Source organism: Colossoma macropomum, unplaced genomic scaffold (genome assembly GCF_904425465.1).
Source record: "Colossoma macropomum unplaced genomic scaffold, Colossoma_macropomum, whole genome shotgun sequence".
NCBI classification, from domain to species: Eukaryota; Metazoa; Chordata; class Actinopteri; order Characiformes; family Serrasalmidae; genus Colossoma; species Colossoma macropomum.
In genome coordinates this window covers 22,676,810-22,736,164 of record NW_023494794.1, presented here as the reverse complement: position 1 = coordinate 22,736,164, position 59,355 = coordinate 22,676,810, and the positions used below count along the sequence as shown (strand labels likewise).

General features: G+C 39.0%; 3 protein-coding genes and 1 long non-coding RNA gene across 4 annotated transcripts; 1 reads left to right on the top strand and 3 right to left on the bottom strand.

Moving 5' to 3' along the window:
• Positions 1-3,019: 3,019 nt before the first annotated feature.
• On the bottom strand, positions 3,020-12,031 carry casr (calcium-sensing receptor). Its single transcript, XM_036581048.1, has 6 exons — positions 11,776-12,031; positions 10,190-10,496; positions 9,156-9,995; positions 7,355-7,585; positions 5,659-5,782; positions 3,020-4,338 (listed from the first exon to the last, which is right to left on the bottom strand). Exons 1-6 carry the CDS (start codon positions 11,970-11,972, stop codon positions 3,191-3,193), a joined length of 2,847 nt encoding a protein of 948 aa, XP_036436941.1. The 5' UTR covers positions 11,973-12,031; the 3' UTR covers positions 3,020-3,190.
• Positions 12,032-12,145: 114 nt separating this feature from the next.
• LOC118815115 lies at positions 12,146-14,227 on the bottom strand. The gene is made up of 3 exons (XR_005007782.1): positions 14,054-14,227; positions 13,426-13,577; positions 12,146-12,408 (listed from the first exon to the last, which is right to left on the bottom strand). It is a non-coding gene; the product is annotated as an uncharacterized LOC118815115 (long non-coding RNA).
• A 1,528-nt stretch (positions 14,228-15,755) lies between these two features.
• On the bottom strand, positions 15,756-27,354 carry eif4e1b (eukaryotic translation initiation factor 4E family member 1B). The gene is made up of 7 exons (XM_036581047.1): positions 27,276-27,354; positions 26,923-27,017; positions 25,554-25,649; positions 22,911-22,974; positions 21,332-21,445; positions 20,271-20,410; positions 15,756-16,047 (listed from the first exon to the last, which is right to left on the bottom strand). Exons 1-7 carry the CDS (start codon positions 27,297-27,299, stop codon positions 15,933-15,935), a joined length of 648 nt encoding a protein of 215 aa, XP_036436940.1. The 5' UTR covers positions 27,300-27,354; the 3' UTR covers positions 15,756-15,932.
• Positions 27,355-39,104: 11,750 nt separating this feature from the next.
• Positions 39,105-58,520, top strand: zgc:175280 (cationic amino acid transporter 2 family protein). The gene is made up of 12 exons (XM_036580631.1): positions 39,105-39,234; positions 42,452-42,822; positions 44,127-44,282; positions 44,377-44,539; positions 44,640-44,779; positions 46,675-46,897; positions 50,092-50,228; positions 50,950-51,052; positions 52,405-52,520; positions 53,769-53,929; positions 54,763-54,871; positions 57,709-58,520. Exons 2-12 carry the CDS (start codon positions 42,453-42,455, stop codon positions 57,861-57,863), a joined length of 1,833 nt encoding a protein of 610 aa, XP_036436524.1. The 5' UTR covers positions 39,105-39,234; position 42,452; the 3' UTR covers positions 57,864-58,520.
• The last annotated feature ends 835 nt before the right edge of the window (positions 58,521-59,355 follow it).

Below are 59,355 nucleotides of genomic sequence, written 5' to 3'. Positions count from 1 at the left end.
ACTAAATGCTTCAAAAGGGAGGAGTGAGGGAGGGGGATTCAGCAGGTTGCAATCTGCAGCCTTACCTCTAGATGGCACTAAATCTTACACACTGCACCTTTAAGTGCTAGTTTGCTACCAGAAGAATGCAATTAAAGCAACCATATGATAATGAAATTCAGCACAGAAGGAGACAAATACCAGCCATTTTTCAATCTGTTTACAATTGTGGAAACATTTTTATAACAGTGTTAATAAAGAGATTAAACCCACATCGTTGTGGCAACAGTACAAAACAATCTTGAGAATTGTAGATTACACACACACACACACATTTTCTAAACTGTTTATCTTTCTGTTTTGTGGGGTTGATTACTTTTTAATTAATTTGGCAAAATTCTCCTCATATTCAGGCAGCTGACAATAAAACATGCTATGTGTCCAAAAATATTTAAGCAGCCCTTCTAAGCAGAGTAAATGAGTGAACTGGACTGCGAGTGGAAAAGAGCCGTCAATTTTGCTTTGCCGTCAGTGGGCCAACAGTGGGCAACTATGCTCTTGCTATCTGGGATATGAAAATATTAATCATTATTATGATAAATGACATCACATAATGCTTTTCCCCTCCCTCACTCCTCTCTTTTTTGTCAGTACTTAAAGAACACTGAACAACTGTGCTTCAGTATAAAGAGCGTATTAGGCCTGGCCTACCGACCGGAGTCGTGATAAGACCCACTGTGACAGCTTCTTAGTTCTCGAAGGAACAACTGCAGAAAAATTAGACCAAAACTGTGTGGCTTTCCAGGGTTTCAGAGAGCTAACCACCTCACCAACATTCTCAAACTCTTAAATTTCAAAACAGCTAACCTCTGCTAAAATCAATGACTAATCAGAAATATAAGCAATAATATAATATGGTTTATTTTTGTCATTTCATTTTCTTCACAGAAGAAATCAAAGGTCTCTAAGAAAGCTATATCTAATGAGGAGAAATCTAGGAGTTTATTATTCATCAGTGGATCATGGTGTTAGCAATCGCTGATTCACACAGCTCCAATTTGGAAAGATGCTCCCTGTTTGGGCAAACGCCACACTATAGCAATGACCCCGTTGAAACCTACTCACTTCATGCGTCTTGAGTTTCAGGATTATATCTGGATGAGGCCAAGCCACATAAAAATGCAAGTATAAACGCACCTAAAACACATATGAAAAGGAAACAAATCCGATTGTTCAAACCACTAACCAAATACCTCCTGGTACAACCGAAACTCCTCCCAGTACAACCAAAACCCCTCCCAGAACAACCGAGGTCTCTCCCAGTAGAACTAAAACTCCTCCGAGTACAACTGAAACCCCTGCCAGTACAACTAAAACCCTTCCCATGACAAACAAAACCCCCCTCAGTACAACTAAAACTCCTCCCAGTACAACCAAACCCCTCCTAGTACAACTTAAACCTCTACCATGAGAACCAAAACCCCTCTCAGTACAACTAAAAATCCTCCCAGTACAAACAAAACCCTTCCTAGTACAACCAAAACCCTTCCCAGTACAACGAAAACTCCTCCCAGTACAACTGAAACTCCTCCCAGTACAACCAAAACCCCTCCCAGTACAACCAAACCTCCTCCCAGTACAACCAAAACCCCTCCCAGTACAACCAAACCTCCTCCCAGTACAACCAAAACCCCTCCTAGTACAACCAAACCTCCTCCCAGTACAACCAAAACCCCTCCTAGTACAACCAAACCTCCTCCCAGTACAACCAAAACCCCTCCTAGTACAACCAAAACTCCACCCAGTACAACCAAAACCAACTTTGTTACATGTCTGCGAGGAAGATAATCATGGAGGATGCTCACAGTTGGAGACTGGATGATACGAAATACTTAATTGCTATCTGGGATGTTAGCTTGACAAACGTTAGCAAGTCTATTATTTATGTCTAATGACAAACTCTGCCTATTTACCCACGAAAATCAAGCTTGCAGTCTTCACAGTATACCTACCATATCCAGTGGTCACACTTCACCATCATTCTGCATTTGTAGTCTTCAGAAACAGCTGAGTTTATTGTGTTTTGGGCAGTTGTGCAGACGCAAAAAACTAGCCGTACATAAGAAACACATGATCACCAGGGAAGTGTGGATCTATTTAGAGGTGAAAATTCCTGGAGTTCCCTGAATTGTACCACACAGCTGCCTAGAGCGTTGGTCCATATTAATGTCACAACATGTTATCAGCTTCTGAAATGTATATTATCTGCTTCTGTAAGACATTTTTATTACAAATTTCCAACAAATAGTAAAAACAAGATCAAAACGACAGGGCATGTACACGCTTGAAGATGCTGCTCTCGTCAAATCCTAAAAGCTACGCAGTATCACTCTCTAATTAACATCGAAGGCCGTCATCTTCCTCATTCAGTGAACCGGCCGCTCAGTCATGACATTTCCACATCGAAAAATATTCAACAGCTTATGAGACAAAGTGGCAGAGATGTTGCTCCCATTGCTTACACTGTTTACAAACAATGCAAATATAAACCAAATTCAAACTCTGAACATGATTATGCTACTCGCTCCTGGTTCATGCATTCGAAAACCTCTAAATCTCTAATTGCTGCTTTAAATTACAAACCAGGTCTGCTAAGAATAATTAATCTGCATCTGGCTTGAGAGCACTTTCATGAAGTGCCTTAATTGCTTGTGATTAACAACTCAAGTCCAGCTCTGTGAGTCTAAATTGTAAGCAATGCGAAGAACAATGTAAATAATGTCCAAAGAGCAAAGTACAAAGCAATAATTTGTCTACAACTTGTCTGTTCCAGAGGGTTTAAGAGGTGAAGAAGCCAAAAATCAAATTTACACAATTTTCCATGAACAAAAGCAGCTGTTCAGGCTTCTACTGCTGTGTTAGATATAACGTACCTTAGTCCATGTTATAGAAGACAGTGTGCTATACAGTGTCAGAAACCACATAATCAGGTCTATTAGAGATATTGAACAAGTCCATGTGGTTTGAGGTGAGTGTTTGTTGATTTAGGCATGCAGTTAGCACAGTGCTTAGCCTCATAGCTCCAGTGCTAACCCTGGCTGTTTGGCTATAATTTAATGAAGAGGAAAATTGTGTAAGTTTAATTTTAGTCCAGATTGTTGCTTAAAACCCATCAATGTTTAAAAATTAAGTAGCTAACATCAAGGATTCTTTACAGTTTTATTGAGTTCTTTCTCGCCTCCTCAAAGCTGAGTGAGAGAGTAACGGTCCCGCTCTCGAAGCTCACTCTAGGCCTTTGGCCTCGTCTGTGTTCAGAGGGAGTGGCCGCCTCGTTCCCGTTGGTCTTCAGGCTAATGGACGAGGAGGGCGAGGAACCTGAGGAACCGCCTGCGCTGCTGGACCTTTTCCTGGAGGCAGAGCTTCGCCTCAGCGTAGCTTTCGCTGCCGCTTTGAAAGAATGAGCTGCTGTGCTCGAGCGGACTTCCTCTATGGTGTTCCTGGACGGCTTGAAGAGAATGATGTAGACCTTGTTGAAAAAGATGCAGGCCAGCAGGCTGAAGCTGGAGGCCAAGATGGCAATGACCTCCACAGCAGATACAAACTTGCCATAGGTGCTGAAGTAGGCAGGAATGAAGGAGATCCAGACGATGAAGAAAATTAGCATGCTGAAGGTGATGAACTTGGCTTCGGTGAAGTTTTCTGGGAGCTTCCGAGACTTGAAGGCGAAGAAGAAGCAGACGGCTGCCAGCAGGCACGTGTAGCCGATCAGGAAGCCCAGAGCCATCATTGAGCCTTCGTTGCAGGTTATAAAGATGATCTCATCAATGTCGTAGTTTCGGTAGCTCGCTGGTGGAGCATTGTACAGCCAGACCACACAGATCATCACTTGCACAAATGTAAACAGGAACACCAGGAGGAACTGCAAGTTCAGCCCCCACCACTTGCGATGGAGACTGGTTGGTATCTTGGCCTCAAACACCAGCAGAACTCGATTGGTCTTCACCAGAATGCAGGAGATGCACAGGACGAAGCTGATGCCAAAGGCCGGCTGCCGTAGACGACATGTCCAATCCTGAGGTTCGCCGATAAAGATGAGAGAGCTGGAGAAACAGCAGATGAGTGAGAACAGCAGCAAGTAGGACAGCTCTCTGTTTGAGGCCTTCACTATAGGCGTGTTCCGAAATCGCACAAAGACACCCATCACGAAGGATGTCAGGAGGACCCCCAGCACGGCAAACAAAGCCAATGCAATTCCAAAAGGCTCTGACCAGGACAGAAACTCGATCTCCTTTAGGAAACAGGACGTGTGGTTTCCATTGGACCAAGAATTGTTGGGGCACTTCGTACAAACACTGGCATCTGTGGACGAAGGGAAAGTTAAGATGTTGGAAAATTAGAATATTCAAGAACAAAAACAGAAAAAGAGGCTAAAAAAGTGAAAAATCTTTGCATACAGATTCATGTTGACAAAGTTTGCTGTGACAGTGATAAGGAATCATGTTTATTGTTATTTTGATTTCATTACAAAAAAAAGAATAATCGTTCAATTGATCAGGATCTTGAGGGCTAAATGTTCAAATTTAGCAGTTTTTCATAAACATTTATGATATATTTCTTAAACTGCTTTTGGAAGGGTGAAACAAATATTAAATTAAGTGTACCTCTGAGAAGCAAAAGCTGAAAAAAATATTTTTAACACTGTTTCAAATTCTCAAAGAAAATCCAAGAAATTGCTCCCTCTTGTGGAGAAACTTCAGACAGCTAACTGTGCTTGAGTGAATGAGCAAGTTCCAAACCCAGAGCCATGTGTTTTCTATTGTTATGGCAGAGTCACTCAGGAAATCAGCTACAGATGCCTGAGGGAAACTGAAACATTTTCATAACTTTACAATTCTTCTGAACCCTCAGCACAAAAGCTGTATGGAGAATCATCCTCAGATGGGGTGTCATACTCAGGGGGTAACTGATTCAGTGAATCATTATACTCATAGTGTTTATTAGGACTTTTAAATGCAGAAGTACTGGGGCCTTTTCTCTGTTTTAACTTATCAAATCTCAGAAAAACTGTTGCTTGTAATGTGTTGTGAAAACGCCTTAAAGTGATTCAAGAAGATTCAGCCGATTTCAAAATGATTTATTTCACTTGTAAATCATTACAGAACAATGCAGTAAATTCTAAGTGGTTTAAGTGAGCATAAAGTTTATTATGTCATTTTACAAGTGCTCAATATGAACCTCCTCCAGCTGTACGGACAACATCAACGCCATAGTCAAATTCATCCCACACTCGATTGAGCGTGTCGGGTGTGACTGTTCTCACAGCTCTTTCAGTGCGATTTCGGAGATCATCCAGTGTTGTGGAACCAACGCTGAACGCTCTGAGCTGTTTGAGGTTCACTGTCCACGAAAATCACGTTGCACGGTTATGACAGATTCACTCTTATTGAAGTAGAGAACGCAGATCGCTTTCTGCTCGGGGGTCTCCATCTCTTTGCAGAATGAATGGAGCCATATTCCAGGGACAGTCAGAAACTCCAGGACCCCCTCTTTCAATTGGTATGTGATTGGTTCCAAGACGCCTCACGGTTGTAAAAATATGGCGCTTTGAAATCGGATGAACCTTTTTGAACCACCCTGTACCGTGATGTAAAGTTTTCACCACACCCACCACTAACCCACCTTTATGATCGCTGTATTCTCCATCAGAGCACTCCGTACACTCGAAACAGCAGGTGGGCATTCCATCAATAATCCCCTTCCTGGTCCCTGGCTCGCAGTCTTCACTGCAGTTTGAAAACGGCACCTAGTAAAAAAAGAATCAGGAACACGAGAGTTATTTTAAAAAAAGAACCATTTTGTTTGGCAGTAAGTGTGCTGGGTTTGAAGAGTAAATGAGGTAGATAAATACGCTACATTTAGCAGTTAATGTAGATATTAGAAGTAAGGGTGTAACGATTTCAATACATATTGAAAAAATAATAATATAATCAAAATAATCAAAACAGCATAAACTGCATTGCTGATAGGTCCCTCAGTCTCTTCACACAGTCTCTCATGTACCATCAAACACTGTCAGGGCGGCACCTGCGAGCTCCTGTCGGACTCAAGTGGTCAGTAAGGGGGCGGGGCTTATGCTACAGACACATCCACACTGTAGCAAATGGCAGGGTTGTTTGAAAATCAATTTTAGATTCTAGCGGTTGTGATTTGAGGGCCGTTTGACAACCAAACCATATAAAATAACAAAAGAAATCTAAATTCGAATTGAATCATGATCTGAACTGAAAATCATATCAAAACTGAACATGTGCGCATCGTTAGGCACCTACTGATTCAAAAATAACATGGACATATGAACACAAGGCACTCTTTATTTTTGCTGTATCGAAAAATGTCTTGTATTGAAGCGCCGCCGTATCGTATTGTTTTGTATTTGAAATTCTATGTGTCATTACGCCGCTAATAAGAAGCAAATTCGACCAGCAAGCCAAAACACAGTAAAGTGAACCCATGGAGCAGCACTGTATGCACTAATTTTCCATACTGAACCTCTTTTTGAAGTCAGTATCCACGTTCACATGCAGCCTGATAATCCGTTAATAATCCGACTAATAGCTAAATCAGAATAGAATACGTCCATGTACACTAGTCTATTCAGATTGAGGCCATTTGGAATACAACTTCTATCCAACTGAACGAGGTGGGTAATCCTGTAAATAATTTCTTAAATAGAAGAATAATAGCCATGTAAATGCCTGTATCTGATTACATTCCCAATCGGAACGTGTAAGTCTGTTCAGCATATCCGTCGCGTTATAGTGGAAGTTTATAACGTTCAACATGGTGGGAGCAGAAACCGGTCTGCAGAGGAGACGAAGTTTATGCTCTGATCTTTAAAAGACGGCGGTGGGACGGGCGTCCAGCTTATGTGTCTCAGAACACGACATCTTCCTCTTGCCGCTTCCTTAATACATGTGAAGTACATTTTAAAGCAATTAAAAACATAAGCGCGCCAGCTGAAAACTCTTCTCACTCTGACTGGGACCTGACGTGATGCTCGCTGCCATGGTAACGCGTACACTAAGTGGTACCCATTTTGGATCTGATTACTTGCAGTGTGCATGTAAACAGATTTTCCATCAGATTGTTGAGTAGAGTGAGCACAAACACCTCAGTCTTAATCTGTAATTGGAATATGTTTAATCGGATTGGCAAAAATCGTTGCATGTGAACACAGCCAATGGTCATCAGTCATGTTCCACTGTATATTCTAACTGTGGGACTTTGCTTAATTAATGAAGAAAATACATTTAATACATGTAAGAAATGTAATACTCCTTATTCACACCCCATGAAGGCCATTCTTCTGACTTACCTCAGTCAAATAGCCGTTCCACAGTATTTTCGTTTTGTCGATGGAGAGTTTGGCCCCTTTTTTGCCATGTATGCTGTAGTAGCCGACTTCCTTAAACACCACAGACCCGTCTTCAGGTGACCGATGCCAGTTTATGATGGTGTAGTTGGCAGAGAGCTCACTGGCTTCGTCAAAACGCACTCTCTCCCCGACACTGTTCTGGACCTTCAGGTGCCTCAGCTGCTTTAGGACCTACGGAATAAAAACGAGAGGAGGTGGTTCAGAAAAGATTTTTTCCCCTAGAATAATATTAATTTCACTGTTGAGATCCGGAAAATTCCACACGGATGAAAAGCTTCTTGATTCAGTCGCAGCTTTAGGTTGGGTTTGTACTGGCATTTCCCATTTTACTGGCTAAGATACTTTGACTCAACATTAATCAATGGATCATTTGTAGTATTTGCCTAATTACTCATGCATCTCATGCACAATGATTTCCATCCAAATCAATTTACACTGCAATTTGTGGTATCTTGGTATGGCAATTTATGGTATCAATGTATGGTATCAATTTATGGTAATCTTCTATTTCTTATTTTGAGATGATTGTGCACCTATTATAAAATTATCTTGCTTATTTCTAGACATTATTTACTTGTTTTAGCTCATTTTATCAAGTAAATTTATCTCACTATACTGGCAAATAATTTTCGCCATTATCTGGCAACATATTGAGATACGTTTCCTGAATAAAATTACTCAAAACAAGTAAAAACTGTCTAGAAATAAGTTAAATAATCTTAAATTAAGCTTACAGCAATCAACAGAAGATATAATAGTTTTATTGAGTAGATTTAAGATAATTTTACTTGACAAGACACTATTTTTTGCATTGTAGGCAGCAAGTGAACCACAAAGTACACTTTGCGTTTTTTGACCCAATTTTATCCCCAGTTTTCTTAAGGACATACAAAGCTCCACTGCCATGCTTGGAGGAGAATGATAACTGCTAATTATGTTATGTTTGCTAAGTAGAACAACATTTGTCTTTACTGCACTATTTTGATTGGAGCACCCAGGCCTGGTGCTGTGAGGGGTGGCATAAGTGAGCAATGCCACCCCAGTTGGAATATAATATTCAAGCTACATTTAGCTCCCTTGGATCCATAAGTTGCGTCATCAGTACCCAAGTTAACCTTTTTTTGTGTAAAGTAGACTAAGATGTGTTAACTATTTGTAATGTTCACCTAATTACTTTTCACATCTGAGTATATGTATGAGTTTGATTATACAGGCAGGGGTCCATATGAGGCGAGTCTAGTGCCAGGAAAAAATGGCTCTTATTAACATTTGTGTTGTGACTCCTGACCTAACCTGGCTTTAATGCAGAGGGAGCCGGTCGGATTTCTCACTCATCCAGTAGTGTTTTTGTTATGTGCCGCCACAGACTGTCCGGGCGCTGCACTTCCGCACTTCCATGTTCCGCCTTTTGCGTTCCGCCAACATTACGTTATAAATTACATATTTAGAAAATCGATTTTTGACATTTGTGAATCGATTCAGAATCGTCCATGTCCACATCGCGATGCATCTAAGAATCGATTTTTTCCCGCACCCCTACTACGTAGGTTAGCCTGTTCCCATAATATCTCCTATGCTGCCAGTTGTTTGATGGGTAAAGATTACCCTCAGTAGTTTTTTTTGCCTGGTCTCTACTTCATCCTGCAGCCAGGCCTGGGAGTACCTTTGCTGAATTGTTATTCAAATTCAAACTGACCGAAAACAGACTGACCTAACCTGCTCAACACAATGATGACTTTACCTGCCACGCCTCCACTTTCCTGATATCAGCGCAGGAGCCGTTGGCGAAGAGCCCTCTCCCAGGCGTACAGGTGAGAATGTCCTGCAGTGCCTCAGCTATGGCGTAAACCGCCACGTAAACATTATAGGAGATCCTCAAGTGAGTGTAATCCAAGTAAGGTGTCTCTACACTTGAGATGTCCTCATCACCTGTGCACAACGGCCTGAAGCTGGTGCTGCCATTCTCGCTGTCCTCCTTCCGGGGACTGTCCTCCAGGTAACAGTTGAACGTCTCTTCCCAAAACTCCCTGACAAACTCATTATGGCTGCACTTCTTTGGATGGACTTGCTGCAGGAACTCCTTGAAGCCAGGTATCTGGCCTGCCCGCAGCGCAAAGCCAATCGTGCCCCCCATGACATCCAGGTATTCGGGCTTGGCCACCAGGCTGGAGATTGCCCAAGCTTCACTCGCCAACCAGACTCGGTCGGTGACGTTACGCCTAACCATCTCTTTAACCAGCGGCTCGACGTCAGGCCCGCTGGCGAACACGACGATGACCTTAGCGGTGGAGTTCTCGATGCGATCTGCAAGACGGACGATCTCAGCCTCATCAAGATACTGGGAGATGAGCACGTTCAAGTCTATGCAGATGTCCCTCTGAAGCATCTCGTTCTCAAACTTCTCGATGCCCGGCCGGCCGTACTCATCATCCGAAGCGATGGCAATGACCCAGTTCCACTGGAAGTGGTCAATGATGGCCGCCATGGCGATGGCCTGGTACTCGTCGGTTGGGATGGTCCTCATAAAGGATTTGTACTGGTTCTTGTTGCTCAGAAGGCGACTGGAAGAAGCATAGCTGATCTGATGGAACAAGATGGAGCGATGGATGACAGAAAGCAGAGTTTGAATTTAGCACAAGATTGAATGAAGGAAGAAGGAAAGGACAAAATAAGCAGGTCGGCTCATGTGCTGCATCAACAAAGTCAATTAATTCACACATTCTACTCTTCTCGTTTTATGAAATATATCCAAAAATACAGAAAAACAAGTCTCACCTGTGGGATGTAGAAGAGACCAACAAGGTCCGCCACAGCTGTCGAGACTGCAGATCCAGAGGCCCCAACTACAGCAATGGTTGATGGGATATTCCCAGTGCAGTTGCAAAACTCATCCAAGTTGAGGGAGTCGATCTTATTCTGTGCCACAAAGCTCAAAGAAGCTTCCAGAGCTTTGGAGACGGTATTACAGGTATCAAATATACGGTAGCCAAGGGTGATGTTGGGTAAAAGAGTAGAACTGTTGTTGATTTCCTCAATGGCGAAGATCATGGCCTGCAGCCAGCGGAAGCCACGGAAATTATACCTGAACAACACAGAGCGTTTGTCAATTTTAACCAAGTTTAAAACTATTTTGTTCTGATATATTTTTGTGACAGGCCTAATTAGCCATTTCATTTAGGGTCCATATCATGGAAAAACTCAATTTTCTTGCATTAGTTTGCTGTAATGCATAAATATTGCTCAGATTTATAACCGTACCGGGTCCATACACAGAAACTGGAGATGCACCGCTTTTTCCCTTTCCGATACCAATACCTCACCTTTAAGCACTGGCTGATACCGATACTAACTCTATCTAACCTAACTAACATATTAGTCCTAATATTTATACAATTACATTTTTAAATTTTATTTTGGTAAAATCTATGTTCTGTGTCATGAATAAAACACACTCGGCTAGATGGCATTTACTTGTTGGAGTATATTTATTAGATGTGTAAAAAAAACTTATTTGTTTATTAACTACATATTTGGTATTTACTATTATATAATTGGTAATGAGCCAAATTTAACAAATTAAGTAAATGTAAAATATCTTTATTGTGCAAAACAGTTAAAAACAGAACAGTATATAGATAAACCTGTGGTTTTTACAGATCATCACACAGCAGTATCATTCACGCCGCCAGTATCAGCGACTTGCTTTGTTTTTTCTGGCCTGGTTGAAGCGACGGGCTGCTGCTGAGTGATACAGCTGACTGATGGAGGTGCACCGCAAGCAGGCCCGGCTAGCAGGCTGCTATGCTTAAGTTCAAATCGAGGCTAAAGGCTATCCACATCACTGATACCACTAGTAGAAACTAAGTTGCGAAAACAGGCCATTCTGTAATTATTGCTTTGCCATACAAACCAGCACATGTAGATACATCAGCCCATTCAGCTTTCAGCAGTTTAGCCCCGCCCACTCACACTGAAGTTATAAGGAGTGTTTCATCATGGGCTGCTTTATAAATCAGGCACAGCTACTGTTTTTTTAATGCAACCCAACACGTTACAAACAGACCACCATTTGTTACTGAATGCAAATAAATTTCAAATACATTGTTGCTGTTGGGGCAAAACTATTTTTATGTTTACATAATTTGGAAATGCTAGCTGTCATTTACACTGTATGAAACGTACGATAAATGGGCAATAGAAATGACCACAATTACTTAGGAAAAAACGTTTAAACTTCATTAAACCTCAGGAATGGTTTTCCTTCGCCTGCAGAGTTACCAGGTTTTGTCCCGACGGTGACAACATACTAAGCAGTTAATAAAATCAGTCAACAGAGTCAAAACATCGCCTCTCTGACGTACCTCACACATTCAGTTGACTCAGGTCTCGCAGCTAGGTCCTCATCTTTGGAGGCCACTCCGAAGTGTATGGGGAAGAGCCCCCCCAGAAGAATGTCCCCGGTCTTCTGGGCCCTCTGGTGGGGACCGTAGGTAGAAATGCCAGAGTTAGAGCCCAGCAGCACCAGGTAGTGCAGGAAGAACTTCAGATAAAACCTCATGATCTCAGCTCTGAGTACAATTCGGACACCCTGTTCATTCAGAAGTGAGGATCGCTGCCTCGAGGCTCCACAGTTTCTCCATTTAATTCAGTTGTTTGAAGTTATAGAACATAATATTCACAATTCCCTCTCAGCAGAGGCACTAGATGCAAATACTCAGGGACGGTGCAGAAACAAAGTGGACGAGCTAGCCCTCGAACGCTTGAAAGTCAAATTCAATCTGTGTTAGAGGTTCCTGGAGTTGATGAACGGCAAAGCCAGGCGACTGACTGAGGGTCTATCTGTGGTGCCGTTGATCTTTTTGACCGCTCCTCTGGTGGTGAACTGACCAGTCTTGTCTTCATCTCTAACACACTTTCCGATTGATACAAAGCGCTCAGGACAGAGTGGTCCATCAAGGTACACACTGGAGAAGTCTGTAATCAGCAGTAAAGTCCTACAAAAAAAAACAAAAAGAATGAGAAGCACTTCATTTCCCCAAATCTCAAAGCTCAAGATTCCATTTCAGCACAAATTTACAAAGATGAAAAAGATTCACACTACTGCTCTTGCTTTAAGTGGGCTTCAGCGTCATGTAACTTTCAATAACCTAATAGTAAGATAATATTTTGACATATTAAGTCAATATTTTGAGAAAGTAAGTCAGTTTTATGGTGATACTATATCAATATTTGGACATTAGTCATTATTTTGACGTAGTAAGTCACATTTTTGAGAAAGTAACTCAGTTTTTTGGTCATACCATGTGAGTATTTTGACATTAGTCATTATTTTGACATAATATGTAAAATTATTGACTTAGTAAATATCTTTTAAAAAGTAAGGCAGTTTTTAGTAAAACTATGTCATTATTTTGATATTAGTCATTATTTTGGCATAGTAAGTCATTATTTTGAGAAAGTAAGGCAGTTTTTTTGGTGATACTATGTTAGTATTTTGACATTAGTCATTATTTTGACGTAGGAAGTCAATATTTTGAGAAAAGGAGCTGTTATTCAAAGATACTATTTCAGATCTTTAAACCTGGACCTTGAATTTGCTGGATTTTGTAATGGCTGGTAGTTAAACTGTGAACTGTTGATGTAATTGATTGGCCACCTTGTGTCATCTCTCATACCTAGTGTCATACCTATTGTCACAAGGTTGATTACTTGATGGTTAATTCTCTTCTTGTTACTTCTTTTCTTTTCTTGAGTGCCTTGCTATCACTTTGCTGCTGTAACACAGAGTTTCCCTATTGTGGGACTAACAAAGGATTATCTTATCTTAAAATTTGAACATAATGCTGCCAGAAACAGACAAGGATTTTTTTTCTCCTCTACCTGTCAGGAACAACTTCCAGACAAATCCAGATCCAGAGTCAATGAAAAAGGGGCCCCATGAGGAAGATTGTGGCCAACCCCCTCCCCCTTTACTAGGGACAGTGAGATCTGAACTGTTTCGCACCACTAACCTCCTCAGTGTGGGTGCTGGGTGTGACGCCGCGGTCAGCGTAACCTGCCTGCCCAGCAAAGGCGCAATAACGGCCCAGCATCGCGCTAATTAACTCTGGAAATATGCAGCAGCAGGACTCAGCTATTCAACAGAAATGCGCCGGTAAACTCCCTGGAAAAAAGATAGAGCACTGATTATACAAGGGAAAAGATTGCGTGGCCTGCAGATTCCTAACAGCTGTGAAAGGACGTAAAATCGCTTCGTGAACAACCAGCAAGATTGAAATGTAATAGACAACTTGAATTATTTACATATTTTTAACAGATGAGTACATTTTTACCATACTATGTTGCTAGAGTTTAACTTAAGTTAATATATTCAGTCAAAATATTCAGATCTCAAAAAGACCCAATCATTCAAAGCATTCAAACACAGCTGTACACACCGGTGCTGTACATGACGCGCACCAAAGATGTAGAAAAACATTCTACAGCATTAATTTAAAATGCATTTAAAATACCAAAACAGAGACTCAAAGACTTGCCAGACTGCATTCATTTGAAATTCATTCAGTCAAATGATAAACTAATCAACAAATGTGAAAGACCAGACAGAAAGTAGAAAGGATTCCTCCAAATAAGACTCACCCTTGATCTTTTTGGAGAACCCATCAATTCCAAGGGGAAAAAAAAACGAAACGTGAAGCATCAACATGAAAAACAGTGTCTTCTGATTCGGCCTTGTTTGTTTCTCTTTACTTCAGCTTGAGAAATTTCTATTGGCTTCGATTAATTCTGGGCAGTGAGAGTCAGTGCAGCGCTCTGTTCCTCTGGGCACAGTCAAACATTAACCAAAGCAGGCCAGGCCATTTCCTCTGGACACATAAAACAAGCCTGTGGTCACTCCTACTTCACCTCCCCGTGTGCACTTATGTACATTACCCCATACTGGAGACCAGGGTGCACCTACAACCTCCCATGAAAGCATGAACTCTAAGATTCGGCATAAATAAAACCAGAATTTCACATTTTTCAAAACTTCTGCATCTTCTGTAAACAAACAGCAGTGTAATGATTATTGTTCAGGGTAGAGAGTCAGATTTCTTTACAGTGGTGGAGGAACCAGGTGCCGCCATGACCACTCCTAAAAATGATGGTTCTTCAAGGGTTCTTTAGTAAACAAAATGGTTCTATATAGAATTATGAACACTCAAAAACCCCTTTGCATGATTAAAGGGTTCTTTGCATGGTGAAAGCGTTCTTCAGATTGATGGAGAATTGTGTTTTATATGGTTCTATATAAAACCTTTTCAAAAAGGGTTCTTCTATTGTTATAGGCTTGACATTGTAATGACAAAAGAACCCTTTTTGGTTCTTTTGTCTTATACAGCACATTCTCCATCAATCTGAAGAACCATTTCACAATGCCTAGCACCCCTTAATCATGAAGAGAGTTCTTCGAGTGTTCATGGTTCTATCTTCAGATTGCTGGAGCATTTGTTTTATATGGTTCTAAACTGAACCTTTTTGAAAAAGGATCTATATCACCAAAAAGGGTTCTTCTATTGTTTCAGGCTTGACATCTTAACAATAGAAGAACTCGTTTTGCTGCTGTATGAACCACCTACAGCACATTCTCCATCAATCTGAAGAATCATTGTGATGCAAAGAACCTTTTAACTATGCAAAGGGTTGAGTGTGTTCATTTTCTTTACTAAAGAACCCTTGAAGAACCATGTTTAGGAGTGCACAACACAAATATAGCCATTTTATTTACTGCCCAAAACCACCGGTTAACCTACACGAGACTGAGTTCATATGTAAGATTGATGGGAAAATAGTGGAAAAAACAGAAAAGTTTTTCACTTTGCCTCCCAACTTCATGTACCTCCCCCCTACCATGAATATCTTTCATAAGACAATTCAGGACAAAATCTTCTCAAAACAATCATGAAATAACATTCACTATAATTTCCTGTAATAACTGTCTGTGAGGGAGCTTTTAGAAGTGGACGTCTGGTTCCCATCACCACCACTTTGAACAGTTCTGACTCAGACTTTTGGAAAATGATTTGCTTCAAAGTTTTTTTAAATACTGCACTTGTGTTTAAGGACTTAAAGAAAGCTCTCAAGTGAACTGACCATGTTTAAAAGAACCTCACCATTCTTAAGATTCCTCACTGTTGTTTGTAAGGTCACCACACTGTTACGAAAGATAATGATGAGTTCAGAACGAGAGCGAAGGTTCAGCAATTTTATTTTGAGGGCATGAAAAGAAAAAGAAAAGTCTTACATAGCACTCATCGACACAAACACAGACATCATAACTGAAATTCAATAACCTCAATGACCACAAGGTCTCGGAGATCAAGTGCATGCTTGTCTGCATCGCTTTCCACCAAACCTTTGGCAATCATTTCCACAAGTGCTTCAAAGAATTCCAAATTTCCTTCTGAAGGTTCTCCCAGCATTCACTGGGAACAAGGAGACAAAGACAAACGCCACGACCCATAAACCACCTTCCTGTTCAAACAACAAACTTGTTCTTGGTGATGGAGTTGCTCTTGGTGGCCGTGTCCGCATGAGCCTGATAGCCAATCACAAGTTTTGCTGGGAGGCCGAGAGTCTCTTTATACTTCCGACTGAAAAAGACCAAATGAAAGAAAGATGAGGGGAGAATGAGTGAAGTTTTAATTTGAAAAACACTTCAGATACACCACGTTTTTACATTAGACATTCAGTTTATTCATAGAGCATCTTTTAGACACCTATCATTCATAGGGCTTTGCTTTAAAAAGTCACTTAGAGTGAATAGAAATTAAAAACGACTAACATTAAAACAATAGATTAAGAGAAAGATCATTAAATTTAAATTAAAATTGAATTAGGATAATAAAGTTTAACTTTTTTTTTTAGAAAAAGCACTACACATCCATCTTTCAAGACCTGACTGCTTTCAGGCCAATCCTTCGCTAAAGATTATACAGGATGATTCAAAAAGATTCATCAAAAATTTCAATTTTTTTATTTGTAAATCATTACAGAACAATGCATTAAACTGTAAATGGTTTAACTGAACATAAAGCTTATGTAATTTTACAAGTGCTCAATATGAACCTCCTCCCGCTGTACAGACAACATCAACTCCATAGTCAAATTCATCCCATACTGGATTGAGCATGTCGGGTGTCACTGCACTCACAGCTCTTTCAGTGCGATTTCAGAGATCATCCAGTGTTGTGGAACCAACGACGAGTGCTCTGAGCTGTTGGAGTTCACTGCCCACGAAAATCACGTTGCGCAGTTATGACGGATTCACTCTTATTGAAGTGAAGAACGCAAAACACTTTCTGCTCAGGGGTCTCATCTCCTCTCAGACTGAATGGAGCCAGTCAGAAATTCTATAACCGCCTCTTTCAATTGGTATGTGATTTGTTCCTAGGCGCCTCATGGTTGTAAAACAACTATGATGCTTTAAAATCAGATGAATCTTTTTGAATCACCCTGTATTAGTAATTGAATAATCTACTCATTATTCTGATGCTTAATCATAAAACAAAGCCAACCTAAGTGAACAATAAGTCACACTTAGATTTTAGAAGGAAGCCTTTAAAAAAGACGTCATAAAACAGAGTTTGCAGGGATGTGAGACCGCTGTAACTGTCCAATTATACACTTTCCAGTCAAAACAGCCATTTCACCCATGTGCATGCATTTTGGTTCTGCCCCTCTCTGTATTCATATTGGACAGAAATATTCAGATCATTAACAGATACTATAGGAAAACCCACTGAGCCCAACGCCATGACTGCCTTGTTTGGTGCGATCCCCCCATAAGCGTTCCTTTCGTCTTCGGAAGCTGATTTTGTATCTTTTGTCACTCTCCTTGCAAAGTGATTAACACTGATTAAATGGAAATCTCCTAAACCTCCATCTCAGATATTGCGGATTAAAGACGTCCACTGTGTTGTGAAACTGGAGAATATTAGATGCATAATAAAAATTCCTTTACAGATTTCAGAAAGAGACCCTTTTTTGAATATGTTTACAAGAAGTTGTCCTCCTTAGAACTAACTGGGCTACATTTACAGACAGAGTTGTAATGTCTAAAAGGTACTTTAGACTGAATGATTGTTGAAAATCAATTTTATTTAAATTAAGTATTTGTTATTCTTTTTCATTAGGGTTTTTTTTAAAACAGTCTGTGTTTGATATTTTCTATTTTTTTTTAAATCACAATTTATGGTAGTAAGTTTTCAGTCTGTATATTCATTATTGCATTACAGGATAATTTAAAAAGATGCATCTGATTTCAAAGCGCCATATTGTTTATAACCGTGAGGTGCCTAGGAACCAATCACATGCCAATTGAAAGAGGGGGTCATAGAGTTTCTGACTGTCACCAGAAGATGGCTGCCCTCAGTCTGCGGGGAGATGCGACCCCTGAGCAGAAAGCGTTCTGCGTTCTCCACTTCAATAAGAGTGAATCTGTCATAACTGTGCAACATGATTTTCAGCGGCAGTGAACCTCAAACAGCTCAGAGCGTTCAGCGTTGGTTCCACAACACTGGATGATCTCCGAAATCGCACTGAAAGAGCCGTGAGAACAGTGACACCCGACACGCTCAATCCAGTATGGGATGAATTTGACTATGGCTTTGATGTTGTCTGTACAGCTGGAGGAGGTTCATACTGAGCACTTAAAATTACATAAGCTTTATGCTCACTTAAACCATTTACAATTTACTGCATTGTTCTGTAATCATTTACAGGTGAAATAAAGCATTTTGAAATCAAATTGAATCACCCTGCATTATCAGAAAAACCTACTGCTAATAACAAAAAGTTATTACATTTTCAGGAGATCTTCCTGAGGAGAATTTGTACAAGAGATAAAATATTCCACTTGCACACAGAAGGAGAAAGTCAAAGAAAAGTAAGTGGAGTTTCAAAAACTGGCAAAAGCTACAGAGAAAATAGGACTCCTAACAACCACCTGAAGACCTGGGGCACGTTCAGTCTCAAAACATTGTACATACGGTGTGTGACTGGCTTTACAGTAGGCTTCTCTGATTTGATGGGCGTGTCAGGTGTTACCCAATCAGCAGTGATGTGTATATAAATCCCATCATATTAAAAAGGCAGTGCAACCTTTCCATAATGCATATAACCCTTTAAATCATGCACTCTTAAATATGGTTCTTCAAGGGTAAAGAAAATGGTTTTATATAGAACCATGAGCAAAAAAGAACCCTTTGCAAGATTAAAGGGTTCTTTGCATTGTGACAGCGTTCTTAAGATTGATGGACAACATGCTATAAATGGTTCTATACAGCACCCAAAAGGGTTTTTCTATTGTTATGATGTCAAACTTTTGGTGCCATAGTGAACTCTTTTCAGTAAGGCTCTATACAGACCCATCTATAGCACATCCATGCACATTTCTGAAATGAATCTGAAAAGCCATTTTACAATGCACAGAACCCTTTAATCATGCAAAGGGTTCTTTAAGTGTTCATGGTTCTATATAGAACCATTATCTTTACCCTTGGAGAACCATCTTTAAGAGTGTAGAGTTCAGTCAAATAATCCTGACGGCTCCATTCGCATTAGAAGCCTATAAACGCATAATCACCCATCTTTTCTATGGAGCAGAAAAGCTCAGCCTGCCGTTAGTTCAGCCGCAGGTATTCGCTGTGTTTACTGCATTTCCTACACTGTTTCAATGCTGCCTGCTGCAGTCTGACACCATCACTCTCACTGCAGGATATCCAGGCAGCGCTGTGCTGCACCAAACATGCTACGCTATTTGGTGTGATGGGTAATTAGCTTCATTAGGTTGCTAGGCACAAATCCCTTTTCCATGATCATTACTGTTTACAGCAGACTGGACGGTCAACTGGCCACATCTGGACTCCAATCATCCAAATTCACAAGTCCAGTAGGGACACAAATCATAAACTTATGTTTCACTTCACTTTTGATTGAGTGCTTACAGTGAATTTGATTAAAATGACAAAAACCCACAAACAGCACCCCCCATATCATTTTTTTATACACACAGAAACTGCACACTAAAATGTGCAGAAAATATCATTTAACTCGTGTTGTTGGGGTCTGTAGGACCCATTTTCAATGTTAACCAAAAGAAAAAAAAATTGTGATATTATTTCAACCTCAGATTTCTTGGCCTCATTTTCTGTGAAGAACATAAAACAACATTTTCAGTGCCTTCACACTGAACACTCCCTACACCTTTATATTACAGGTGGTGTTGGAATGAACTCACGGGTAATAAAAGTGTGGAGGTGCTGTGTCCTTCACTCTGTTCTCCTCCTACATGGCCTGCTGTTAGTGTTAACCGTGTTCTCTGCAGATGGGTGTTCAAACTTCTGCACACAACTGTACAGCTGGTAATTTTTACATGACCATTATCCATCCTCCTTGCATCCCTTAGGTTTAAACCATGTTATTACTGCACCTTTAAGGCCTATTTATGTATATAAGCTCTATTCTGATTGGCTGCTCTGTACTGTTACTCAAAAAGCAGTCCACACTATAAAACTCCTTTTATCATCATGGTGAACCCTGTGGGGCTAAACTGCTGTAGGCTAAATAAGCAGTGCTTTATTTTTTAAGAGTGTACATGTAAACATGCTGTTTTTTTGTGACATCACAAAAAAAATTAATTAAAAGCAGGTGGTATTTGCAGCTTAGTTACTACATACTTACTGTACAGACTGGAAAACAAATACTACATTATGAAACTAAATGTTTACATGAGACCAATGGTTACGTGAAAAAGATACTCATTTTTCAATTAATTAACTTCACACACATATGCTTAAATCTGACGCCCACTCACCCAATGTAAGTTACAGCCTCAGCGTTCTCAGTGTTGGTGGTCCAGATGGCGATTTTGTCCCCCTTGGCACGGACGTTGATGACCGCTCCGCAGACGTCCCTACTGTAGGAGCCGAAGCCCTCGCCAATGAGACACAGCAGCTGCAGCACAGACAGCCAGCTTAACCCAAACATCCACTCACAGCATGCAGCTAACGTCTGAAATCTCTGGTATAACAGCGAGCATACAGGGTCACATCTGAACTTAAGGCAACAGTGCTTTAAGGGTATAATTGTGTGCAAGTTTGAGTTTGAGCACCCTGGTCAAATTGCGTTGCGTTGCGTTTGAGAGTAAATAAGAGAATTCGTCCTCTACAGAGAACACACTTCTGCACATTTTAAGGCACAATTACTGTTTATTTACTGAATTTAACATACTGGGGGGAGTGTGGCCACTGCAAAGGTTATGGCACATTTTATATTGTATTTTTTTCATAATATGTTAAGGAAATAAATATAAATTGTGCACTACAGTGTAAAGATAAATTCCATATTTAAGTGGAGCATGTTCACTTATTTCCACTTAAATCAACAAAGCATTTCACTCCAAACTTTTGCATATGACTGTCTCTAATCTTTAATACATCCAAACCTTTTTTATAAAAGATCACAATCAGGGACAATTTCCTGATCACAAACCTAAACAAATCCAAATTAAGCACTGAAACAGGCTCCACTATGGGCTGATTAAATACTGACATCAAAAAAAGGCTGCAATGTGCAAATAAGCCTCTAACCAATCATAATGTGTGCTCTGAGCATCCTGACCAATCACAGTTCTAGACGGGCGTCAGTGTGTATTCTGATGTTTATGTAATCCAACAAAATATTTTTGTAAGTTATAAAAGTGAATTATTTTGGTTAATATTGTTAAATAATCACTTTACTGACTCACCAATTTTAATATATCGCAGGGTTATGCAATGACAATAATAAAAATGTTACATATACTCTCATACTTTATCTATATCATGCAGCCTTAATCTGAACCCCAGTTTGCAGCATGTGTATATATTCTCACACCGTTTCCAGCCAGAAGCGGTCCAGCTCAGAGTGTCTCTGCTGTTTGGAGAGAGTGATTAGCCAGCGGCCACCGCACTTATTGCTCCTGTCCTCCCACATGGGCTCAATACCATCCTGCATGTTTAAATACAGAGAAACAGAGTTCGACCACTTCATTCATTTCATTTCTATTCAAAAGCGCCATTAAGAACAAGCTATTCATTTTGTGAGGAGATTAGATATAATATCCAATAAATTAGATATAGTATTCCTTGCATTAGGAAGGAGAAAGTTAAGGGAAAGTAAGTGGAAAAACAGGAGTTTACAGAGTCCTGCGGATGATATCCCATATAAACAAACATTGCATGGCCACGACTTAGTAAAGTGTGGGAATGATATATTTAAGCCTCGACTACAGCTTAATTACAGCTTAAATCTCGTTACCACGCCTTTCTAAGTCTAACTTATATCAAGCCTTATTAAGCTGTGGTCAAGGTTTAATTCTCCCTTTTCCACACCTTACTAAGTCATGGCCACGCATTATTTTTTATTTATATAGGGTTTCTGAAACAAGTTAAAAAAAACAAAAACAAAAGCAAATCAAAATCTACAGAGAAAATGGGGCTCCTAACAACCACCTGAAAGACATGTTAGACACCAAAACTATCCCCATCAGATAAAAAGCACTTAAAGCTTTCATCTTTGAGAGAGAGGAGAAAATCAAGCTGCTTCAGATCTGAAAACATCCACAGGTGTTTCTGTCCATCCTTCCACTGTGAGAAGACGACTCAGCGCTGTGGGTCTGAAAGGATGTGTAGCTGTCAAGAAGAACCTCACTGAGAAAAGGAGACACAAACAAAGAAGCTGAACAATGGACTGACCACCCCAGAGTCCAGACCTCAACACCACTGAATGGGTTTGATTACTTCAGAAAATGATCAACCAGCTTCTAAGACTGAACTTTGGAGGTGTGTCTGCAGATTTCTTAGAGAAACTGAAAGTGAGTCTCCTGAAAAGAATGGAAGCTGGAATAAAGGTGAAGAGTGACACACTATGTACTGAAAAAACTCAATATTGTATTTGTTTGTTGAGGCTTTTGTGTAATAATATTCTGTTAAATATTTTTGTTTTCTGCATTTTTTTCTCCTCAACGCTGAAACAAAATGAATAACTTAATGGCTGTTTTGGCTGGAAATGAGACCATCCTTCCTTTAGACATTTTAAAGTGTGTAAACACAGATAATCTAAACGACAGTGTCACAATGCAGCTTCACTACAGGTGGCACCACATCTGAACCGTCAATTCCAGCCAATTCACGCGGCCATAACTCCACCTGAAGGAACATACTGAGGTCTTTGTGCAAGCAAAAGCAACACAAGAGCAAAAAAATATAAATTAAATACAGCAACGACACCACATGCACACACTACAAGTGATCCTATGAAACCTAATTTCACTGTGAGTGATTCAGTAGCAACACTGATGTATTTAACAGCACGGTGAAGTGAAGTGGACTCGTCTTGCCGCTAACGCAGTCACTTAAGCGTGCTGGGTAACAGTGGAGGTATGAAAGAAAACAGGCTGAAAGAAGTCCTTCACCTTGAACACAGAATAGTCGCATCCTGATGAGAGTTTGCTGGCTGGCTGAATGTTGTTGTACAACCTGTAGGGGGGGAAAAAAAAAAAAGAAAAGGCTGAGGACTCTGCTGGAGCTAAGCAATATGGCAAAAATGTAATATCGTATACTTCTGCCTTCAGATACCATCAGAAACTATGAACGCAATGATTTGTATTAAACATTTTGCATAATAAATGCACTAAATCTAATTACACTGGAGAAAATTTATTACAATAAGCTCAGAAAAGCACACCGACATATTGCAGTGTGATTTATTGCTATGATATATGCTATATGATAAATACTGCCATATCGCCCAGCCCTACTCTGACTGGTTAAAATAGGGACTATAATTAAGGGATCTATGGGACAGCATCACAAAAAAAGGATGCCAGGTGTCCAGTTCAAGCAAACTTAAAAAAAAATATATATATATATAATTATTATTATTATTATTAATAATATAATATAAATTTTATATATATATATATATATATATATATATATATATATATATATATAAAATTTATATATAGAATATATATAAAAAAATATATAATTTATTTATTTTAATATAGTCAGTTTTATTTTTTAGTTTTTTTTAAAATAGTCAATTATTTTTATGTAAAACAATTAGTTTTTATTTTAAATTATTTAATAGTTCAAGTATTCAGTGCCTATTTTTTGCTGTTGTAGTTGGCATATTTTGAATAACCAATGGTCAGTTCAGGTCATGGCAAAATGTTAAGTAAAAATAAAAACAGCTGGCCCACGGATTTAAATTATTTTTTTATTTATTTATTTATAAATATGGCCCTTTTAGAGGTTGAGTTTGACACCCTGGCTTAGAGAATGTCAGCTGGTGCAACCACACATTTAGAAGAGAGAGGGGAAGAAGGGGAGCTTCTGACTGATCCAAAAACAGATGTTGAAACGATAAACTACTCAAAAGCCAGCTAGACCAATAAAACAACAAACAAAGCCTCTCACTGCTACCACGTCAGGCACACAGTGTTCATTCTAAATACTTTAAGAGTTACATTAAAGGAGAACATGGAGATGTAAACAGAGTCACTCAGGGTGGGTTGGTATGATATAGTTGATTGTAGAGACTAAGATTTCTTTACAGTGGTGGTGATGGGAACCAGGGGTCCAGTGACCGACCACATTTTTAGCAAATAAGTTTGTGTAATATTGATTGTAAAATAGTGGAACATCTGCAAACGTAAGCTTTCAACACCCTGCATGCACCCCTCCACTGTGAAATGATTAATAAAAATAAATTTAAAAACTTTGTTTTAGGCCAAAACTTTCTCAGACTTGTTGGTAAAAAAAGTCCCAGATATCAGGCAGTGAATTCATAACCATTTCATGTAACTGTGAGGGAGCTTTCAGAGGTGGACGTCCGGTTCCTATCAGCACCACCTTGAACAATTCTGACTCTGTACGTTTCTCTAGAACTGAGCTTTTTAGACTTTAATATCTTAACCGTTTAATTATGTAGAAAATTAAAATAAAAAACCTTAACTTTTAAAATAAAAAGACTTCACTGGAAGTCTGTGGACATTCGTCTGCTGTGCAGATAAACTTTCCTTTACAGCAGTGATGTAAACGCCAACCATCAAGTATCCAGCGATTCAGTTCAGTTCTATTCATCTAAGAACATGGTGGTTTCCAAACTAATGATCAGCTCAAACCAGGAAAAAAAAAAAACTGAAGAACTGATTCTCCTGAAAAGCTGATTAACTTCAAGACAGCAGTAGTTCTGACTTCTCCAACTTCTCACTCTGTCCTCTGTGGAGTCCAGCAGAACATCAGAGTGACTGATCATCCATGAAGACTTCAGCAACCACTGAGGCACACTTCCTCAATCAATGACACCGCAGACTTACTGCAATATGGGGCAGCACACAGCATTCAGTCACCGACTCTCTTAGAAGAGGTCATGGTTTAAAAGGGGAATTCCATGGATTTTTCTATGTGAACAGCCATTCCGAGTGGTTTGGTGTGAAACGCTCTGTTGTAGAGAAACTTACTGAGTCAGAATTGTTCACAGTGGTGGTGATAGGAACCAGACGTCCACCTTTAAAAGCTCCCTCACAGAAAGTTACTACATGAAATGGTTATAAATTCAGTGCCTGATGTCTAAGACACTGTTTTATGACAGTTTAGAGAAGATTTTGGACTACAACATTTTTAAATTCACTCATGGAGTGATACATGCAGGGTGTTGTGAGGCAAAATAGTCCCCAAAGAAAACTTATTTTAGATTTATCACTATTTCACCATCAACATGCCATATAAAACTCAGAAGACATGTGTAGGTTCACTGGCAGTTTGATAGTAAATAAAATGGCTACATGTGTGTTGTCATCGCAACCCCTGAATTTCCCTTTAATGTGTCTGTTTCGACTGATAGACACATCTGGTGCTCAGGAAGACCCCACATTTGCTAAAAACATGACGTCAGGCAATGGATGTCATCTTTCAGTGGAAATAAGCCTGGGGTGGCTATTGTGTTTTTATCCAATGGTTTGACCAAGTTAAACACATGTTAGGACTTTATTTTACAGTCGTTTTTACGGCACTGTTAAGACTCTGCGACTCCAGATGTTTCTACTTACGCCCAGAAGTCTTCAGCAGTGTCAAACTTGGTGATGAGTCGAAGATTATCTTGCCACATTTTGCTCTTATCATTCTTGTAGAACCACAGGGCCCACCTAAACACAAAAACAAGTAATACATTTAATATAGCATGACCTGAACCAGCCTGGACCGCCATCCGCTCCAAACACACATTCAGCAGTCGTCTAAGTTATAACTTTGATCCGCGGTGCAGCTTTATGAGGTAAATAAGGCGAGGCAGGTAAAGGCACTCATGCTGTATCTGCTGCGGCTACACCTGCACCAAAACGCTGCAGCAGAACTACACGAATCACTGTGTTAAAAAGCCAGTCGCACTTTGATTCGCATTTAAACTCGTTTATTGTTTAAGAACTGAAAATAACCATTTGGTCTATTAATAGGAAGTGCTGGAAATGTGCCACAGCGATGAGCTTTAGGTATTTAAAAAAAAATAAAATGTTAAAAAAATGAGCTAAAAAGCAAGAAAGGAGGAAGGATAGATAGACAGACGGATGGATAAATAGACGGATGGACAGAAAGATGGAAAAAGATGTATTCTCAGATAAATAGATGGACAGTGACATAATAGACAGATAGATAGAGAGGCAGAAAAACAGATGGAGAGGAGGACAGATGGAAAGAGATAGATAAATAGATGGATAGATAGATAGATAGATAGATAGATAGATAGATAGATAGATAGACAAATTGACAGACGGACAGATGGACAGACAGATGGAAGGATATATAGACAGACAGACACCCAGACATATAGACATACAGATGGATAGATAAATCAGAAAGATAGATAGACAGACAGATGGATAGTCAGATAGACAGATGGACAGACAAACAGATGGATAGATGGATGGATAGTCAGAAAGATAGAAAGAGACAGATGGACGGACATACAGTCAGTCAATCCAGCAGTAAAGATATCAGAAGTGGCTATAAATATTCAAGATTGCTGCAACTGTAAAGTTAAACTCTAAGAGCTTCACAAAAAAGAAAAATAAAACAGCCTAAATAAGAGTAACAAAAAAAAATAAAAAAATAAATAAAAATAGAAACTACAAGACCATGAAACAATGACAATACAACTACTCTTACTACAATTAACCATAGTAATAATAATAATAATAATAATAATAATAATAATAATATTAATAAGCTTGATGAATAACAATTATTTGTATCGATAAATTAACACCCAAACAAAAAAATCTGAACTAAACAAGCACAATACCAAACAAATAATGGTCTTCCAGTTTGTGCAGTTTCTCAACACACAAACCAGTCAGACCACAACATGAATATTAGATAGCACTGTAATTAAGGAGGCGCTTCTCTAAGCTCTGTCCAACAAACCGGTTCTGTAGGGGGTGTTTGGCCTGTGGCTCCTTCACTACAGGCACCATGGGCGCTTCCTTCTTCTCAAACTTCTTCCTCGGCCGTTTATCAATCTGTCCGAGAGAAGCAAATTTAGTTGGGTTTGTTTATCAGTCGAAGCTGAAATTAGCGCCTTACTGGAACTTTCCGTTCCACCTTAAACGGTGCGGCAGTAACGTAACTACCGCAGCATTTAAGGTGGAACGGACAATTTGAACAAGAAAACAAGTTCAGTCTCGAACAGAGCAGGAACAGAAGTGAAACTGGGTTTGCTGAAGCGGGACTCGCTACTGCTGAGGCTGAATGTGAGGACAGAAACTCGAGTTTCTCACCAGCTGAACAGCACAGGCCGCCATGTCGAACCTGGAGCACAGCAGCTGCTCGTTAATGGAGCTTCTAGAAAAATCCTCCCCCATTTCAATTTATCAGCTCACCAGCCCGCCGCGGTTCACAATCAGCTCCTCTCGTTTCACAGTTTCACCACTTATTCGTGCATTTTAGAGGCAAACACATTTTTCGAATGATTAAAATAAGTAATTATTAAACCAAGTAATTATTAGACGTAGTAATTAGCTGTTAGTAGGACGTTAGAGATGTAAATTCAATCCGTTCATATTAAACACATTATAAATTATTATAATTATTATAATTATATAAATTATTATAGTGACATAAAACGTTACCCTGAAATCTTTTATTTACAAATTGTTTATTTTAAAAAAAAATTGTCTGCTTTTACCTACAAAATTACTCCCCACTTCCAATTAGGAGCTTAGTAACTTCTTTAACCTGCCACAGGGTGGCGCTGTTTCACGCTGCTCAACTCATTAGTCATTTTTCAGCTTCATTCTCAGCAATGACAAGATATTTTTCTTTCTTTCTTTCTTTCTTTCTTTCTTTCTTTCTTTCTTTCTGATTTCAGTACCCATTTGAGCTTTGATGCATACAATTGTTTTAAATAAGGCCTATTATGTTAAAATCAGTACTGCCATGTGACCACTGAGTTTAATATGATAAAAACTCACATTTTAGCCACATGGTTTAATCAATTTGAAAAAAAAAAAAGAAAGATCAGATTTGTGTGTATTTTAAAAAGTTTAACATTTCAGATGTGGAAATTAACGGACAGGGTATTTACAGCAATACAGATCTGACGTGATGTGACTGCAGGAAGTACAGATATCTAAGCAGACTATTTAGTGCTACAGCACATTACAAAAAGAGGCAATATGTGACGGCTGGCTTAAAGTTAAAGAAAGGTGTGAAATGGTGGTGGTGCTTGTGAGGCAAGCTAGACATGCAAAAATGATCTATAAGTAGATAAAAAGAGCCGTAAGGAAGTCTGCGTCTGGCTTGTTGCACTGTAAAACAAGAATGTTTCAGCTTTACAGAGTTTTTGCCTCACCCCAAGCGTAGCTGACGAAGAAAATTTGCTTCTTTATTTTTACACTGTAGCTATGAGGCCAATATTATAGAGCTGCTCAAAACATTGTGTATGCCTTAGACTTCCATTACTTCTCCATTACTGATCCATTACCACATCAGCCTTGTAGCTCGAGTGCAGAATGAAAGAAGCAAACAGAACTAAAATCGAGTATATTTACATGTACACGTTTTGGCCAATGGTATACATTTGGCTTCATTGTTTAATTCTCATTTTTTAATGAACTATTCCTTTAAAGACGCTTGTGATGTTCTTCACTACAGACTGTTATAATCTGACGTCTTGATATCTTTCAGAGGACCACAATGGAAATAAGTCCATGGGCTTTGGCTGGCTCTGTATGAATGCAGTCTTATATGTATTTTATATAATTGTCAAATAAATCTAGCTACCTATTGGTGAGGGTCATTTTGAAATTGGGCTTTTTTGACGATGAAAAAAAGAGTAGCAACTTGTCTAAAGTCTTTGGGAAATGGCACTAGGACCATGCAAAAGAAAAACATGTCCACTCAGTCACCCATCACCATGAAACTGGCCAGACTGGTAGGTCAGTATATCAGACAGTGTAAATGCATTTCCTCAGCAGAGACTGTATCACTTTAATGCTGGCTAAAATTAGTTAAATCCACAGCACCACTGTGGCCCACCAGCACAATCACTCTACCAATTCAAATCACTCATCTGCTGCTGCACAGTTTGTGTTGGTCATCCTCTAGTCCTTCATCAGTGGCCACAGGACGCTGCCCACTGGACACTGTTGGCTGGATATTTTTGGTTGGTGGACTATTCAGTCCAGCAGTGACACTGAGGTGTTTAAAACTCCAGCAGCACTGCTGTGTCTGATCCACTTGTACCAGCACAACACACACTAACACACCACCACAACTTCAGTGTTGCTGCAGTGCTGAGAATGATCCACCACCCAAATAGTACCTGCTCTGTGAGGGTCCATGGGGGTCCTGACCACCAGATCATGAATACAAACACTACTCCAGCTATACACCGATCAGGCATAACATTATGACCACCTCCTTGTTTCTACGCTCATTGTCCATTTTATCAGCTCCACTTTGCACTTTGTAGTTCTACAGTTACAGAATGTAGTCCATCTGTTTCTCTGCATACTTTGTTAGCCTCCTTTTACCCTGTTCTTCAGTGGTCAGGACCCCCATGGACCCTCACAGAGCAGGTACTATTTGGGTGGTGGATCATTCTCAGCACTGCAGTAACACTGATATGGTGGTGGTGTGTTAGTGTGTGTTGTGCTGGTCTGAGTGGATCAGACACAGCAGTGCTGCCGGAGCTTTAAACACCTCAGTGTCACTGCTGGACTGAGAATAGTCCACCAACCAAAAATATCCAGCCAACAGCGTCCTGTGGGCAGCGTCCTGTGACCACTGATGAAGGACTAGAGGATGACCAACACAAACTGTGCAGCAGCAGATGAGTTTACATCTACAAGGTGGACTGACAAGGTAGGAATGTCTAATAGAGTGGACAGTGAGTGGACACAGTGTTTAAAAACTCCAGCAGCACTGCTGTGTCTGATCCACTTGTACCAGCACAACACACACTAACACACCACCACAACTTCAGTGTTACTGCAGTGCTGAGAATGAAGTGCTAATCAAGTCTAGAGACACAGTTTGAGGCAAGTGTGTGATCATTTCCGCATGCAGTTAGCACAGTGCTAATTGGTGCAGTATTAACTTTCTTTACTTCCAAGCTATATTAGCCTTGTACCTCCAGTACAAGACTAAGCGGACACAAAACATGCCTTGGCCGATCGGCTACATCTGAAGTAAGGGGGAAATTTTGTATTTGTTTTATAGTTTAAACCCAGTGGAGATTTAAAACCATTTAAAACCCTTTTAAGCCTGGCCTTCAAACTAATCTGTGTCAAGCTAACTACTCCTGTATCTGCTGATTACAGTTTGAAGTCCTTGTTTGGAGACCCCTGTTCTACTCCCTCATATTTACTTCATGCTATATCATTTAACCCTGCCCTTTACCTCCATATACCATATCAGCACTAACATCCATGACCCAAGATGCTAATCTCCCCCAGGCTAACTCTATGACTCTGTGGATGTTATATTAGAGCTCTATTCCCTTCAAGTTTCTAGCACAAAGTGCATGAACGTCATGAGGTCAGGCTGTTTTAGCTGCCTATGCTTAGTCATTTACAGCGATGTAACAGCTGCATCATATGTGAACTATTTGCAGTATGATTCACTCTGAAAATATGCCGTATTTATGGACTTCTATCAGTCCTGTTTTCTGCAAATGATCACCCTAGTGTGATATGAATGCTGATAGGACAGTGAACAGTGTCTGTTATGTTCATGACCGTGTTGACATATTTTATCATTCATTAAATAATGATAATCCTGGAATTTAAAGTGTCCAAAAGTATTTTTTATGGCTCCTGACCTTCACATCTATATGAGATTGTCGGACATCCCAGTCCAAAACCATTGGCATTAATGTGGAGTTGCCTCCCTTTGTGGCTACGACAGCCTCCACTCTTCTGGGAAGCTTTCCACAATATTTTGGAATATATATGTGGGAATTTGTGCCCATTGAGTCAAAAGAACATTTGTAAGGTCAGGCACTGATGTTGGATGAGAAGGCCTGGCTCACAATCTACATTGCAGTTAATTCCAATGGTGTTCACTAAAGTTGAGGTCAGAGCTCTGTGCAGACCACTGGAGTTCCTTCCCACCAAACTCATCAAACCATGACTTTATGGAGCTTGCTTTGTGCACAGAGGTGCAGTCATGCTGAAACAGGAAAGGGCCTTCCCCAAATTTCTGACACAAAATTGAAAGCATCTAATTGTGTAAAATGTCTTTGTATACTACAGCATTAGCATCACCCTTCACTGGAACTAAGGGGTCCAAACCCTGAAAAACAGCCCCAGCTCATTATACCTCCTCCACCAAACTTTACTGTTGGTACGTTCTGGTAGATAATGTTCTCCTGGTATCTGCCAAATCCAGATTTGTCCTTCAGACTGCCAGATAGTGAAGAGTGATTTATCACTCCAGAGAACATGTTTCCATTAATTCAGAGTGATGGCATGTTCACACCACTCCAGCCAATGCTTGGCACTGCACATAATGATCTTAGGCTTGTGTGTAGCTGCTCAGCCATGGAAACCCATTTCATGAAGCTCCCAACACACAGTTTTTTTGCTGATGTTGCTTCCAGAGACAGTTTTGAACTCTTTATTTTATTTTAATTTTTTTTCTCCCCAATTTAGTCGTCTGCAATTCCACCTGCTAGTTAGGACTCCCCCAGTCACACGATACTGTCAAATGCTGCGACAGAGGATAGGTGATTTTTATGCATAAATCTGTGAGCTGTTTTTGCTCCTAGATGTTCCATTTACATTTACATTTTACATTTATGGCATTTGGCAGACGCTCTTATCCAGAGCGACTTACAATTTGATCATTTTACACAGGTAGGCCAAGGTAGTGTTAGGAGTCTTGCCCAAGGACTCTTATTGATATAGTGTAAGGTGCTTGCCAGGTGGGAGATTGAACCCCAGTCTACAGCATAGAAGGCAGAGGGGTTACCAACTACACTACACCAAGCATTTCACAGTAATAGCACTTACAGTTGTCCAGGGCAGATCTAGCAGGACAGAAATTTCACAACCTGACTTGTGGCAGAGGTGGCATTCTAAGACAGTGCCATATTTAAAGTAACTGAGCTCTTCATCATGATCCATTCTGTTGCCATTGTTTGTCTACTGAGATTGCATGGCTATGTGCTTGACCTCATACATACACTTCTAAAAAAAAGATGGTTCTTCAAGGGTTCTTTAGTAAAGATAATGGTTCTATTTATAACCATTATGTTCTATTTAGCACCAAAAAATGTTTTTTTTTAGATACCAAATAATTCATACTGGTTGCTAAATAATTCATACTGATTACTTTTTTTTTGTATTGTATACAAGCTTGACATCGTAACAACAACAGAAACATTTATGGTGCTACATAGAACCATTTTCAAAAAAGTTTTATATAGAACCATATACAACACATTCTGCATCAATCCAAAGAACAATTTCACCATGCAAAGAACCATTTAAGCATGATATGGTTCCATATATGGTAGAACTCATGGTTCTAAACAGAGCCATTGCCATTACTTAATGACCCTTCTATGTACGATCATGTTGGGCCTTTCATTTCATATACAGGAAATTTATGACCAATTTGTAATCACAAACATGCAAAAACAAGATCCTGCATTGTTTTCCTCCAGAGTGTTCTACTTTATAATGTGCGCATGTGCGCCTGAGTTTATTTTACAGTGGGGAGAAACACAGAACCTATTAAATTCTGATTCTGATGTTTTATGAATCAATTCAGTATCATCTTGTAAGAGTGATAATAGTAGGTAGTGCTTCATAGCTAATGATCACCCCACATGTTTGTAAGAAAAAGCACATGAAAAACTGCTCACCACCGAGAAATGGCCCTTATGTGGAAAGAGGTTAAGAAGCATTATTAAAAAGGGCACCCATTCATCCGATGAGCAGTTTGACCTTTGCTCTGCGGTCTGCATTTTTTGAGCGTTAGATTTGTCTCATTCAGCAAATAATTGCCTTCTACTGCTCATCCAAGAACACACTCTGCACTCTCTAATAAAGATATGACTAAAAAAGAAACTAAGCACAACATTTTGGTGCTCTGGGGGACCTGATCCAGACAGGATGGCTGCTACCAAGGGGTCTCCAATCATATGGCCAAAATTGAGATTTGTCAGAATTGTGGAAACGTGTTTATTGTAGTTACATTTGTATTAAAATGAACAAGCATGCTGTAGTACCGAAACTGAATCCAGTGTTTCTAAAGAAACATCAAAAACTATCCATTAACCGCTATTGCGGTGGTTACAGACGGTAAATTCCAACATTGATGAAGTGATTTCCATGTCTGACCAAACAACTCAACTGACTTTCTCTGACGTTCAAGCATTTTGCTGTTGTCAGAACAAAACCTTGTATCTCCAAAGACATTTTTCCATATATATATATATATATATATATATATATATATATATATATATATATATATATATATATAGTTGCTATCCAATGAAAAACAAAATATCTCCAAAGTATCTCCAAAATAGTAACTTTACAAGAGAAGGCAAAAAATGCTTTTACCTTTTTGGAGGAATTTCTATTGGTCTATTCATCATAAACAACACACACAATGTAAAGGACAGCTGATGTGTTAAAATGAAAAAAAAAAATCGACAAAAACATAAATTCATGGTTTTCTTTTGACAGTGACGCTAAAATGTACTTGTTTTCACCACTCAAGACATGCTTAATCCTTTCAAACCTTTCATTTGTTTTTCACACATTCATATTATTTTTGGCACATCAAGTATTCCAAATCTACAGATTCAGCCCAAATCAATAAACACTCCTATACTAGAGATTTGCAGTTAACACTGGGAAGGAAAACAACATTGATGACTGTAGGCCAGAGGTCAGCAACCCAAATGTTAAGAAGAGCCATTTTGTCCTTTCAGTAAAAATCAAACCACCTTGGGAGCCACAACACTTTATGTCCATTTTACCATCTTTGCTGTAAATATGTCTCAGTATGTGCTGATAGTACAGGCTAAAAATATAATATAAACGGAAACGCAGACTTACTTTGCTCTGCTTTAAGCTTTAGCTCAGCTATAGCCACTTTTTTTTACAATGTAAGTCAATGGAACCAGACTTTTTTCGAAGTAATTTTGGGCCATTTCTTTTGGTCCGTTCATCATGAAATTTACACACAATGTAAAGATCAACAGGCATTTTCAAATTATGATAAAAACTGAAAAATGATGCCAATGAGAGAAAACTGGTTTCATGTTTTTTGACTGCATCTTCGAAGTACATCATCAGAAAGGGGATTTTCTAGTCTTTAACCCTTTAAATGGCCAGGGAGGCCACCAGCAGGCCAGATGGTACTACACTCTTCTATAACTTAAGAATAGCTCAGCCAGTTTGCATTAAAGCCCCTGTAGTTGCTGAATAATAAGCCTTAATCTGTAATAAGTCTGAGATTTTAAGGGTTTAAGCCAGAAAGACTTGGTCTTGTGCTACTGTGGCACCAATTTAGGAGATAAGTCGGCATGTTTACAACAGAAGTAGTGAAGGTTTACATTTGTCTCTTTAATGTCTCTTTAAGAACCCAACACAGTTTATGTCATCTACACACTTAAAAAAGATGGTTCTTCAAGGGTTCTTTAGTACAGAAAATTGTTCTGTATAGAACAATGAACACTCAAGCAACCCTTTTCATGTTTAAAAGGTCCTTTGCATGGTGAACGTGTTCTTCAAATTGATGGAAATCACTGTGCTGTAGATGGTTCTATATAGGTGGTTCTTAAGCTTGATGGAAAATGTGCTGTATATAGAAACGTTTTGAAAAGGGTTCTCTACAGCACCAAAAAGGGTTCTTCTATTGTTATGATGTCAAGCTTGTAACAATAGAGGAACCCTTTTGGTGCTAAACAGAACCCTTTTCAAAACGTTTCTATATACAGCACATTTTCCATCAATCTTAAGAACCATTTCACCATGCAAAGAACCTTTTAATCATGGAAAGGGTTGCTTGAGTATTCATTGCTTAATATAGAACCATTATCTTTACTAAAGAACCCTTGAAGAACCATCTGTTTTAAGTGTGTAGGCATGCACTTAGCACTTTGCTAATTGGTGGGGTATAAACGTCTATGCTACTTGTTAGCTACATTAGCTTCATAGCTCCAAAGAAGCAAACTTTGAACACCAAACATGTCTTGGCTGATTGCATGCAGTCGAGAGGGAAAGCTGGACATTTAATTTGGCCAAACTGTTGCAAACTCTTAGGACCCGAAGCAAAACCATAGGTAGATTCTAGTCTTCATAACATCAGAACGGTTTAAGCTACAGACATGATACACATATCAGGACATTCAGCGAACCCGCCCCTATCTAGCATGATGTAATCGAGCTGTGACATCAGCATCAGTGAGTAATTTGGCTCCGAATATCACCCAAAATCCTGTTATTATTGCTCTGCTTTTTGGCCTAAAACAGCGACATGATTCACACATGAGATCACTCATCAGACTCTGTCCTCACAAACCAGCATGATTTCATCCACCTGTGACCGTCCATCAGCCAGCAATCCAGCTCCAAAATTACCCAAACCCCACTCGCTACTGTTATATTACATCTCTGCTTTCAGCCTTCATATTACAAACAAGGGGTTAAAAATAGCGACATAATTCACACACCAGAACACTCAGAGGAACCTGCCATCACTAGCCAGAGTGAGAGAAACCAGCTCTAACATCCCACAACCCAGAAATACAGCACAAACACACAGCCAGATCACTGTAAAACCTGCTATTAGCTCTCTGCTTGTCTTCATATGGCAACAAAAGGGTTAAGCAGTTTTATGCGACTGTGAAAAAGTCAACTCAGCTTCCTTATTGCAACTAAAATGGATTAACAACTAATGATTAATGAGAGTAACTCAGCTGAATTCTCAGCTTCTCTGAAGCAGCGTAATCTCACTCTGTTCAGAACAGAATGACTCTGTGTTCATCCTGTGTCGTCTGATATCTGATTAGGGCGTGGTTATCACACTGCGTGCTTGGACTTCATGATTGCCTTTTATATCTAATGAACAACTGGTTAATGCTAAGAAAGCCTTTTAACTAAAGTTTGATCATCATTCGCAGCAAATCTAGCTTTAGAAGCGCCACTGGCTGGCAGTGTTTTGTTACTGGAATAGAAAAACCTTGTATCTTTGAAATGGTAACTTTATAGGAGATGGAAAAAATGCTCTTTAATAAACTGTATTGAACATTAACATATTGAGCTTTTATTCCAAGTTATTTTGGTCTTTAATTGTCATAAAGTGCTCATGAAATAAAAAGTCATTTTGGTGTACAAATGAAAAAAAAAAAAGCGAGTTCTGTATTCTCCATTTGGCAGCATGTGTTTCCTTATAGGCTGATAGGGTTTATATGCTGGTTGCCAGAGAGGGAGTCAGCAGAGGTGATAAGAGATTCAGAGTCAGCATAAGATGGCAGTCTGCTCTTTATTTCCCTCCTAAACTGATGATCAGACAGTCCTTATCAATAATAACTGATTAATCAGCTGAACTCGTTTAGCCTTAAGACTGTGATAATAAATTTGGCATCACAGAAGTGAGTGAAGAACAAGGAGTTTTCCTTTTAGCCTCTTAAATCCTAGGCTTATTATTCAGTTATTAATCTTAATCTATATTAATCTTAGTCTATTATTATTTTTATTGTTATACTTATCTACTCTAGACTATTATTCAGTATCTACTGTGAATTTATTTAGTAACCACTACGAAGTATTCAGTACTCACTATGAATTATTCAATTTCTACTATTATTTATTCAGTATCCTCTATGAATTATTCAGCACCTATTATGAATTATTCAATATGTACTATGACTTATTCAGTATCTACTATGAATTATTCAGTATCCACTATAAATTATTCATTATCTACTATGACTTATTCTGTATTTCCTATGAATTCTTCAGTATCCACTATGAATTATTTGGTATCTAATATAAATTATTCAGTATCCACTACGATTTATTCAGGATCTACTGTAAATTATTCAGTATCTACTATGAATTATTTGTTATCTACTATGAATTATAAAGTATCCACTATGAACTATTCAGTATCTATATATATATATATATATATATATATATATATATATATATATATATATATATGTACAAGCATACATATCCACTTGTCAACCACTTCATTAGAAACATCTGCCTTGTACTTTTTCTGCTCCTTATCTTTCAGTGTAACTGCTATCTAATCAGACCTCTGCATCACTGCTTTATCAATAATAACCGTCTATCAGCTGAGCTCTCTTATCCTGTGACTGTGAAAATAAACGCAGCACCACAAAACTGAGTAAAGAGTTCACTGCTCTCTGTTAAGTTTATCATAAACAGCATCTATAAATAGAATAGGGGTTCTTCTCTAGAAACATTATATAATCACATGTTCATATGTAATAACCCTCTACATAAACAGAACCTCCCCTAGACTTCCATCTCCTTGTCAGTGATATCCCTCATATAGGAGCGTAACTCACTTCTGCTTCGATTACTCTTTAATTATTTATAATTCTGTAGATTGTGTTTTAAGTTGGTGTGTTTGGTGTGCAAGTACAGCGCTTAAGCGACATCTCTGTAGAGTTTTCATGGTTTCGTGAGGTTTTGAGTGATCACCTTTGCTTCACCTTCGGCATTCTTTCCTTGCTTGGTGGTGTGATCACACTTCCAGGGGTGAGATCCTGGAATGTGACCACATACTCACCCTGTAGCCCCCTAAGAAAATGAAATTAGTTGTGATGTGTTAATTGTTAATGTGTTCCAAAGTGTAAATGTAGTCCATTCTAAAATTTCTTCATCAGTAACTCACTGTAACATTATTATATTACTATATATTCTATGTTCATGCCAAATAAACATGTACACTTTTAAAAAAGATGGTTCTTCAAGAGCCGTTTAGCAAAGGAAATGGTTCTCTATAGAATCATGAGTTCTAGATAGAACCATTTCATGCTTAAACGGTTCTTCAGATTGATGGAGAATGTGTTGTATATGATTTTATATAGATCTTTTTTGAAAAGGGTTCTATGTCACACCAAAAAGGGTTCTTCTATTCTACACGTGCTTGACATTGTAATAATAGAAGAACGTTTTTTGGTGCTATATAAAACCCTTTTCAAAAAGCTTCTATATAAAACCATGTGCACATTTTCTATCAATCTGAAGAACCCTCTCATGATGCAAAGACGCAAAGGGTTCTTTGAGTGTTCATGGATCTACCTAGAATCATTGTCTTTGCCAAAGAACTGTTGAAGAACCATCATTTTTAAGAGTGTACTGTATGTAATGGAACGTTTTCTTGAATTATATACACACTTAAAACAATGGTTCTTCAAGATTTCTTTAGTAAAGAAAATGGTTCTATATAGAACCAGGAACACTAAAAGAATATACAGTGTATATTATAATAAATGTGCTATACAGAGCCCTTTTCAAAAAGGTTCTATAAAGGTTCTACAGCACATTCTCCATTAATCTGATGAACAATTTCATGATGGAAAGAACCCTTAAAGCATCCAAATAGATCTTTGAGTGTGTCTTTACTACAGAACTCTTGAAGAACCATCTTTTTTAAGAGGGTGTATATTTAGTTCTATATTGTTGAGTTATATATATACACACACACACACACACACACACACACATATATATATATATATATATATATGTGTGTGTATAAATATGTATAAAGTTCTGTATTACAGCATATTTCTTTTCTGCCATTCTGATCTGATATATTAATCATGCTGTGATGATTGTGACTGTGATGTTCATGTGTTTTAAGATACTCTGTCATTCCTGCATGATTAAGTACACAATGTCAGTCTGCCTCATGACGTCTGACCACTCTGTGTGGACTGTACATGCAGTCCAAGCCGGCTAAATCACACAGACTCTTCCTGACCGATACGCATGTGTTCAAAACACCTGGCTGAAAGCTTTCTCTTTTTTTTTCTTCTCAGAAATCGCACGGCTCTCCTAAATGTAACAGAATCCATCAAAAATGACACGTGAAAGTTTGAGACACGTGAGCTCAGCCAGGAGGGGCCCTGCGATATGGACTGTGGTCGAGAAGACTCAGGACACGGCACACACTCTCAGCTGCCACACCTTCACACACGGCCTGATCTGCTCTCCAACAGTCCAGGTAAGAAATCTTAGTTTAATAAGATGGGCTCCTTAATTCTTTCCTTATTTGATAAATCTGTTTTTGCTCTTTTAAGCCAACGACTTAAAACATAAGGATTCACGACTGCTGGACAATTTATATCGGACAATTTACTGGAAAGAAGTGATGCACTGAATTCAGCTGATTCAAATACATCAGTTCTGCATTAATAACATGTTAAATCAGCAGTTATTCTCTTTCAGTTTGCTCACTTTTGCCAACAATAGTGTTGATGTAGAAATGATGTAGATATTTGAATCAAGTAAACCCACTGCTTATTCACTTTTTCTGGTGTTTGATTTACATTCAGTGTAATTATTCTTACACGGTTACATAAAAATTTCATGTAATTGTTTTTGTCAAACATGCAAATTGAGATTTAAAGCCAGTTTGAACATTTGGCTCGAATGAGGTGTGGAACGACAGTATGACAGTGCTCCTCTGTGATAATAATTAGTTAATAATAACAAAACTACAGCCTTTTCCAGATACATTTCGCACATAACATGCTTTGTTGATTTATTAAGTGTAAATTAGTGAACACATCCTCTACAGAGAGCACGTGTCTGCACACTTTAATACAAAATTACTGTTTATTTGCAACATATTGGGGGGAAGAAAACACAAAACGTGCCACAACAGGTCACACTTTATGTTTTATTATGTCTTATTTTTTTCCCAAAAATGTTAAATGAAAAAAAACTGTAATTTTGTATTAAAATGTGCAGAAGTGTGTTCTCTGTAGAGGATGAGTAACTTATTTACACTTAAAAATCAATAAAACATAACTTGACCAGGGGCGACTTTTGCTTATCGATGTTGTTGGAAGAAAATCTTGATCTCCAAAATGGTAACCTTACAGGAAAAGGAAAAAACCTACTTTACTTTTAATGTAAGTCAATGGAACCAGACTTTTCCCCCCAAGTCATTTTGAGCCGTTTCTTTTGGTCCATTCATCATGAAATTTACACACAATATAAAGGACAGTAGGTATTTTCAAATTATGTCAAAAACTGAAATATTACAAAAATGAAGATACACGGTTTTCTACCGAAAACAGCGACATGACAGTGCTTTTTATCTTCAGCATTAGTGCATTAATTTGGAAATCTTTCAGAACGATGAGGATCCGGTGTAATCTCTGATATGGCAGTCTTTGACCTTCTAATCTAAAGTCTCTTGATCCTGAGTGCCAGTGATTGCGTAGAGATCATAAATAGATAACAATTAAACCATTAAACACTTACAGTCTCAAGCAAGTGGGATGAAAAGTGTTAGTCATTAAGATGTAAGATTTTAATTTGGGTGCAGAACTGAGATCTACCCAATCAACATCTGCCCACAGCGTCTCTAGCTAATGATGTTAAGACATGATGCTAATACTGACATGATTAACTAATGAGAGAAAGTATGAATGGACATATCGTGATATCAAACAGCTCATTTCAATAAAGAAAGAAAGTGAAAAAGAAGGAAAGAAAGAATGTAAAAAGGAGGGAAGAAGGGGAGAAGCATGATAAGTCCATTTATATATTCTTCCTATATTTATATTCTATATGGACAAAAGTATTGAAACACTCCTCCTAATTATTGAGTTTAGGTGTTTCAGCCACACCCATTGATAACAGGTGGATAAAATTAAGCACACAGCCATGCAGTCTCCAAAGGCAAACACCGGCAGTTGAATGGGTCGTACTGAAGAGCTCAGTGACTTTAAACATGGCACTATCATAGGATGCCACCTTTACCACAAGTCAGTTTGTGAAATTTCTGTCCTGCTAGATCTGCCCCGGACAACTGATAGTGCTATTATTGTGAAATGGAAGCATCTAGGAGCAACAACAGCTCAGCCACGAAGTGGTAGACCATGCAGACTCACAGAGTGCTGAAACACACAGTGCCTATCCTCTGTTGAATCACTCACTAAAGAGTTCCAAATTGGCTCTGGAAGCAACATCAGCAGAAGAACTGCACATTAGGAGCTTCACAAAATGGGTTTCCATGGGCGAGCAGCCTAAGATCAAAATGCACAATGCCAAACTTTAGGGGGTGTAAAGCACGTCACCACTGGACTCTGGAGCAGTGGAAATGCATTCTATAGAGTGATGAATCATGTTTCTCTATCTGGCGGTCTGATGGACGAGTCTGGGTTTGGTGAATGGCAGGAGAACGTTACCTGTCTGACTGCATTGTGCCAACTGTAAGTTTGGTGGAGGAGGGATGATGATACGGGGTTGTTTTTCAGGGGTTGGCCTAGACCCCTTAGTTCCAGTGAAGGGGAATCTTAATGCTTCAGCAGACCAAGACATTTTGGACAATTGTACACTTGAATGTGTGTATGACTGAGCCTCAGTGTACAAAGCAAGCTCCATAAAGGCCTGGCTGGGTGAGCTGAACTTGACTGGCCCACACAGAGCCCTGACTTTAACCCCATCAAACATTTTTGGGATGAACTAGAACAGAGATTGTGAGCCAGGCCCTCTCGTCCAACATCAGTGTCTGACCTCTCCGACATCTTGTAGAAAACTTCTCAGAAGAGTGGAAGCTGTTAGAGCAGCAAAGGGGGAACAACTCCATATTAATGCCTATAGGTTTAGGATGGGATGTCATAAAAGCTCCTGTAGGTGTGATGTGTATGTGTGTGTAGTTATATTGGTAGTATAAATTAGCACAAGGCAACTTAATAAAGGAAACCGGTAAATAAATAAGATATAATCAATAGACAATAGAACATCAGTATAGTAAATAAAGTAAGAATACAATCAAGGGCATTTCATAATGAACAGATCAATAAAAAACATCACTAGATAAAGAGTTCCTTTTTTCTTCCTTCTTCTATTTTGGAGATATGACATTTTGCTACGACAGCAAATATATACTTTTTAGCCTAGATTAGTCTAGAAATTGCTTCTTAAAAGGGAACTCTGCCAAATGTATTTACAATTTCAGCATAAGTCTATATTGATAGCAAAAACGAGAGAGATTCAGAGTGGTTTGGTGTGAAATGGTTCAGATTTCTTTACAGTGGTGGTGATAGAAACCAGGGGTTGCCATGACTACAACACATATATAGACATTTTATTTACTATCTAAAACTACCAGTGAACCAGTGAAATGTTGCTGATAGTATAAAGTATTGTGTAGATGCTGTGAATGATTTGATTCATGCCTCTCCTCTGCGTTTTCCCACTCCCAGGATGCCTTCTGGCAGTGTGCTGTCCTTTGTCAAGAGCCTGTCTAGGCGGAAGCCTCTGGAGCCGGATGGTGAACAGTCTGACTTTAAGCGATGTTTAACCACGCTGGACCTGGTAGCCCTGGGAGTGGGCAGTACGCTCGGAGCTGGTGTCTATGTCCTGTCAGGTGAAGTGGCCCGAACTGTGGCCGGCCCCAGCATCATCGTTTCCTTCTTCATCGCGGCCGTGGCCTCCGTCTTCGCAGGGCTGTGTTACGCAGAGTTCGGTGCCCGTGTCCCCAAAACAGGCTCGGCGTATCTCTACAGCTACGTCACTGTGGGGGAAATATGGGCTTTCATTACAGGGTGGAACCTCCTGCTCTCCTACATCATAGGCAAGCATGAGAAAACACTGTGGAGACACATTGACCCCTTAAACCATAATGTGGTCAACACTTCAGTTCCTCACTCTCATACATGCATAAAAATAAAGGAGGCTAAAAGCATTTTTGGAGGGATGTCCTAAAAGAACCACTTTTGGTTCTCTAATGGTTCTTTCAAGAGCCATTTTTGTATATCCCCCATAAAGTAAAGGTTCTATGCCAAGATTTTTTCTTAGAACTGTACGTCCATGCCAGGAACCATTTAGGAACTCTTTAGTTTTAAGAGTGTAGCTACATGCCTTACATACAAGTTTCACAATAGTTAATCAGTAACTCATAGTAGATACTGAATAATTCACACTAGATACTGAATAGTTCATAGTAGTTACCGAATAATTCATTGTAGTTACTAAATAATTCATAGTTGTTACTAAATAATTCATAGTAGATGCTGAATAATTTATAGTAGATAGTCAATAATTTATAGTATATAGTGAATAATTCATAGTAGATAGTGAATAATTCATAGTAGATAATAATTTATAGTAGATATTGAATAATTCATAGTAGATACTGAATAATTCATAGTAGCTACTGAATAATTTATAGTACTGAATAATTTATAGTACTGAATAATTTATAGTAGATACTGAATAATTCATAGTAGATACTGAATCATTTATAGTAGCTACCGAATAGTAAGTCTTTAAAGATTTATAAGGGTTCAAAGGATTAGATTTCCCTTATATCTTATTTACAAATGCTTGAATTGCTGTCATATGAATTAGGTTTTAGTGTTAGGTTTAGGTTTAAGTGTATGGTGAGAATGAGTGTTAGGCTTTCTTATGAAAAACTTACGGTGATATCAATGTTAAGATAATAGATATTAAGGTAAATGTAAGGCAAAGTCAAGGTGGGCTTATACAAAGCAGCGACAATGGAACATCAACATGAAGTTATAGCAAAAATCCTTTTTACCCCAGGACTAGACTCACTCTGTGTTTATTATATCAGCTTTCTTATATACACATAGCCATGTGCATATCACATCATGCATTATTCTCCTCCCCAATAGTGAAGGTGATTATTTGCTTAGATGCAATTCTCAGTTGAGTTCTTGCTCAGCTGAATGAGTCCGTGACCAAAGCTCAGGCTCAGTCAGATGTTTCCTGAGACAAAGCTGAATCATTAACAAATGTTAATGTACACCTAAATGATACACCATAAATATGCAGTAATAAGAGACATTATCAGTGTAACAATAACTCCATAGCTGATAAGTCTGAATGATTTTATGACTTACTGCAATCATGCAGGTACTTCCAGTGTCGCCAGAGCCTGGAGTGGCACCTTTGATGACCTAATCGGGAATGTTATTGCTAATTATTTGAGCGAGCACGCAGCCATGAACTTACCTGGACTCGCCCCTTACCCAGACTTCTTTGCAGCTGCCCTTATTATGCTTTTAGCAGGTAAAATCAATGCACATACACATTGTTGTTCTTATTATTAATGCGAAAATTATATACATTAATGTGTACATGTATTTTAATATGAATTCCTTAGGTATCCTTGCTTTTGGAGTGAAGGAATCAGCAATCGTCAACAAGATCTTCACTGCGGTAAACATAGTGGTGTTGTTGTTTGTCATCATCTCTGGATTCATCAAAGGTAATATCGGAAACTGGCAGCTGACTGAGGAGGACATCATCAATGCCTCAGTACCCGTGTAAGCGTCTTTATTGTCTTAGAAAACAAATAATACTCAAAACTGTGTGACTTTGTAGTGTTTTTACTCATTCATAGCATGTGTTCTCATCTTCCCACAGAAATGGCTCGGCCATAAACAGCACTGTTCTAGGAAACTACGGAGCTGGAGGATTTTTCCCGTTTGGATTTGAAGGAACAATAGCTGGAGCCGCCACCTGCTTCTATGCATTTGTGGGATTTGACTGCATTGCTACCACAGGTGTGTCTGACTAATAGGTTACAGTGACACAGAACATGCTCATGTTAGGAGGATGTTCATCTGCGCTCCGACTAACTTTGATATTTGAGTATTTGCAAGAGTTATAAATGGAACTTTTAGGCGATAGCTCTAGTGTTAAGAGGCTAAAACGATCAGTAGCACAAAAAATGTAGCAGCAGCTGTAGGAATACATTTAAAATGTTTTATCATTCAAAAAAAGCAAAGAGAAATTGGTGGCTTTCATGTCAGATGAGTAATCAAGGCTGCCTCTTCAAATGACCCAAAACTACAGCTAACCGGTACCACACTGGATGCTAATGAGGACTCATCTCTTTACACAAGGTCTTTTTTTCAGTGGACGATGCCAGCATGCTATTTGTGAGAGAAATACTGTATGTTTCCACTATTTCCACTTCCCCAATTTAGCGATGAAGCCACGCTAAATCTGCCTTCTCAGTCAAGTCCTTACCAACCTGCTCACATTTAGTCACTCTAAATGTAACTAATTTATAGTGGAACAAACTAATGAATACGAAACGGAAACTTACTAAAACATTCCAAAAAAAAATCAAATTCTACAATTCATGACTCTTATCAAATAAAACAATAAACATTTCATGCTGCGTACTTATTTCCTGGTACATCTACTAGGCTTGAAATTTTTTCCCAGTCAAAAGCTGCTGTGGGTAAACAAATGTATCATGCTCTTTTATATATTATTTATGTTCATCATGCCCTTTTACAGTATAATTTGTTGAGCAAATTAACCGATTTGACTATTCATTTAGAAAAAAAAGGTCTTTTATACTTGCATGCTGCACCATTCCTCAGCACCAACAGCTGTATGCAAAAGTTTGAAAACCTCGGTCAAAAGACATTTTTAGTTGATTTTCCAACTGAAAATAAGTTAACACATCCTTGACAGGGTCTGGCATTAAACATGCCATTTTCTTTTAATTTTATTGCACAATTTCTATATATTTGCTGTTAAAATATAAGTAAAATATATAAAATGTAAAATGTGCCATCATTTTGCCACATTTAATGAATCAAATTCAGCAAATAAACAATAAGTGTGCATTAAAATGTGCAGACGTGTGTCCTATATAGAGGATTTTACATAGAAAATCAAGAAAACGCCATTTATGCAAATTTTGCACACCACTGTATGTGTGGAACAGGCCTCAAGGTAAAACCTTCCCCTAAATATGCCCAAAGTTCATTTTCAGTTCAGTCCAGTCTTGCTGTGTGGCTAATGAACCTAAAAATGATAGTTCTTCAAGGGTTCTTTAGTATTTTGCATGATTGAAGGGTTCTTTGCATTGTGAAGTGTTCTTCAGATTGATGGAGAGTGTGCTTTATATGGTTCTATATAGAACCTTTTCAAAAAGAGTTCTATATAGCACCTAAAAGGGTTCTTCTATCTTTATGATGACAAGCTTGTCATAAAAGAAGCCCCCCTTATTGGTGCCTTATAGAACTCTTTTCAAAAAGGTTCTATATAGAACCATTTACAGCACACTCTCCATCAATCTGAGGAACGCTTTCACAGTGCAAAGAACCCTTTAATAATGCAAAGGGTTCTTTGAGTGTTCATGGTTCATTGTCTTTACTAAAGAACCTTCGAAGATTTTAAGTCTGTAGTCAAAAAACAAAGCAAGAGATGCTTTGTGTAATGTTAACTTGCCTTCATTTGATATCAATGTTAGCATTTTTTGGTTGAAGATATTTCTTTAATTCACTGTATTCATTTGTGTATGTATTTGCTGACCTAACTTTGGGTCAGATTTCCCAAAAGCATCTCTGTTTAAAGCAGTATTGAAATGGACCTCTCTTCTGTTTCAATGCTATTTATGCTAAGATGCTAATTTGTTGGATCTCTTTCCATCCTGAAGGTGAGGAGGTTCAGAACCCCCAGAAGTCCATCCCTGTGGGTATCGTGGCGTCTCTCCTCATTTGCTTCCTGGCTTACTTTGGCGTGTCGGCCGCTCTCACCCTTATGATGCCGTACTACCAGCTGAGCGTACAGAGCCCTCTCCCAGTGGCCTTCACTTACGTGGGCTGGGAGCCGGCGAAGTACGTCGTTGCTGTAGGGTCTCTGTGTGCCCTCTCCACAAGGTACAGTGCATCTAAAGACCCCCTGAACTCAAAAACAGTCAACCTAAATCTGTGTTTTCTTTCTGAGTAGGTTAATCTTGTTCTAACAGGCAAACAATAAACATACCCTTTAAATAATGTCCCAATGACCAATAAATGATTGATATAGTTTTTCTCCACATTTTTCACCTCTTGATGTAAACTGGCCAGTCCTAATCTTGGCTAATGCCTCTGTTTGTATTCCCCTGACCAATCACAAGGCTGATGTCTTTTGACACACCCACACTGAACAGCTTCAGAGTCAGAGAAGCTTAGCAAGCTACAGCTAATTCAGCATAACCAAAAGCTAACAAGCTAGACAACCTGTCTTTAGCTGCCTGTCGCCCGTTCATTCGTTTTTCCACACCAACATTGTTCGTTAGTTCATTCCTTCATTAACACATTGCTTTGTCTGTCCATCCATCTGCTCGTCTGTTCATCTGTGATGTCTAGTTACCCTCACATAAACGCTGGATAATGATTTTAGTACTGTATTGGGGCGGAGCAGGATAGGAGCATTAGACAAAGAAAAAACTGTCAATCAAGCTGCTCATTAGCCACACCCACACAATTCTCAGATAGGTCTGATCAGCGTTTTTAATCTGTATTTTATCTTATATTTTTCATTTAAGCTTTGCTAGATGTTTAACATTACACTCAAGTTTAGTATCAACAAATCTTGATATTTTTCTGTTGCTTCCTGGGACTTTAAATGGTTAACAGTGTGTAGTATTTATATTCCACATGTATCTAATAAACTATCAAATATAGTGTGAATTAAGGCAGGTAGCCGTAGCTTAACGTGCTTTATAAACCACTGTCCTTATTAGCGCCAGAGGCTAACAGTAGCCAAAAAAGTAGCTCCACAGCAAAAGGTTCAGATTCGGCTCACTGAGGCTTCATTTATGCACCTTTTGGGGCTAAAGAGTCAAATGCGTAGTGGTGATTTGTATTTTGTGTGTTAAGCAGTTAGCTATGCTAATCATGTTCAGACTATGCAGACTAATACAGTATCATGTACCACAACATAGGTTTGACACCCACATGCTTTAAGAGTAAAGACTCAAATCTGAGCGAGTGAAGACAAGTGGCCGGTGTTGGAGGGACACAAAGACAGAATCTAACCCGTTCTGTGAAGTTTCTATTAGCATGCTAGGCTAACACTAGCAAAATTGGCATTACTGCGTTCCTTAGCACTGTTCAACATTTAGTTATTATTGTTCAGTTTACCTAGACAGCTGGTTCTGGCTTTCATACATGGTCATACTTGGTCAACTTCTGGGCAGATATTAGGCATGTGGTCCAGAACTTGACTTGAATGTATGTTTAAGGGCTATTTCTGGCATGTATGTTGTGGCCCAACAGTGTGGTTGAAGGAAGATGGCCACAGCACAGTTACGCTGCATGTTTGGTTGATTTACTCAATACTTTTAGTTCTAGTCTGGCATGTCATAAGTGGACCATTACTGAAGTAATAGGAAAACAGCCGACTCTCTCTGTTTAAGGGTTAAAACCTCATTTAACAGATGGTTTAACATTTAATGGGTGACGATTTAAAGATGTCCATAGTTTATTTCCTAATTATTCATTATGGGAGCTTATTTTTGTCTCTGTTGTGCTCCGTCTGATTTGCTCAGTCTGTTCAAATACAGAGGGCATCAAATTTATTATTTATTTTTTAATATTAAATGTTATTTAATATTAAATTTATTAATTATTTATTATTTGTGCTGCAGATGTTAAACATTTACTAGTCTGGATTTACAGGGTGGGTAATGACAGTCTTCAAAAAGAATTTTGTTATGGGTAATGCAGTCCTGGGCGGCACGGTGGTCTAGTGTTGTCACAGCAAGGAGAGTTCAATCCCCTGGCCAGGCGATCAGGGTTCTTTCTGTGTGGAGTTTGCATGTTCTCTTCGTGTCTGTGTGAATTTCCTCTGTATGCTCTGGTTTCCTCCCACAGTCCAAAGACATGTAGATAGATGAACTGGAGATGCTAAATTGCCCAAAGGTGTGAATCTATATGTCTGTGTGTCTGCCCTGTGATGGACTGGCGACCTGTTCAGGGTGTTTCCTGCCTTCTGCTCAATGAGTGGAGAGGCCTTTTTTCTGATTTTATGCTTCTCAACTGTGGAACTTTTACAATGAGGCAGTCAAGTATGGTTTGCGCCTCTAGGAAACATCTGAAAACATACCTCATTTGGTCTAGTTTGTTTACTTAATTTTATACTTATAACTATATTTTCTATTTCTATTTTAATCCTATTTTTATTATTTTGTTTTTATTTTTTTGTGATGTGGCAACAGAATACAGACGCTCGCGGATGTAAAAACGACAAGTTTTAATATAATCGAGCAAACAAAGCAAAAAGGGCAGAGCTGAAGTCAGGGTCAAAAACAGGCAGTAAGGTTCAAAACACGGGTCAGTCCAAATCAGGCAACAGTACAAAGGGATCAGGCAAAAGACTAAGTCAAGAAGAACAAAATGTAGGTCAGCAAAACAGAATACAGGCAGTAAGAAAACAAACGCTCAGTAGGTCGTAACGATACAATACTTCGCAGTGAACCTAACTCAAGCCCGGGCTTATAAAGGAGACTAACTAGTCATATGATCAAGTTCACAGGTGTTCTCAGTTAGTACTCTGGGGAGTTTGAGCGCTGATTGGAGCACGGGCGAGAGTCAGGAGTCATGTGATCTCCCCTAGAATTGTGGGCAATGGAGTCCATGTCTGCATCCGAGTCGGAAGGAAGTTGCTCGGTCACGTGACTTCCCTGAGGATTCTGGGAAATGGAGTCCGTCTCCATGTCAAAGTTTGCTGAATGCGTGACATTTTTTAAATTTATTTTTAATTGAAAAGCACTTTGAGCTGCTACATATATGAATATGATAACTATAAATAACAATAATATTAACCTCTTAAAAGGCCAGGGCCCAAAGTTTTATTATACACTTCTATAATCTAAGAATAGCTCTGCCAGTTTGCATTGAAGTCCCTGTAGTTACAAAATAATAAGCCTTAGTATGTAGTAAGCCTGGGATTTTAAGGGGTTAATGCTTCTGTTCCATTCCATGAAGTGAAATGAAAGCCACCCCAGTTTTGAGATATTGACAGATTCGAGAATCAATGTACTGATCAATAATCAGATTAATGTGAGCCATGTTTGTTTTCGTTGCAGTCTGTTGGGCTCGATGTTCCCCATGCCCCGTGTCCTGTTTGCCATGGCCAGAGATGGACTGCTCTTCAAACCGCTGAGTAACATCAGCTCAAGGCAAAGTCCTGTAATAGCCACTCTCTCTTCGGGAGTGGTGGCAGGTAACACACCTGAGGAACTCGCCTGAAACACCTCACTCAACTGTTCAGCATATTGCAGTTGTCACACAAACACTCTTCATCTCCGTCATTTTGTTGTCATTTTTAGTTTTTTGCATAGTCTGAAAACTCTTTACATTGTGTCCACATTTCATGATGAACGGAGCAACATAATTAGTCCAAAATTACCTGGTTACATTAACTTTTCATTACAAGTTAAGAATGATTTTTTCTTCTCCTGTAAAGTTTCCATTTTGGAAATATAAGGTTTTGTTCCAACAGCGACGATACTCAACATATTAAATATTAAATAATATATTAGACCACAGTGTTCAGCTTGATTCACACACTTAAAATTATGGTTCTTCAAGGGTTCTTTAGTAAAGAAAATGGTTCTGTATAGAACCTTTTTGAAAAGGGTTCTATATAGCACCCAAAAAGTGTTCTTCTATTGTAACAAGCCTGACATCGTAACAATATGAGCCCTTTTCAAAAAGGTTCTATATAGAACCATTTACAGCACATTCTCCATCAATCTGAAGAACGCTTTCATGATGCAAAAAACACTTTAATCATGCTACTATAGAACCTTCTTTACTGTAGAACCCTCTTTAATATAGAACCATCATTTTAAGTGTGCAGCTCCTGAATTTGATTAATGAAACAGGCTGACTTAGTCAGAATGTGTATTTCCTTAGTGAACAAACTGTGTTCTGTTTTCCAGCCATTATGGCCCTCGTGTTTGACCTGAAGGCCCTGGTGGACATGATGTCCATTGGCACTTTGTTTGCCTACACTCTGGTAGCCATCTGTATCCTCATCCTCAGGTAGGTCTCACACTCCTGTGTGTGGATAATATAAATGATTATATTCTGTGTAAAATAAAATACTGTTTATATTTCTTATTTTAGCGCAGTTTTTTTTTACCAGTTTTCTCAGGCATGAATTAAGTTTAGTCTTAAAACTGCGACGCAGATGCTGATACACCATTGACAAAGCGTAGTCTTGATCTAGAAAGGCATGCAAGTTATGAATCTCTGGGCATTCCAGCCGACACCTATCGTTTAATAAGTTATTTGTTGTGTTCTGTAGTGCAGAACTGCATCCATCAGCCTCATTAGTTTGACAAAATTCATGATTTTGTATTGATTTCATATTTTTTCCATCACTGTTCTCTTGGTATGATACCCACAGGGTTGGGTAGAACTTTAAAAAAAGCAGTGATGGCTGAATAATGAATACACGGTCCTGAATGCATTAAGTAACATATTCCATTACAATACATAAAAAACTAAGATAATCAAAATACATTTACAATAAATTACAATACATCTGGATAAGGCGCATCAGAAATACTCTGCTGTTCTAACTTTTATTTAATTCAGAGAAAAAATTCACTTATTTTGGTGATGTTACAAAATTCTCAATATTATTTTGGCTCTCAATGTCTGCATTAGTCCACTCCCACTCTCATAATCCCACTGCTGTCTCAGGAACTAAACAAACAATTTATGACCCCCCTAAAACAAGACCTTGTAAATTTGACTATAATTTGACAAGCTGTGATTTTCAGTTAATGGCATGTATGTAACAAAACGCATGCGTGAGTCCAGAACAACACCAATACTAAGCTTATCACTCGTGAACACGTCCACTACTGAGGAGTCTGTTCAGTTCCATTAACCTTCAAAAGAGCTCAGTAATGCTGAGATTGATAAGTAGCTCATCACACTGATTTATCAGTCAGAGGACTTGTCCACTAATCAGAGGGTGTGTTTGTGGCTTGTCCACCAATCAGAGGCTGTGTTCCTAACTTGTCTACCAACCAGAGACTGTGTTTCTGACTTGTTAAAATGCATTCAAATTATCAAAAAAATACAAACAAAACATTTCAGCTTACAAATGTTCAGATTTTAAACTTAAACTGTATTGTGGACCTAATTTATACACAGTACTAAAAGATGCGAGTTAGAAGAACTTTTGACTAAACTAAGCTGATGGTCAAAATTTTTCATTTTGGCGAGTGTTCAAGGAGATTTCATCTGTTTATAATGTACAGTCTGAAACATGCAGAATCACTGACTTTCAAGTTGCAATGCAGTTCAATAAACTGCAAATACCAAAGAAAAAGGCCCAACCTGGACATTCAACAGCCCTGTCCTACTTTGTGTCCATGCAGATACCAAACAGATTCAGATGAAATGAATGACAAGCAGAAGTGGAATCTTCTACGACCACCTTCTTCACCCACTCCGACAAGCTCAAAGGTTGTGTCCTACCTGACCATTTTCACAAGTAAGTCTTGTTCATTTGCTGATTTGTTTAATTTGTTTAAATCATTTTTGTCCCAAATTTTCTTATTTATTTTATAACTTTACATGCACTATATAGACAAAAGTATTGGGAAACATCTCTTAATCAATGAATTCAGGGTTTTATTCAGTCCCATTGAAACAAGTGTATAAAATGAAGCACCTAGCCATGCAGTCTGTCTTTATAAACATTTGTGAAGGAATGGGTCGTTCTAAAGAGCTCAATGAATTCAAGTGTGGTACTGTAATAGGATGCCACCATTGCACCATTGCAAAAGTCAGTTTGTGAAATTTCTTCCCACATTTTCCACGATCAACTGTGAGTGGTATTACTGAGAAGTGGAAGTGTTTAGGAACCACAGCAACTCAGCCACGAAGTGTCAGACCACAGAAAGTTACAGAGCGGGCTGCCGAGTGCTGAGGCGTACAGTGCATTAAAGGGTCCAATGCTCTGCTGACTCAGTAACTGCAGTGTTCCAAACCTCCTCTGGCATTATGCAAGCCTTACGCACCAAGCACAATGCAGAGCATTGAATGGAGTGGTGTTAAACACATCGCCACTGGACTCTGGAGCAGTGGAAACATATTCTGTGCAGTGACGAATCACGCTTATCTATCTGGCAGTCTGATGGTTGAGTCTGGGTTTGGTGAATGCCAGGAGAACGTTACCTGCCTGACTGCATTGTGCCAAGGAGGAGGGATGATGCTATGGGGTTGTTTTTCAGGGGTTGGCCTAGACCCCTTAGTTCCAGTGAAGGGAAATCTTAATGCTTCAGCAGACCAAGACATTTTGGACAACTGTATGCTTCCAACTTTATGGGAACAGTTTGGGGAAGAACCTTTTCTGTTCCAGCGTGACTGAGCCCCAGTGCACAAAACAAGCTCCATAAAGGCCTGGCTGGGTGAGTTTGGTGTGGAAAAACTTGACTGGTCCTCACAGAGCCCTGACCTCAACCCCATCAAACACCTTTGGGCTTTAGAGCTGCAAAGGGGGACCAACTCCATATTAATGTTTATGGATTTAACATAGGATGTCATAAAAGCTCCTGTAGGTGTGATGTGTAGGTTTCTCAATACTTTTGTACATATAGTGTATGTGTACAGTAACTTACCATTTGATCAGTTACAGAGTGCTTTGATTGTACTTCTGATTGTACAAGATACTTGTGTATCTTCATGCTGTCCACCACCGGTGGACCTCTTTGATAAATTTTGCTGTTGTGTTTTTCAGTTGTACTCGCAGTGGTTCTGAGCGTGATTCTGACCAAGGGAATAGAGTTAGTGAAGGAGTGGTGGATGATTCTCATCATCACTCTAGCTCTGCTGTTCTTGCTAACCACTGTCATCATCATCTGGAGGCAGCCACAGAGCAGCGTCAAAGCTGCCTTTATGGTGAGACTCTGCATGTTCTCATGCATTTTGTGTGAAATCACAATCCATCTTAGAATATGAGTGATTTAAAAAGATCTACATGGTATATTTACTGAGATCTAAAAGATGAAGAATGATCCAAACTTAGTACCATGACAAATTGACAAACTTGTAAATTTCTATATTTCAAAAGTTGAGGGGTGTTTTACAAATACACTCATAGATTGGTAGGCTATGTAGAGCCATCTACAGCACATTCTGAAGAACGCTTTCACGATACAAAGAACCCTTTAATAATGCAAAGGTTTACCTGAGTGTTCATGGTCATTTTAGAACCAGTCTCTTCTCTAAAGAACCCTTAAAGAACCATCTTTTTTAAAAGTGTACTTACTGTTTCACTCTGCATATTATAGATTCTTAATAAGGTCTAATGTTTATTTTAGTGAGCTTTTAGCCAAAATCCAGCTCGGTTACCGATAACTTTGCAGTACAAAACCAGAGGCCCTCCCCCAAGTCTGATATGTTTGGCTTACATCTTACGAGGTCTGATCTGATTAACCGAATGTTATGTTAGTCAATCTCTGGTAGCACAGCAGAGGCAGCGCCCCCTATGTTGCGCCCTGCTATTATACTACATCGCGAATGTGAATGAACTATAGATGATTTGGACAAGTAATGCGCATTTACTTGGGAAGTGGAGGGCTGGATAACATTTACGCAGGGCTAAAGGCCCCCCTAAAACTGGTCTAGTGACACCCATGCTTAATATCTATAAAGAGTGGCTAGGTTATGATCCAAAAGGTAGCTCTACAGTGCTAACTAGTCATACTAAAAGCTGCAATTTTTGCTTGCAGGTTCCTCTTCTGCCAGTGCTCCCAATTCTTAGCACTTTTGTCAATGTCTATCTCATGGTCCAACTGGGAGGAGATACATGGATCCGCTACGCAGTTTGGATGGCAATAGGTAAGCTGGTACTCCTACATTTTTGGTTCATAATGCTTCTTGTCAGGATGAAGTGACTGCTAATATGAAGATTGCTGCTATTGTCAAATAAACAGTGCACACTAGCACTCAGCATTGATGCAAAAGCAAGGGTGGATTTAGTGATTCTGGGGATCCAGGCAAAAGACAAGAACGGGGCCTCCTAGATGACCGTTTCTAAATTAGAAGAGGATCCCAAGTGAAGCAACTGTTTGCACAGGAAAGAGTGACAACACATTCTCCATCAGTGTTTCATGATGCAAAGTAGCCTTTATTCATGCACAGGGCTCTTAGAGTGTTCATGGTTGTATATAGAACAATTTTCCTTACTAAAGAAGCCCTGAAGAGCCATTTTTTTTTTTCATAAGAGTGGATGTGGTTCTATATAAACCCTTTTTGACAATAGTTCTATATAGCACCAAAAGGGTTCTTCTAGTGTTACAAGCTTGACTTCCTAACAGTAGCAGAACCCTTTTTGGTGCTATATAAAACCATATACAGGACATTCTCCATCAACCTGAAGAACAGTTTCACCATGCAACAAACCAGTTCAGCATGAAATGGTTCTAGAACTCAAGGTTCTAAACAGAACCACCGCCTTTATTAAAAAACTTTCAAGAACCATCTTTAAGAGCGTAGGTTACCGCTTAAGTGTCTTTTTTATACCAGTCTGTCTTCACACAGTTGTGTCATCACATAACTTGGAATAGTCCATTATAACCATGTCCGGGTGGTGGAGCTGCATGAAAATGAATTAAAAAAAAAAACTACAATTTCAATTTTATTTTTTTAATAAATGTATGTGACCAAAAGAGTGCAAGGCAATGCTCTGAGATAGGTTTGCACCACAGATTTTTTATTTATATATTTTTTATAAAATGAGATGAAACAAGGACGTGTCTCTCAAAATAAAAACACCAATATACCTTTCAAAAAGACAAAAACTGATTAAAGCAAAGGACATAAAATATCTTTCTTCAAGCTTAAAATTTCCACAACACAATTTGTCCTGCTTTAAACATCAAAAGTGGAAAGGTATAACCTTATAAAAGAGTAGAATCAAGTTTATTCCTTTATTTAAAAAAAAAACAAAAAAAAACACTATAACCAGCATTAACCAAGAGGAAGACTCAAGTGTTGGTCGATAAAGTTATGCAGTCAACTTTATCAACTAGATAAAGTTATGCAGTCCGTATACAACCTCAAAATAAACACTTAGAACCTTAAAACAATAGAAAATGGAAAAAAAGAAAAAAAAAAGAAAAAAAAAAACAGGCAAAAACAGCAGGATGACTTGAGACCCTGTCTTTGGACAAAAAGAAAAATCATACTACAAAATTATTTTACACAAAATAAAAATTACTTTCATTTAACGATTACCCTTACGATGGGAGTTCCCTTATTCAGTTGGAAACAGCAGCTCCGAACCCTCAAAATCCCTTATCTTTGCAGCTTCAGGAGGCCAATGAAAATTACAAAAGGCACCAATAAAACTAAAGAAGATTCAAAACCACAAACCTACCTCTTGTAGGATAAGATTAGGGCCTACAGAATAAAGAGGAAAGGAGTAACACCTCACTACTCAATGACTGCAACAGATACCAAAACTTCAGTCAGATCCAACCATCTATTGAACTAAAACCACAGCCAAGGCTGTCCACAGCACCAACAGAAATGCCAAGAGATCCAACTGCTGTCTTAGCAGGCCACAACAAACAGCACCAAAGAACAAAGAAATGTTGTTCAAGGACTCAGACACCTGTGACCAATTAATAGGGGGAGAACTATTGGAAATAGGAAGACTACCACAATAAAAGCCTCCAAAGGAATATTGCACCTATCATAATAAAAGGCATCCAAATACTTCGTCCTGCCACATGTATATATTTTGGAGTAGGTTATTTCACATCAACATGTACAGTGTGTCTAATTTTAATTTCATGGGGCCCTTGGCCTTTGTCTAGTGCAGGGGTCGTAAGCCAAATGTTAAGATGAGCCATTTTGTCCTTTCAACAAAAATTAATCCACCTTGAGAGCCACAACATTTTCTGTCTGTTTTACCATCTTGGCTGTAAATATGTCTCAGTATGTGTTAATGTCCTAGTATAGGCTAAAAATATAATATAAATGAAAAACACAGACTTTTCTCGCATCTCCAGCAGGAAACTTTTTAAAATTAGAACAGTTTCTTGTAAAATGTCTCTCAATGTTAAATTTTTTACGAGGCTGAAGTCACTTCACATTCTTCAGCTTCTAGTTCAAATTTTTACATTCCACCTTAAATGGTGCCTGAGGCGCCAGAGTGTGACTGCACCATTTAAGGTGGAACAGGACAATTCAAACAAGAAGCTGGCAAACGAGAAACTGACTTCAGCTTTGCGACTTTTTAGTGTTTGACAGTTTCTCGTTGCAGATTAAACATATAAGGAAATAAAAAAAGTCTATTCGTCTCCAAATTCTCAATGTTCGTCTTAATCTCTCTTTTTGCCTTTTTGTTAGCTACTAGCTAAGCGAGAGTGACCAGCAGTCTGCGCGTCAACCTTCAGGGTTAAGGGTGAACTAGCAGTTCTACATTAACTCCAGTGTTTAAGACCATTTAGTGTTAAAACTGTGTTGGAACGATCAGCAAAGCTTTATTTTACTGCGAAGGAGAAAACATTTATTTTTACCTAAAAATCTAATTCTGCTGTGGAGCCACAACAGAGCAGCTTGTTTCTGACCCCTGGCCTAATGCAAAGACCACCTCTGCTTCCCCAGCATCTGTTTGCTTTCTATTACAACTTTGTTCACAGAAAGCTGTTTTTTCTCTTTCCCTGCAGGCTTATTGATCTATTTTGCCTACGGAGTGTGGCACAGCGTCCAGAAGAAACGAGAACAAACACCTCACAGTGTCCAAGTTAAAACTGTCGGTGCTCAACTAGAGAAGGCCAACAAAGACGGCTCCTTCCCACCGCTGCGTCAAACCAAGTTGTAACCAGTGGTGCGGCTAACAGACTCAGACTCTGCCTTAATAGCTTGATCTGAAATGAAAACGTAAAGATTCATATTGGATCAGCATCTGTGCATTATTGAGAATCTGTATTCTGAACACCTGAAATGTTTCCCAGACCGGGATTAAGACTAGTCCATTCAGAATGCTGTGTAGTCCAGGGCTGGGCTTATTCTCATTCTGGGAAACCCGCTTAATGGCCTCTTTTCCAATGTCAAGCCAAATGGTTCTCAGGGCTGTACTGGGCCGTTCCGTGCTGGTCTGGACTCGCGAGACTGGTTATGGTTTCTTTTTCCATCTGTTGTTCCACTAAATTAGAACTAGGAAATACTGAAGAAAATTGCACAAATGAGTTGCTAACTGCTAACAGGCTAACTTTTACAAGCATTCCTTCTGTCACTCCAACACCAGTCTCTCATGTGCTCTCATCTTCTTTATCATTTAAACAGGTGGTATTTAAGCATCTGTTACTGAAACAGCCTGGACTGTGTTGGGCTTCATCTGTAACGTTAGCTGGCTAACTACACTAGCATTGGCGTCGCCCAGCAGGACCAGCACCACAGAGCAATTATAATTTTTATCCTTCTGTCACTTCAACTGCAGACATTTGAATTTGTGATCTCAGATACAAGTCTTGATCATCGGCTTGATCATCGGATCAGCGAGTACTACTGGAGGGAGGCACCGTACACTTGCATTAGCTTAGCCTAGCTGTCTACAGCTTAAAGTACTACAGAACGGGCCTGATTTTGGCTTTCTGTCACTCCACTGCCAATCAGTCGACTTCACTCTCGCTGTCATAAGTTTTTATCGCCTATACTTGTGATAGGAGAGCAGTTAGACGAAACAAACCTGCACTGGGGTGTCTGGATCTTTTTAGCTAAATTAGCTAGGAGAGAAGAGCCAGCTAGCATTAGCTTAGCCAGGAGGCTCCAGCTCCAGATACCAGAGAACAGGTTTAATTTCGGCTTCCTGTCCCTCTTACATCAACTTCGCTTCTTTAGATTTGAGCCATTAACATCTAGCTAAACGTGTGTCCTTAAAGCTTTTGCTTGTCAGAATCAAACCTGTTCTGTTGTGAGCAGATCTGGCAGCACGCTAGCCAAGCTAACGCTAACCAGCTACTCTCTCCTGGTTAGCAGCACCATTTAACATTTAGAAATTGATGTTTATTGAATGGTGAATTTAAAATCGTGCTCTGATTTCATTTATTTTATTTGGTTTCTGTTTGAGCGAACTGAAAGTGTTTGTTTTTAAGTTTGAAATTGTATTTCAGGATGCTGTGGCGCAGTTTTTAAGCGTTCCGTGTTGAACCGTGTCCGTATGGAAGTGCCACTGGAACGGTTACCCTCCGTGCTCAGAACAGTTTGGCCCTGCTGTGGAAAAGAGGCCTTTGTAAATTAGTAAAAGGCCTTCATTAGTATACAGTCATATGTAAAAGTTTGCACTGTAAAGGATATGTTCACTTATTTACACT

Coding starts and splice junctions, on each gene's coding strand:
- zgc:175280 (XM_036580631.1), top strand. CDS start 42,453: ATGCCTTCTGGCAGTGTGCTGTCCTTTGTCAAGAGCCTGTCTAGGCGG. Junction 46,898..50,091: donor CTGTGTGCCCTCTCCACAAG/GTACAGTGCATC, acceptor TTTTCGTTGCAG/TCTGTTGGGCTCGATGTTCC. Junction 54,872..57,708: donor CGCAGTTTGGATGGCAATAG/GTAAGCTGGTAC, acceptor CTTTCCCTGCAG/GCTTATTGATCTATTTTGCC.
- eif4e1b (XM_036581047.1), bottom strand. CDS start 27,299: ATGGCGGCCTGTGCTGTTCAGCTG. Junction 25,650..26,922: donor AAACACCCCCTACAGAACCG/GTTTGTTGGACA, acceptor TTTTGTGTTTAG/GTGGGCCCTGTGGTTCTACA. Junction 22,975..25,553: donor ACTGCTGAAGACTTCTGGGC/GTAAGTAGAAAC, acceptor CCCCCCCTACAG/GTTGTACAACAACATTCAGC.
- casr (XM_036581048.1), bottom strand. CDS start 11,972: ATGAGGTTTTATCTGAAGTTCTTCCTGCACTACCTGGTGCTGCTGGGC. Junction 7,586..9,155: donor GGAAAGTGGAGGCGTGGCAG/GTAAAGTCATCA, acceptor TTTATTCCGTAG/GTCCTAAAGCAGCTGAGGCA. Junction 4,339..5,658: donor AGAATACAGCGATCATAAAG/GTGGGTTAGTGG, acceptor CTTCGTCCACAG/ATGCCAGTGTTTGTACGAAG.